The 60,948-nt window shown below is 41.6% G+C and overlaps 2 protein-coding genes and 1 pseudogene across 3 annotated transcripts in view; all 3 read right to left on the bottom strand.

The window, feature by feature from the left end:
* Positions 1-12,230: 12,230 nt before the first annotated feature.
* On the bottom strand, positions 12,231-13,290 carry LOC114888082 (annotated as a pseudogene).
* A 4,773-nt stretch (positions 13,291-18,063) lies between these two features.
* MLNR (motilin receptor) lies at positions 18,064-20,123 on the bottom strand. Its single transcript, XM_029209955.1, is given in 5 exon segments — positions 18,064-18,215; positions 18,218-18,318; positions 18,320-18,431; positions 19,218-19,943; positions 19,946-20,123. Coding segments are annotated over 5 exon segments (1,269 nt in total).
* Positions 20,124-36,868: 16,745 nt separating this feature from the next.
* The window catches only part of FNDC3A (fibronectin type III domain containing 3A), a 160,569-nt gene continuing 136,489 nt past the window's right edge, over positions 36,869-60,948 (bottom strand). The window contains exons 18-26 of one of the 2 annotated variants that reach the window (XM_029209729.1): positions 59,230-59,335; positions 58,967-59,142; positions 57,402-57,515; positions 56,539-56,688; positions 56,156-56,439; positions 55,841-56,053; positions 53,315-53,481; positions 51,799-51,926; positions 36,869-39,497 (exon numbers count right to left, since the gene is read on the bottom strand). In XM_029209729.1, the coding sequence (XP_029065562.1) occupies positions 39,183-39,497; positions 51,799-51,926; positions 53,315-53,481; positions 55,841-56,053; positions 56,156-56,439; positions 56,539-56,688; positions 57,402-57,515; positions 58,967-59,142; positions 59,230-59,335 (1,653 nt within the window). In that variant the 3' untranslated portion in view covers positions 36,869-39,182. The remainder of the gene's footprint in view (positions 39,498-51,798; positions 51,927-53,314; positions 53,482-55,840; positions 56,054-56,155; positions 56,440-56,538; positions 56,689-57,401; positions 57,516-58,966; positions 59,143-59,229; positions 59,336-60,948) is intronic. The other variant, XM_029209731.1, reaches the window with a different exon arrangement.

Here is a 60,948-nt window from a genome sequence, read left to right as displayed (position 1 = left end):
GGTGATACCTCATTATGGTTTTGATTTGCATTTCTCTAAGGATTAGTGATGTTGAGCATCTTTTCATGTGTTTGTTGGCAATCTTTATGCCTACTTTGGAGAAGTGTCTATTTAGGTCTTCTCATAGTTTTCTTGTTTCTAGTTGCAGCCTTTTCCACCTAGAGAAGTTCCTTTAGCGTTTGTTGTAAAGCTGGTTTGGTGGTGCTGAACTCTATCAGCTTTTGCTTGTCTGTAAAGGTTTTAATTTCTCCATCAAATCTGAATGATAGTCTTACTTGGGTAGAGTATTCTTAGTTATAGGTTTTCCCCTTTCATCACTTTAAATATATGATGGCATTCCCTTCTGGCCTGCAGACTTTCTGCTGAAAAATCAACGGGTAACCTTATGGGTTTCCCTTGTATGTTATTTGTTGCTTTTCCCTTGTTGCCTTTAATGTTTTCTCTTTATCTTTAATTTTTGTCAATTTGATGACTGTGTCTCAGCGTATTGCTCCTTGAGTTTATCCTGTCTGGGACTCTGTGCTTCCTGGACTTGGGTGACGGTTTCCTTTCCCATGTTAGGGAAGTTTTCAGCTGTTATCTCTTCCAACATTTTCTCAGGCTCTTTCTTTCTCTCTTCTGCTTCTGAGACCCCTATAATGTGAATGTTGGTGTGTTTGTCATTGTCCCAGAGGTCTCTTAGATTGCCCTCATTTCTTTTCATTCTTTTTTCTTTATTCTGTTCCATGGCTGATTTCCACCACTCTGTCTTCCAGATGACTTACCCATTCTTCCGCCTCATTTATTCTGCTATTGATTCCTTCTAGTGTATTTTTCATTTCAGTTATTGTATTCTTCAACTCGGTTTGGTTGCTCTCTGTATTTTCTAACTCTTTGTTCAGAACTTCTTGTAACTTCTCCCTCTGTGCATCCATTCTTTTCCCAAGTTCTTGGATCATCTTCACAGTCATTACTCTGAACTCTTTCTTGGGTAGATTTTCTAGCTCCATGTCACTTAGTTGTTCTTCTGGGGTTTTATCTTGTTCCTTCGTCTGAAACATATTCCTCTGCCATGTCATTTTGTCTCAATTTCTATTTGTATTTTTATGTATGTGGAATGTTATGTTTTTCGACCTTGGAAAAGTGGCCGTCTGTAGGGGATGTCCTATATGTCCCAGCAGTGCACTCCCCTCTTGTCATCTAAGGGCCAATGACCAGCTGGTCCCAGGGTAGGTTCTGACTTGCCTTTGCAGACTCAGTTCCACAGGCTGCTGGATTGTAGTTTTCTTGCTTCTGGTGTCTGCCCTCTGGTGGATGAGGCTGGTCTAGAGGCTTGTGCAGGCCTCCTGGTGGGAGGGGTCAGTGCCTGCCCACTGGTGGATGAGCTGGTTCTTGGCTCTCCGATGGGCATGGCCATGTCTCAGGGCATGTCTAAATGTGGGTGTGGGCTCAGGAAGTCTTTAGGGAGACTGTCTGCTGATGGATAGGTTGTGTTCCCGCCCTGTTGGTTGTTTGGCCTGAGGCACTGGAGCCTACAGGCTCTGGATGGAGCCAGATCTTGGTGCTAATTACCCAAACAAGATGTTTGCCTCCAACAAGAGTTCAAGTAGATGAACACTCTCTGATATTTCTGCCACCGGCTTTTATGACTCCAGAGAGAGCCATGGCCACCCTCCCCCCAACCCCCTCTGAGACCAGCATGTAGGTCTGGCCCAGACTCCTATGAAGTCACTGCTTTTGCCCTGGGTCACAGTGTATATGAGACCTTGTGTGCACCCTCCAAGAGTAGAGTCTCTGTTTCCCCCAGTCCTGTGGAGCTCCTGTGATCAAGCCCCACTGACCTTCAAAGCCAAATGCTCCGGGGGTTCATCCTCCCCATGCCAGGCCCTCAGGCTGGGGAGCCTGACATGGGGCTCAGAACTCTTCCTCTTGTGGGAAGACTTCTGTGATATAATTATTCTTCAGTTTGTAGGTTGCTCATCCGGGAGGTATAGCATTTGATTAGATCACACGTGCGCCCCTCCTACTGTCTCATTTGGTTTCTTTTTTATGTCTTTGGATGTAGAATATTTTTTTTAGTAGGTTCCAGTCTCTTTTATTGATGGCTGTTCAGCAGTTAGTTGTGTTCTTGATGTTGTCATGAGACCTTGAGGTGAGCTCAAGGGCCTTCTACTCCACCATCTTGTTTCCAATCCCCCGCTCCTTAGTGTTTAAAAACTTAAGATCTAGGCAGTAAGTGTGCTCATTGCTACTGGTATGTCATTACCACTAGACCCTCTGAGAGGCTAGATCTACAAAACATTTATATCTATATATGTGTGTATAAATACATGTATACACACTCAAATAACTGTATCTCTCTCAATAGCTAGCTAGCTAACTATCTAAAAGAGTTCACACCAATACCTTCAATTCCAGTCTAGCACACCAGGGTTTTTTCTAGCCTTCCCCCTTGCCATACTTGCAAATCTCTTCTCCAAACAGCAGGAAACCTGGCTCCCATTATTCTCAATATAGTTTTTTTTTTCCCCCACTCAATTCCCACTATGTGACCAATCTCCCTAGCACAGTGGCTACCTCCTTGGCTTCCCAGCCCCTGTGCTGCTGCCTCTACAGCCCCTTCTGCCTTCAAGGGAAGGGAAGGGAGGGGAAAAGGAGAGGAGGGGAGGTTGTCAAATGGCTTTGTTGTGTTTTTTTTTGGCCGCACTGTGCAGCATGTGGAACTTCCCTAACAAGGATTGAACCCACACCCCCTGCAGTGGAAGTGCAGAGTCTTAACCACTGGACCACCAGGGAAGTCCTGTCAAATGGTTTTTTTGACTGAATTATTCAGAGAGGGAGAAAAGAAGGAAGGAGGGATGGATAGAGGGGATGGAGGAAGGGAGGGAGGGATATATGTTTATCACAAATTTTCTTGAAAACTAAATGATTCCAAGTAGCACAGCTCCTGCAAAGAATAGGTACTCAGCATCATTAATTAGTATCCCTCCCCACTTTGTTTCATTTGCTTATTCTCTATAGATAACCCAGATCTTTTCCTTTTATTCTAGGTCCTATTGGTTGGGAATCTTGGTCCTAGCAGTGTGTTTATTTGGACAGAATCCTCTCACAGCAAAACAAGCTGAGGTCCCATGGAGCTCATCATCCATACATAGAATCTATACTGGATTTGTTGATACTGGTGATGTTTGGCAGAGACTGAATACCTGGCTTGTAGAAGAAAATGTACCTCACACTCGGTCTTGCTGTCGTACGTGGAAGGCACACATGACCGGTGACCATGTCTTTTGCATGCCTGGGGATGAGGCGGCCACAGGACCAATAGGGACTCTTGGTGGCCAGTGCACCCTTGTACAAAGGATTGGCCCTAATTTGGTCATTTCAGGCAAAGATGTAACTATAAACACCACCCTGAATCCAGAAATTAAGGTTTCCCAAGCAGTTCTTGGAAGGCAGTTCCTGGCAGCACTAAAACCCCAAAGAAGCAAAGAGAAGCCAAAACAAAATCCAGATACCCTTCATGGAACGTTTGCTTTGTTATGGAGGGCAGTGCTGCCAAAGAGAAATGACTTCTCAGGTTTTTCATATATTGTCCCTAATGGTGTCCCCAGAAAAGTAAACTTGGTGCCACATAGATTAATGTGCTACAAAGTAAGACTGTCCAGGAACCCTGAGAACGTCTGTGCCCCATGAGATGGGAAGGACAGGCAAGCCCACTTCCTATGTTACCCTGGGTCACTCTACCATAGGCAGCCTGGGAGTGGGCAGGCAGTGGGCCTGACACCACGGTCCAAATGGGGTCAGGGTCCCCATTAGTGTGGCATGCTCTGGACTGGGTTTGGGCATTTCTGAATCAGCAGCCTGAAGAGGTTCTCTAATTAGACATGTTAGAAATCAACAGAATTTGGAGGGAGGGGTAGGGATGAGAGGACAGGTAAGAGGAAATAGAGAGGAAACTAATGCTGATGGAATAGCTGCTTGCATCAGTCAGCTTATGTAACAATGATGATAATAATAATAATGGTATCTTACATTACTCAGCATTTACTATGTTCCAGGCTCCGTTCTAGCTACTTTACATATATTATCTCATTTACTCCTTTCCGCAACCTTATTATGAAGTGGGTATTTTTATTATTATCCCTGCTTATAAGAACCAAGACATTGAGTACCTTGATCAAGCAGACACAGCTTGAGAGGGGTGGGAGCAGGATATATATGTTCATCACTTCATTTAATACTCACAACAACCCAATGATATAGATTTTCATCATCTCCAATTTACAGGCAAGAAACTAAGGCCCTTGGACCAGCAACATCAGCATCACTCAGGAGCTTGTTAGAAATGCAAAATCTTTGGCCCCACTTCAAACCTACTGAGGCAGAATCTGGACAGAACCACCGGTCTAGACCAGAGGGCCCAGCGAGTCCCAAACTTGCACGTGCATGTGAGTTGCCCAGAGACCGTGTTAAAACCTGGATTCCTGGGCCCCACCCACCCTTGGAGATGCTGAGTCCCTGGTATTTAGCAGCAGTATTTTGGCCCTCTGTAGAGTTGCTTCCATAAGTCGTTTTTGGCATCACATCATCTACCAACATTAGCTGATATTGAAAAGCAAAATTTTCATACCAGTTTAGGAACAGGAGTCAAAGTTTCATTTTAATTCAGGGGTTGACAGACTTTTTCTGTAAAGGCCCAAACTGTAGATATTTTACTCTGTGTGGGCCACTGGGTCTCTGTCATGTCACAAAAGCAGCCATGGTCAGTATGTAAACAAATCAGTGTGTTTGTTTTCCAGTACAACTCAATCAACTCCCCCTCCTTTAACTCAGAACCGAGGGAACCTCTGGTGGTGGCAGCATGCCCTAGAGCAGAGCGGATTTGAAGAATGGGGATCTTAACATTTGGAAAGGAGAGGACTAAGTAAAATAGCTCATACTGTAGGGGAAGAAAAACAGTTTCCCCTCTACTCTTCTAGGTTCTTGGCTGAGACGCCCTTGTAGCAAAATACAGATTAACAAAAGAAAAACCATTTTAATTACTACGTAAGGGAGAGCCGCAAAGATAGGAGACTCAAAAGGCAGCCAGGGGCTTCCCTGGTGGCGCAGTGGTTGAGAGTCTGCCTGCCGATGCAGGGGACACGGGTTCGTGTCCCGGTCTGGGAAGATCCCACATGCCGCGGAGCGGCTGGGCCCATGAGCCAATGGCTGCTGAGCCGTCTGGAGCCTGTGCTCCTCAACGGAAGAGGCCACAGCAGTGAGAGGCCCGCGTACCGCAAAACAAACAAACAAAAAAAAGGCAGCCAGGCAACTGAGGCTTATATACCACCCTAAGCTGAGAAAAGGGACAAGGGTCTGGGCCTTCAAATGGAGGAGGGCCATTCATGGTAAGAGGAGAAGAGCAGATGTTTGGTGAGCAGATGTTTGCCAGAGGTGCAGATAAGTCTCACAGAAGAAAAAGTGATATTAGGTAATAGCTCACTTCCTGGTACAGGGCCCCTTTCTAATTTCTTTTAGGCAGTTAAGAGGGAGTTAAAAAGCTTTTTCTGAGTCTGCTGGGTCTTGACTGCTTTCAGTTCAAAATAATCCACATGTGAAAGTGGTACTTTCTGGGGCAGCCTGTTCTGAACCCCCTCCATACCATATGCCTAGTTAACTTTCTTCAGGCTGATTAAACTATAACACCTTTGGAGTAACTTTTCTACCAGGCTATAAAATCCTAATACTTTATCAGTTTCTGCAAACCTCTCATCTCACAGGCTATAAATTGTCACTGTTTTTTATCATTTGTGTTATTAATTAAAAAAAAAAAAGTGTGCCAACAAATTTACCTTCCCCGAGAATATCAAGTGAGAGTTCCATTTGACAAGGTCCTGCTTTTACTCAAGCAGCCGTATTATTTTCTAATAATAGAAAAGGCATTTTAAAAAAGTAATCACCTTTTATCATTTTCCAAGTGTGGGATAACTTTTCTCATTGGCCTGATGAGAAAAAGCCCTATGGTACTCAGTGCTGATTGCTGTAAGGATTACTGTTGGTTATTATTATGCTGTAAAGATTATTATGGTTTTCTAGCTTATAGTATGTCATCTTGGAGTCCCCACAGGATAAACTCTCCTGTCTCCTGTGAATCATGTGACCTTCCTAACCAGACACCAAGGCATGAGTTTCGTGTCCTCACTTTCTCTCTGGTGTTATAATCTTATGTTACCTACACTAGTTTTTACTTAGTTTCTACTTTCTCCATTTCCTTAATGTTTGTCTTATTTGGGGGCATTTTTGTAAATTGTCTTCTGTCCTTTTTGGAATACAAATTCATTTAAATCAAAAAGAATGTTCAGGACTTCCCTGGTGGCGCAGTGGTTAAGAATCCACCTGCCGATGCAGGGACACAGGTTCGATTCCTGGTCTGGGAAGATCCCACGTGCCATGGAGCAACTAAGCCCGTTTGCCACACTACTGAGACCACATGCCACAACTACTGAACCTGTGCTCTAGGGCCTGTGAGCCACAACTACTGAGCCCGTGAGCCACAACTACTGAGCCCATGTGCCACAACTAATGAAGCCCATGCACCTAGAGCCTGTGCTCCGCAACAAGAGAAGCCACCGCAATGAGAAGCCCGCACACCGCAACGAAGAGCAGCCCCCGCTCGCCACAACTAGAGAAAGCCCATGTGCAGCAATGAAGACCCAATGCAGCCAAAAATAAATAAATTAATTAATTCACTAAAGAAAAGAAAGAGAATGTTCAAATTTGAGGATTCTTTAGTTCAATGTGCCTTGAGGATGAAGGGGAAGTGAAGCTGGTATCTGTATGCTTAGAAAACAACACATGTGATATCTTAACACACCAACTTAAACATAATGTACTCACATTTAGATGGTCACTTGTATGACCAAAGGTGAATGTTCTTGGCTGACATGTGCATCCCACCTATCTCACCTCATCCCGCCTAAGAACTCTAGACAGAGTTTGTTTTTGAAACAAAATCCACATTTTATTAGATTGAAATAAACCACAAAATTGTTCATCTTCACCAACAAGAAAGCAATATTTTCTGTATTCTTCCTAGATAAACCACAAAACTCCTGTTTTTGCAAGAAGACCAGTTTTCCTGGTTATGCATATAAATCAAGATGAGGAAGCAGATATGGTCATGGAAAAACACCCAAAGGAAAACAGGCAAAACCAGACAAATCAGTCATCAACGTCTGCAAACTCAGGTTCTGTCTTGCCTGTGAAACAGTGTTCATGGTACATCTGCTAAAAAGCTGATGTCCAGTTTGGTGGACTTACATTCCCTTGAGGACAAAGGCTACACTGAAATCCTCTTCAGGTGAGCACATGGCTTCTGTCACTTTCTGGTAACTTCCACAACCAGCCATTACAGATTTTTAACAACATACTCCAAACATAATGTACTTAAGTCAGAAGCACCATTGCACTTTATAAATGTGTTCTCCTCCCTTTTCACTCCCTACCTCCTCAACATTTATTTCTTCAAAGAACTGATAACTCAAATCCTGGTCATTAGATCAATGATAATAAACATCATGTCCCAAATGACTTCAGCCCTGCCATTATGCCACCAGGGGGGAATCTCAAAGCAGCACTTTCCATACCATCTTCTGGGAGAACACAGAAGTCTTCAAAGTCTGCAAGTTCAGATTGTGGCTGTTCAACAGGTGAGTGGTCAGTGGCTGATGGATTTGGTGAGAGGCCTGTTGGCAATTTACCTTCAATGACTAAGTGGCCTGCATGTACCTTACAGCTTTGCCTCCTAATAAACCAATAAAAGGCACCTTTAAAAATTCTCTTGGATATTTTCAGTGATTTCTGAATTACTTTAGGAAGCTCTGACACATTGTGTAGAGTTTTCTGTGTGTGTCTCATGAAATCCAGATCATGTTTTGTATTAAGAGTTACGTTCACAAAGCCCTGTGACTTGACCTCTGTTGAGTCAGTGTTTGGGAGTGTGTTTTGTGATGCTTGCATTCGTGCTTCCTCTCCATCTTCATCCTGGGAAGAATCCGCAGGACCTTAAGCAATACGGAAGCATTAGGAAAAATACATAAATATCAGGCAGCTGTAGAACATCATAAATTGTGGACAGAAGCACTTTATCTTCTCCTCTTTTTCCACTTGAGCCTCTGGGAATGAACCTCCACAGAGAATGTCAGGATTGGTAAGTCACTCTATACGTGTTGGCACAGTGCTCCTCTGACATGTTGAGCTGGAGATGATCCGTGTCTTAATGTGAGGGCTTTGAGGTGCTGATCTGGGAATCTTTCTCCAACTTGCTGAATAATGTCCTCCACTGTTGGAACATTGACTGTTTATAATAACTTCAAAGGTTAGTTGAGATTCTAGGTTACCTTGGCAAGCCCTGCAGAACTTCCCACAAAGTTTCATTTGAATATCGTGTTTAGTGACCAAATCTGTGGCTTCCTCAAACCAGAAATCATAATAAAACTCCCTATTTTCCATCACTTGATTTGTGAATGTGACACAGTAGTCGAGCAGCTGGCTGCCAAGAAGATGCCAGAAGTTTGTCACTGGATTTTTTTTCCCCAACAGCTCTTGTGAAGATGGGACATTTTTAAGAAGGACAAATGAAACCAATGAACTAGAAATCTGTTAACATACTACAGAGCACAAATGCTTGACCAGCTATAAAGCTATTCCCTCCAGCCTGTGTCATTCTTTATACTGTCTTTATATAAAACAAAGGCTTACAAGAGCTCCACTTACATTTCAGAAGCACAATATCCTCTTGCCTATTGAAGAAGGCCCATTTCCTTCAGTTGGTATACCTTCTTCCATGCTCTAAAAAAGGGCAGCTCTTACACTGTCAAATCCTAAAAGCAGCTGCAGCGACTGTTGAAAAAGAGAACGGTCTTCCTCAGGTGTTCTCAATGCAATAACAGTAACAAGCCCTGACTTTCCATGAAGAGCAGAGAGTATAGAGACCCTGGGAATATTTCTGTAAAAGCTGGGTGGGCAGGACTTTCATTTTGGAAAGCAGTTCACTGGACACAGTATATACCTGACCACATCACTACTCCACGATCAGGCTCCACTGTGTGTGTGGAGGGACAGGGAGAAAGACTGATTCTTTCTAACGAGGGAAAGTTAGTAGCATATGAACTGAGGACAATAATGCTAGCTCACACTGAGGATTACCGCATGCTGAACGGTGTGCCAAGTACATTGTATTATTATAAATACATTGCAGTAATTATGTAATTAAACATTCAGTTATAACATTGCAATGCATTAACTTTTTAAGAAATCAGTCTTTCTCCCTGCTCAAAATGTGTAGTATCCTCTATACACATACAAGTACTTTTATTAAGTCCTTACTACGTGCTGGGCATGGTGCCAGATTCTATACATACAGTGAAATATTACTTCATTATCTGTGGTCTCAGTTGTCACACAGAGATACATTTTTCCAGAATGAGAATCCCCCCCCGCAACCTTGTGAATTAATTGGTCACTTAACAAAATTTTATTTTACTCCACACCTTTGCAGAAAGAAAAATAAGCCCTTTCAAAGTTGCCAGGAATGGATTATATATAAATTAAATGCGTTCAGTTCAACGCATTTTGATTACATAGTCTGTTTCAGGTGGTTCTGAATCAGACACATTTCTTCAGTTTTGTGATTTAAGAACATCAGTGCGAGTTGCAAATACTCAGCACACAAGTGCCCCGTGCTCCCAGGAGCTTGGGCACAAGCCACAGCAAGAGAGACTGGCTCTTGGCCTGGGGTACAGTTAGGGCAGGACCAGCAGCAAAGCCCTTTACTCAGCTGCTGGGATCCCTTTTCATGGAAGCCCCAAGGCAGGACCACCTCAGCCCTGTTCCACAGCCATTTCCTCTGTAACTTAGCAGCTTCTGGCTCCTGCCCTCAACACTCCATTGAAAGGCTCTCCAAGTTCCTTCCTTTTGCCAAATCCTGGGGCCTTTCCATTACCCTTCTTTTAGGGATACCAGATTTAACAAAAATACAGTGTCCAGTTAAATTTGAATTTCAGATAAATAACGAATGATATTTTTAGTACAGATCTTCCTTGACTTGTGATGGGGTTACATCCTGATAAACCCATCATAAATTTAAAACATCATAAGTCAAAAATGCATTTAACACACCTAACCTACTGAACATCACGGCCTGGTCTAGCCTACCTTAAATGTGCTCAGAACACTTATATTAGCCTATAGTTGGGCAAAATCATCTAACACAAAGCCAATCTTATAATAAGTTATTGAATATCTCATGTAATTTATTGAATACTGTACTGAAAGGGAAAAACAATAGCTGTCTGGGTACAGAATTGTTGTAAGTGTACAGGTTGTTTACTGTCGTGATCACGGTCTGACTGGGAGCTATGGCTTTCTGTCCAGCATCACGAGAGAGGATCATACTGCACATAGGTAGCCCGGGAAAAGATCACATTCAAAATTCAGAGTATGGTTTCTATACAACACGTACCACTTTCACACCATCATTAAGTCGAAAAATCATAAGTCGAGTCATGTAAATTGGGATTAAGTACATCATTTGTATACTTATTAAACTTATACTAAAAAATCATTTGTTCATCCAAATTTCAAATTGAACTAGTAATCTTGTATTTTATCTAATAACCCTACTTCATTCTCTTTGTATCCTCTGGGTACTTGATCCCTGAAACTCTCTTCCTTTGGATAGTATGAATTCATCACTTTCCCTTTTTCTGCTCCTCCTGCCTGGTTCAGTGAGTTCTCCAGCCTGTGCTGTAACATCAGCATGTAACCCTAAGCTTCTTCTTTTCTCTCTCTCAGCTTTCTCCTTGGAGAGGTCATCTATTCCTGTCACTTACATCAGTGGCTCTCCAAGTGTGGTCCTGGACTAGCAGCTGCAGTATCACCTGGAAACCAGACAGAAATGCACATTCTCAGGCCCGGGTCCAGGCATACAGAATCAGGTCTTCTGGGGTGGGGCCCAGCAATCTGTGTTTTAAGAAGCCCGTCAGTTGTTCTGATGCACGCTAAAGTTTGAGAACCACTTGTTTAAATGATCACTTCTAAGCTGTTGACTCCCCAATCTTTATCATTAGCCCTGATTTTATACCCACACTTCCCTCTGGTATTTCAAACTGGAGTGTTCTGTTTAATGTTACGAAATGGGAGGGAAAAAAAACATAGCTCTATGGTCAAAAAGAATTTCCATGGGGGAATTCCCTGCCCTCCCCCCACCTCTCCCCCCAAAAACAGTTTCCATGGTATTGCAGCATTTCTTAAGATTTGACTATTGGGACCTATTTCCCAGTGGTTGTGGGAGGATGCAACAACAGGACGGCGTCACTGGAAAAGAGATGAATTGAAATGGAATTCATACTAACAATGTTGTAAATCAACTATACTTCAATTTAAAAAAAGAAAATGGAATTCATTATTGTCCCCTGCTAAACCACCTCTACAGCCTATTTCTTTTTAATTTTTTTAAGTTGAATATTTTATTATTAAACTCTTATTTTCCTGCAAGGCTGTAGCTTCACTGTATAAAAATAGCACCAGCAAACACAGTATGTTGCAAAATTAAGATAGTTGTACAGTGTCAGATGAAGAACAATACTAACAAAAACTTTTCTCCACCGCCAGTTATTTCCAATGGGAAGATCATTAAGTTTATTTTTTGTTTGTTTTGGTTTTTTTTGCGGTACGCGGGCCTCTCACTGTTGTGGCCTCTCACGTTGCGGAGCACAGGCTCTGGACGCACAGGCTCAGTGGCCATGGCTCACGGGCCCAGCTGCTTCGAGGCATGTGGGATCTTCCCGGACCGGGGCACGACCCCGTGTGCTCTGCATCGGCAGGCGGACTCTCAACCACTGCGCCACCAGGGAAGCCCTCATCAAGTATTTTGACCCAGTCCAGGGATGGCTGTAAACTGTTACAAGGCTTAAGATAACAATGTTTTCCTTGAATTACATAATTTTTATAACTAGTTTTACCACAGATAATTTCAGGAATTCTGAGTATTGGAAACTGGAGCCTAGCCTAAAAATCATAGGGTGCTGTGGAAAAGATGCATAGTGTTTATCTGCAGTCATTAGGAAGTTAGGGGGTATTTTCTTCTGGTAACATGTTGCAAGTAGTTTCCTTTGCTACAAGTTGGTTTTTAAAAAATCTGTCCACAACTAATTGAAGACAACTATGCTAGATTAAGTTGTTTCATACTAGTTTATTTAGGGGTTCCATTTTCACTCAATAGATTTTATGTGTTTCTCATATGCTTCTTCACTCATTAGTTCATGTAGTTCTGAAGGGTTACTGAGTGTCACATTGATCAGCCAATCATCTTCATAACAAGATTTTTTGGACACGTCCTGGATTTTCTGCCAGAGCTTCATTAATTTCAGTTACTTCTGATGGAGGCAGCTTTCAAACTTTCTAAAGCACCAAACTCCTCTTGTTTGTTCAATTTTGTCCCAACTTCAGGCAGATTACAGTAAGCAACATCTCCCAAAGCTCCCTGTGCAAAATTGCTGATTCCCGCTGCTGCAACACCGTTTTCTGTTGTTATCTGTCCACGTCCGCCTGTGAATTGACGCACGGAGAGCGGAGCTGGGAGTGCGCGCGGCTCCCCGCGGGGCCAGCGCACCCAAGGCCCGGGCCGGCGCAGAGATTGCGCGCAGGCGCAGACGGCAGACCTCGGCGCGCACACCCCGCGCCGCTCGCTGCGCCAAGCACCCGGGCTTCTGGCATCCCTTTTCTTTCAAACAGACCTAAAATGTTGGAGTTCTGACTTCCTCTTCTCCTTATGCAGTCAGCCTCTGAGTTTTAGGGACTCAGTTACGATAACGTTGAAAGGTTGGAGACCTGACGTGACTTTGGAGCGTGAAGCAAGCTCTTGTTGAGACTTCGCAGAGTCAAGGCCTGCTCCCTGGGACCCGCAGCCCGGCCCGTCCGCCCGGCTGACCTCAGTAACCAGTCCCAGGCACAAGTTCCGGGGCTGCCCCCCAGGGCCACAGGTGACATGGGGTCTCGCCTCCGAGAAGGCCACAGGAAGAGCTGAGAAGGCCTTTTCTGGAGAAATGGAGAAGAGCGCAAGGAGCCAGTCAGGACTTGAGGGAAAAGAAGAATAGAAGATGTCTAGAAGAGCAGGAAACGGGGTGGAGGCCTGGTGACGGGAAGGAGCAGTCGAGGAGGCGTGGGCTCAGCCTGGCCCGTGCGTGGAAGGACCTCGGTGTGGGCGGGAGACGTTAAGGGGACCGGGGGGGGGGGCTGAGGAGTCAGGAGCCATCGCCAGACCACAGTCATTCCAGTTTCTGCTGGAATATAAATGACTTTCCCATGGATCCACCGCCCAAAGCCACCTGCAGTATCTTTGTTTACTGGCTTCGTATCTTTTCCTTTATCCTGAGGTAAATACGGGGAAAGGGAGGAAAGGGGTGGGGCGGGGGAGAGGGTGGAGCGAGAATGGAAGAGATTTCGGTGAGGGAGAGCCTACTGATGGTTCGCAGTCTTGTCTGCACATTGGAATCGCCTGAGGAGCTGTAAAAACCACGTCTGGGTTCAACCCCCAGAGATTCTGATGCCGTCGGTCTAGCCTCTCGACTGGTGCTTCTCAAACTTTAATGTGCGTCGGAGGCGCCTGGGGCTCTTGTTAAAATTCAGGTTCTGACTCAGAAGGCTCCGGGGTGGGGCTTGAAAGTCTGCATGTTAACAAGACGCCAGGTAATGCGCATGCCACTGCTCTGGCTCACATTTTCTGTAGCAACCATCTACCGTAGAGGCTCCCAGAGAGTGGTCCTCTGACCATCAGAATCAGCATCCCCCGGGAACTTGAGAGAAAGGCACGTTCTCGGGTCCCAGCCCAGACCCGCGGAATCTGGAATTCTGGGGATGAGGCCCAGCAAGCCGTGTTTTAACTCTCCCTCCAAGTGATTATCACGCGTGTCAAAGTTTGGGAACCACTGCTGTAGAGAATTACAGAGGGGAATAAAAAGCCTGAGGGAAGGGCGCTAATAATCACTGTAAGGACAAAGTAATGAATTATTGTGGAAGACAGAAAGAGAGATCACGTGGAGCCCTATGTGTGTTCCAGTTATGAACAGGTATAACCATTATAGTAAAATTAAGACACCACGACTTTGAAAACTGCAGGTTTTCAAAAAAAATTTTTTTTTAAGTTTTTTTTTATCTTTGTATCATCATAAGTCATAGGAATTATTGGAACATTTTCGAGACTTGCACACTCACTGCAAAGATGAGGGAAAGGAGATGTCATTACTGGACCCATCATGCTGTGGGCCTGCCTGAGCTGGGGTGGGGCGCAAAGGCACAGATGCAGGAAAATAAGGTGGGAATGCCTGGCACTGGGGATTGAGGATGGGGAAAGGGATGCTCCCTGTTCTGAGGCCACGAGGTTGCCGGCGTCTTGGTGATGGGAGGTGCTGAACCTGGTTGTGTTACTGATCCAGTGTCACCACTCTACCCACGAGTGCCCTGTGCCTGGATTACAGTACCTAACTGGTCCCAGCTGGCCTCCCAGGCTCAGCCTCCCCAGACCCTGCTTCCTTTGCTTTGCAGGCTCCAACTCCCGATTACACCAGTGCCCTTGCCTCCCTCCTCTCTTCCTCAGAGCCCTGTCCTCTCCTCCCTTCAGCACCCACGCCCCCTGTGTGCCATTTTCGCCCGTGTCCTGTGCTTTCCCTCGGGCTGACCGATGGCTCAGAATGGACGTCCCAGTCATCTGCTTACTCAGCCTCCATCTCTGTCCACCCACTGGGGTGAAGGTCCCTGTGCACTTGAGTTCAACACATATCTACCTGTGGGCAAGAGATGCCAAGGGGGATAAAGCACAGCCTGTCCTTAGGGAGCAAGTTACAAACTCTGGGAACCAGTCCCCAAGATGTGACGGACCAAGTGCCGTGAAAAAGATTCACATAGAGCATTGCCTGACTGTCTGCCCACACTCAGCTCTCCTGGTCCGGATGGCACTTTTTGGCCCTTTATTACACAAGCGTCTGCTAATCTTTCAAAAGTGTGTGTGTTGTTTTCCTAAGAAGGTGGCCAGTAGAGTCTGCCTCTGTCACCTCCTTGTAGCTTACACAGAGTGAGGGACATGCTGAGTGACTGCCACAAAGCATGCCACCCACAGAGCACACGCCTCTCCATGACAAAGGTTCCTGTGCTCCTAGGAGCAGGGATGCTGATTTTGGAAGGCTGCTCAGAGCTGACTAGGTTCTTTGTAATATTTAGAGTTCTGAATCTTTAGAAAGTTGGTTCACAATAGAAAATGGCCCCACAGTTTATGAAAAGCCTTTTATTAAAGGTCCACTTAAAACACTTGTACAATCACTAATACTTATATGTGAATGGTTCCACATACTAGCAAATGTTACTGTTACCTGGGTAGAAATTGTAGGAGAGGCCATGTTCAGACTTTCAAACATCATCAACACATTGCTCTCGTGTCCCCTGGACTCCTGGGTCCTCGGAGGTGCTGTGCAATTGCTTCAGAAGTGGGAAAGTCTCCTATAGAAAGGCGGAGGGAAGTCGTGTAGATGACACTAACCTGAAATTCTGCAGGTCCGTCCAATGTGAGTGCTTTTATTGGCCTGTGAGCTGAATCTGAGTCTAGATGTCTAGTCTAGATGAACAATCACACATTTCAAGGCAAAAAAGACCATTAAAAATTTGATTGATTTCAACACCATGACATGGACGAATGTTTCTAGAGTATTTTGACATACACGTCTAGCACTTAGCAGTTGCTTGGTGAATATTTGTGGAGTGAATGAATGAAACACAAACCCTTCCCCAAGGTTGGTGCCTCACCTAAAAAGAGCGACTTGGCCTACAGAAGGAGCCCTGCAGGGACCCAGCACACATCTTCGTCCGAGGGCAGCGAGAGGTCCCAGACACAGCATCCAGGATACCATCCCCAGGGTGGAGGGAGGCCCACAGCCCGGCCATCCCTCTCCAGTGATCCCTGACTTCGCCACCCCGAGTCTTCCCAGCATGCCCCTCCCCTTTATAGCCAGTTGTCAATACCAGAGGACACTTTCTTCTGTGGTAGAGAACAATTTTAGACCTTAGAACAGCTTTTCAAATATTTTTGACCATGACCCACAATGAGAATATATTTTATTTTACGAACCATGAAAGATACCAACCAATATATAATTGAAACAAAAGTTTCACAACACAACAGTTAGCCTTACTACACATGATGCACTGATTCTCTATTCTATTCGCAATCCAATAAAGAAACATGTGACACACTCCACTCATCTCACAATCCACTAATGGGTAAGATCGGCATTTTGAAAACAGGTGCACAGCAATCCACAGGAGGGATGGAATTCAGATACTCCATCTCAGGGACCCAGTGGCAAGAAAGGATGATCCTTCTCTGCCCACACCTGGGAACACACCTAGGTCACAGGAAAGGGTGATGCAAATCCCTCTTTTCTAGAATCTGAACAAGAAAACTCAAAGGAGAGGTCTTTGCTTCTATATCTAAAATATTATACTACATATAACATATCAGTAAGTTTCTTAGCCATGATTTTCTACAGGGAAGAAGCCGCTTCTGACTGTCCCAGAGAGGAACCCTGAGAGAAGAAAGACTGTGTGGTTGCATCTCCAGGACGTCCCCACTTAGTGCCACCAAGCAGAGGAGTGGCTGTGGCACAAGGCTGGCACCTGCACCGTGAGACCCTCCATCAGTGTTCCCAGCAACAACTTCTCAGAGCCTCTGATGGGATATTTTGTGTTGTGACTCTTGGAAAGGTGGGTACAGCATGCACTGTTCTTCTGCCATATTTGACCACAGAATCCTTTTTTCAAATACTCCCTGAAAATCTGCAGAACACAATTTAGGGACCACTGCCCCAAGTTGGAAGAAACACAGTGTAGACGGGGACTTCTTCACTGCCACACCGGCTGAGGGCAAGGCCAGGGTGTTAGGACACTTCAAGGGGACTTGAAGGCATCACTGTACATAGTCAATCACATGAAAAAGCAAAGGACCTTGTCAGCGTGTGGAGCGGACCCTTGTTTATGGAGTCACCATTTGTAGTTTACAGCTGACCTAGTTGTATCCTGCCTACCTCCAGGGGGCGCCATTCATAAGACCCTGGGTTGACTGAGGCCCTTTGGAGTCCAGCGAGGCAGTAGGAGCCCTCCAAAAACAGGTTTATGTTTTAAACTGTGAAAACTAAAACAGAGTTACAGAGTTGTTGGCCAGAATGTCCAGCACAGTCTCTCTCACCCTTGAGTACATCCATTGACTCTCGTTTTTTCTGTTAGTGCAGCTCCTCGGGGTGGGAGTGGGTAAGGCTCTTAAGAGTTTTCAGACTCAGACCCCAGACTTGGTTCCATCATTGCTTATCCCACCAAGCTGAGGCGAATAAGGCGTATTAAAGCTCTTATCCATGTGATCAACAGTCGCTTTGTGGAAGCTACATCCTTCTGCAGCTTCCTGCCCTCAGACTTCGGTACCCAGGTTCTGAAAGAGGGTACTGTGCCTAAACTTAACGATTTGCTCTGAGCCTGAGAGAGGCGGGACCCCTGAACACTGCACTCTACCCAGAATTCCTTTCACTTGTTTCTAAACATTTTTTGCTGTCATATATAAGCATTAAGTAATTTCTTGGATTAAAACTCTCATCATCCTGGATTCCTTGTAGATGCACCATCACATTTATATCCAAAACATAAAACAAAATACACCTCTGACCTCACAGGTGACAATTTTTATGACAGCATCTCTCTGGATCACTTGTTAACTGGAAAATGAGTGGTCATATTTCCCCAGAGTAGAAGAATGAGGACTTACAAAACCTCCCCAGAGAACATTTTGTGATGTGGGATATCAGGAGGATAAAATGAACGTCCCCAGGGGGGTACATGAAAGGAAAACCAGAGAGACTGGTACAGTTACATTTCATACCTTTGTTTAAAAAAAAAAATCATGCTAAGTTGCTGACCAACTTGCAAAATGTCAACCACTCTTTCTAATTCTCCCTAACAGCTTCGGTTCCCCCCCTCGCAGTTCTTTTCTTCCTGCAGACCTGTTTTCCCTTAAGTCCCAGAGCTGTGGGATGAGGCACTTTGTTTGGCCATGCCGGTTGCCGGTGTCTGTACATTAGCGCTGGTCTCGGTGCAGCCAGCCATGTCTCCTCCAGGGTCCCCTTCAGCCTCCCTGCTTCTGCAGAAACCTCTCTGTCTGGACCTCTGGCTAGCAGCAGTTTCCAGGCCGCTGCTCTATACTTCTTTGAAATGAGGTTGTAGAGGATGGGGTTGATGGATGCGCTCAGATAGAAAAGTTGCAGGGCACAATGTTAAAGTACTAGAGAAGTACATCATCCCGGAATCTTTGGTATTTATGTAAATGATTCTGCCAGCGTGGAAAGGCAGCCAGCAAACTATAAACGCCAGAACCACCACCACTGCAAAACAAGACATAGGCGCCAGAATTAGCTAAAGCATCTGAAAACAAATAAGCATCCTCAGGAAACCATCTGAAGTAATAAGTAACAGCAAAATAAATAAAACTCTTGCCTAGCCAAATCCCCACCCCAGAAAAACTACCAGGTTGCAGACAGCATCGATATTAGCTTTAGAGCTGAGTATTCGGCTCATACGTTTACTATCAAGGCCTGACATAAACCAGGAGTGATTTCTACTAACAAGCTGTTCTGGCAGGCTTCCTTCCACAAACCCACTTCGTTGACATGTTCTCTGTTTTCGGTTGAAAAGAACTCTGCAACAAGTCTGCACAATCTTTATTTTTTTGATATGGGCATGATTCACTTTAGTGTTCAGGATAACATAACATTAAGTAAAGAAACTTTATCTTAACGTGAGCTATCCCGTCTTCTCCAGGGTTCTGTAATTCCATAACTGCAGCATCAAACAGAGACAGGCAGTTGGCTTAAGAGCCTGCAATTATCCATCTTGGATCAGCCCAGCTCGCTGATCACAGAGGCTTTGGGAAATAATTGCTGTTTACAGGACCCGGATACCCCACTCTCAAGGGACGCCTGGGGTGACCCAGAGCCTTTGGAGGACGGGAGATGGTTTTCTCTGGAGACTAGGAGGAGCAGGTGGAGGCTGGAGTAGAACGACAGAATGAAACGTGGCCAGAAGAGGCGCCGAGGGCTGGGAGACCAGGGGAAGGGGACACAGCCTGGACCGTGGGTTGGGGTGTTTGGAACAGAGGCGGCGCCACTTACGCAGGACGCGGACCGTCTGCTGGTGTCCCTTCTCCCGAGCGGAGGTGGCCGGGCCTCGCAGCGGCCCGCGGCTCCTCCACAGCTCCCGCCCGATGAGCCCGTAGAGGACGCTGAGGCACAGGAAGGTTAGGAAGAAGTAGGCGGTGGTGACCCACAGCATGACGCACAGCGCGCCCCGCTGCGCCGGTCTCGGCCGGCACTTCCGGCTGAACAGCGCCGCGGCCGCCGCCGCCTCGGGCCCCGACGGCGGGGACAGCGGTGGCGCCCGCGAGGACCCGAGGAGTGGCGGTGGCGGCGAGGCGCGGGGCAAGGGGGTGAGCTACGCGGTGCCGTTAAGGTCCTGGACCGCGTAGCGGCCGGGGTCCTGCTCGACGCCCACCAGAAAGAAGAAGGGCCCGGCGGAGAGCAGCGCCACGGCCCAGAGCGCGGCAATGACCGCGCGGACGCGGCGGCAGGTGACGAGGACGCGGGCCCGGAGCGGGCGACAGATGGCGAGGTAGCGCTCGAGGCTGAGCGCCGTCATGTGCAGCAGCGTGGCGTAGGTGCAGCCCTCGCCCACGTAGAGCGAGAGGCGGCAGAGCAGCGTACCGAACACCCAGGGCCGGGAGCGCCAGAGGCGGTACAGGTCGAAGGGGAGCCCGAGCAGGATAAGCAGGTCAGACACGGCCATGCTGCCCAGGTACAAGCTGGTGGTGGTCCGCATGTCCCGGTAGCGCCCGATCAGCGCACCGTCATCACGTTGCCGCTCACCACGACGGCGAACAGGCCCAGGCACACGGCGGTCACTGGCACCAGCGCCCCCAGGGGGAAGGGCGAGCAACGGCGCTCGTCGCAAGGCAGCAGCTCTGCCCACGGCGGCTCCCCTGCGCCCTCCAAGCCGTCGCTGCGGTTCTCGGCGTTGCCCATGGGCGCGCTGCGCCCCCGGGCCGGGCCAGGAGCCTAGCGCCTGTTCCCACGGCAAAAGCGCTTCCTTTGGCGGCCGGTGCGCGCTGGGCGCGCCAAACCCCTGCGCTCGCACAGCCCGAGCCCGGCGGCACCGCGCGCGGGAACGCGGTTCTGAAGGGTCCGCCTTGAGGGTTGCCAACCGGACGAAGCGCAGTCCCCGCCCCCAGCCACCGCCTGGCCTGCCCCGGCCCCGCTCCCGCTCCCAGGCCCGTGGTATTCCACGTATTCCAGGCACTTCCCTCCCCACCAACTGAACGCGGGAGGCGGCCGCCGCGGACGAGCCCCGCCCAGACGCGGGAAGCGATTCCTGAACCCCAGCGAGGTTGGTTACTGGACCCAGCGGAGCGTGGGCTCTTTTGTAGGTTGGGTTCGGAGGGGACCTTCTGAGGGACCTCGGCTGTTGGCTGCGTCTTGACAGTTCTGGAAGGTGCCGCAATACCAATAATAGGAGAGGAGCCTAGACCAGAATCTAGAGCCCCTCCCGGGTTCTGGTCGCGGCTCAACAACCGAATCATCTCGGATCAGTCCCAGCCTTGCTTGCCCAGCCAGTTCTCCTCTTCTGTAAATTTTCAAGCGGTGATGGAGTTGACCGAGTAATTTCAACGATGTCTATGACTCTGAAATCTATGGATATGACCATGTCTATTCATTTTAAAGAACAAGGCTTAAGTATTTACGTTTACCTCTGCGTACTTAAACGTGTGCTATTTTGTTCCTGTGTACAAAATATGCTGTAAATGTAATAAAGCAGAGTATTGGCCAACACCAGAAAGAACTAAAATTCTGGGGAAAAGACTAAAAACTGGTTTATGAGTCAATTCATTGTGATCCTAATGACAATAGCTGACACTGAGAGCTCAGGATGTATTTGGTGCTGTGCTTTCCATTTAATCTTCAAGTCCTTAGAACAGAGTTTTTTTTATCTCTTCATGGATGGACACTCCTCTAGTGGTTTTTCCATCCATCCTACTGTGGTTTAAATCCTCAACTTCTTTTCCCACGGTTCCCGTCCTCTTTCTGGAACTGAAACCAGGCTTTGCTCTAGTGCCTCGCATCCCCGCCCCGTTCCCCGTGGTCCTCTTTCACAAGCAGAGCCATGGGCTGTGAGGAGGGATACCTGTCACCTTCCTCATCATTGCTCTTCCCAGCCATCCTAAAACCTACCTTTGAATCTAACTTCCTCACACTCTGCCCTCTGCAGCCCCCTCCCCCACCGCTCACCCTCATTCATGAGAATTTGGGTGCCTGACCTTCACTCTCTCAAGCACTCCTCCTAAAATTCACACCCCTGCACAATTCCCCTGCCTCTCCTTTCTATCAATGGGCTTGTCCTCCCCCCCATCTCAGGCAGCGGTTCCTGTGTACATCCCTTACACCTTATCAGTACCAGGACCTGGGAGCTCGCCTTCATCTCAATTTCAGCCCTCCCAGATTCTGACCTTCACCCTCTGTCTTTCTAGCTCACTTTCTCTAATACCTCAACTCCTGCAATCCTTCAACCGCACTGGGACCTCCATTCGGCTTCTCCTCCTACCTTTTCCTTGTCCCTCACCTGCCTCAAGTCCACGCTTCCCCACTTTAATGGATTTAAACTCCGAGAGCAATACTAATCGCCCCAAGGAAAACACCCTCAATTCCCGTGCTCTTTTCTCTGTTGTCATACTTGTCTCCTTATGAGAGCACAACCATAACCCTGGTTAAGTGGAACCCTCTGCTTACTCTGTGCAGGCTCCCAAGCACCTAGAGTTGTTTCACTTGAAATTCACAACCTCTAGCTGGATGCTTAGTTTTCTCCCACCATCCTCATCCTATTTAATTCGCTCTCTCGCCCTCCAAACCACTCCTTTGTACATCCCCCTCTCTCCTTAATCCCCAAGACCTCGTCCCCATCCTCGCTCTCAGGTGATGATCTTGCATTCCAATTCTTGGAAAGAATAGAAACAGCTGGAAGAGGACTACATGCTCCCATCACCACGACCCCCCTCATCCACCCCCTGGACAGATGAATGAGTGGATGGTACTTGTGCCTGAAGTGAACTCTGCCCCTCAGCACTTCATTCGCCTCCTCGAAATTCTAGAAATCACTTTAGAAAGTCTCTCTCTCTCTTGCATCATCAAGTTTTCTCCCTCTTCTGGATCATTTCCATGTTTTCAGCAAAACTCAAAAGAGTTTCTGCATTCACTCTCTCCACTTTTCCTCCCTCCCTCCTTCCCTCCTCCTCCTAAGCATCGGAAATGTAATTTCTCCATCTCTAGTTGATCTCAACTTGCCTTGGACTCTCACCTACTGGGTAGCAAGAAACAATTATCCAGCCTGAGTAAAGCACTGTCCAGTTGGATGAATTAAACAGCTCCTCTGGGTAGTGTTCAGTCCTCTTGGATAATAACATCCTCTCCTCTCCAATGGCTTCCTCCCCCTGCCCTGTCTTTCCCTAAGGGGGCCCAGGTGGATGGGGAGGGAAGGTCAGGTGGCTTAAAGGCCCTTAGGAAACTAGGAGGGAGAGGGGTACCTAGCTTTGTACCAGTTCCTGGGGGGACCGGGCTGGCATTTGCTAGACTCTAGTTCAGTGTCCCCTTCCCGCTTGGCCACCAGGTGCTTTGCTAACCCAAAGGGAGAGGTCCGTGGCCAATGAATTTGTGGTCTCTTTCTTTGACTCAAGTGATGCTCCTGGGAGCACCTGGTACCTTGCCATTGGCTCTCACAGGCTGCAGCCCCCGAGTCTCTTTCCTTTTATCCATTCTGCTCCATGGCCTGGTGGCCTGCCCACCTCTGCTGAAGGCTCCCTCACCCCTCTCCACCACCACAGCAGCTCTGAGAAAGGCTAACTGGGGCTCAGACAGTGTCTGCACCATCAGGCTCATGAATGCCAACTCTACCCTCTCTGACTGTTCTGTACTACACACCCTCCATTCAGACACTCCCCTGCTCTGCTGTATTTTCTCTGTATAGCTTATTACCAACTGACCTACTATTGAATTTGCGTAGCTCTTTGTTTGTTATCTGCCCCGCTCCATCTCCCGACATCACATGTTCCAGGAGGCAGGCTTTAATCTTTCCCTAGTGCCTGGTACAAAGTGAGAATTTAACAAATATTTGTTAACCCCAGGAATGAATAAGCTTCTGCAGAACCAGGTACCATTATTTTCTTTACAATTCCCAGCAGCTGAGAACAGTACTCTGATTATGGCGGGCGCTCTTGTTGGAAATAGAATACTGATATGGAGAATTAGATTCATGGCTGGCTTTTTGTTATGTTTTGGCTCAAGCATGACTTGGCCCCTAGGGCAGATCTGAACCCTATTATAACGGCTTGGCCTTCCATGTTTTAGGAAGAAACGGGATCAGACATCTGAAGAATGACTAAAGCGTTTTGTATTTCTAAGTCATCCACCAGCTCATGACTTCATACTTGGTCTGAGGAGAGGAAGAGGAAGTTCTCAGTAGTGTCCAAGGTGTGTGGATACCTTTCTCCTCTACCTCCACACTTGGTGATCTTGCGGGGCAAAACTGAGTCTAGGTCTGGCCTTGCTGTGCCCCTGTTAACCTGGAAGCAAAGGGTTGGTGTCCTCAATAGGCACTTGGCCCCTGGCTGGAGACCTCACAGGTTGGAATGTTCTGGAGAAAAATAAATCTAACACATGCTGTGCGCAAGGCGCTGTTTCAAGTACCTGCATATGGTAACTCGTTGAGTCTTTAACAACAACCTTTTGTGTGGGTGCCTTTAGTACGTCCATTTTATAGATGAGAAGACCAAGGCACAGAGAAGCTGCCTTAGGTCATGCAGCCAATAAATGGGAGTACTGTCTGCTTCCATGAGGCCATGGGCACAGGACCTCTTGCTATGTAGACCATAGCATAACTAACCTTAGGAGTGGTTGGTGTGATCGGCTTCTGCTAGGAAAGTGTTTTTCAGCTCGGATTCCAGAAACCAGATTTTGTGGACAAATGGAAGGAAACGGAAGTTTGGTTTCTTTTTTTTAATTTGAAGTATAGTTGATTTACCATGTTGTGTTAGTTTCAGGTGTATAGCAAAATGATTCATTTTTATATATATATATATATATATATATATATATATATATATATTCTTTTCAGATTCTTTTCCCTTATAGGTTATTACAAAATATTCAGTATAGTTCCCCGTGCTATACAGTAGGTCCTTGTTGGTTATCTATTTTATATATAGTAGTGTGTATATGTTAATCCCAAACTCCTAATTTTTCCCTCCCCCTGCTTTCCCTCTGGTAACCATAAGTTTGTTTTCTATCTCTGCGGGTCTATTTCTGTTTTGTATATAAGTTCATCTGTATCATTATTTTTTAGATTCCACATATAAGCATATCATTTGTCTTTGTCTGGCTTACTTAATTTAGTATGATAATCTCTAGGTCCATCCATGTTGCTGCAAATGGCAACATTTCATTCTTTTTTTATGGCTGAGTAGTATTCCATTGTATATATGTACCACCTCTTCTTTATCCCTTCCTCTGTCGATGGACATTTAGGTTGCTTCCATGTCTTGGCTATTGTACATAGTGCTGCCATGAACACTGGGGTGCATGTATCTTTTTGAAGTATGGTTTTCTTCAGATATATGCCCAGGAGTGGAATGTGGAGAAAAAAAGGAACCCTCCTACACTGTTAGTGGGAATGTAAATTTGTGAAGCCACTATGGAAAACAGTATGGAGGTTCCTTAAAAAACTAAAAATACAGCTATCATATGATCCTGCAATCCCACTCCTGGGTATATATCCAGAGAAAACCATAATTTGAAAAGATATGGAAGGTTTGAAGGGGCGTTAGGAATTGCATTACATCCATAAATTTCAGTGTACCTGTCGAAACTTGCAAAAACTCCATAGGTTTTATACTCTTTTCTCCATAGAAGAGCAGGATATGAGGCAGAGGTTGAAAAGTGAGTTTGTACAGCGGTTGACCCACATCTCATAACACTCTGAGCCAGCCTCCTAGAGTCGGGAAACTTCACGTGGAGTTCCAGATTTCCAGCTTGTCTTGCAAAAGGGGAAGATCTGCTCTGGTCCCACACTGCCCACAGGCCATGGAATCCAGGCTAAGTAGCAGCTGCCCCCATGGACAGGCCACCTTGTGCCTGCCCCCTGCAGCCCTCCTCGCTTGCACAGAGGTGGTGTGGGCTTCACACCCAGCCCCTGCTTCCTTGGCATGACCTGCTGACACCTCTAGACTCCAGGTGCTAGCAAGCGGCATCTTATTTAATCCAGTGCTGAGATGGCAAAGCTGGCCTTGGTGGGGGAGCCTCTGACAGAGAAGACCAGGGGCCAGCTGTGGATGCATGGAGCTGGGGCCTCAGGCTTTCCCAGGTTTCTCTTTGCACAACAGGGACACGGCAGGGCAAATTCAAGGCAAGACTTTGGGGGCCTATTGCTCTGCAGCTGTTGCTTTAGCAGTTTCCTCTTGGTCTCCATTCCTCCTAAGAGGGAGACAGGCTCACCACGGCCACGATGATCAAGGTGGGTGGGAGAGAGGGAGCAAGTCCCTGTGAGGGGTGGATGGGAAGAGGCTATAGGACGTGCAAAGACCCAGTCTGTGGTCAAGAATGACCATCCTCCTCCCACAATACAGCAGCTCACCTGGGCCCAGCTTAGGCTCCCCTCACGTGCCCTCTCTGCCGTGATGGAGTCAGTGGCATCTTCCACTGACTTCCACAGCCATCAGCCACGGGACACAGCTGTCTCACAGCTGTGGAGCCACCACTGCTAGAAGTGTGGTGCCGCCCTCCAAATTAAGGAGACGGGGAGATGTAAGCCACAAGTCTCACTGCTCTGTAGTAGCAGAGATCCCAACATGTTCAGAAAGATGAAAATAAAAATAAGGAACACTCAAACCATTGTTTATGATGCAACTGACTTGAAGTGCACATCTGGAAACACCTCCAAGTACTCCCCCGAGTCATCTGCTCCCACCTCCCTCCTTTCGAGTTTAAAAAAACACCATCTGCAACCCTCACCCCAATATTCATCTCCTAGGTGGACAGAGTTTTTATCGTTGATTATTTTTTTACCTCCTAAGGGGGCCCCATAGGTGTAACTTTCTGTCTCAGGAACTAGGAACATGAGTGTTCTCACTGCATTTCTGGGGAATGGAATGGAGATTGAAGGAAGTTTGTCCTTGGGGAATCCCTGAATCTTCCGTGCAGGGGTCAATGTGGGGATTTTCCTCAGGGAACCCTGAACGGAGAGATGAAGAGTGTGGATGCCGAAGTGCTCCCAGGGGGCACAGTCTACCGCTTAGTATGTGAACTTGGGCAAGTTACTTAATGTCTCTACTCCTCATCTGTAAATAGAGGTGCTAATACCAGGACCCACCTCATTGGATTGTACCAGCAAGAAAACATAAAGTCCTTAGCTCGGCGACCGGCACATAGTGAGCTCTCTATAACTATTAGTTCTTATTAATCATAATAATAACAAAAGAATGAGGCTGTCCTTCGGTCCAAACTAGCCCCCATCTTGCTCTTTCTCTGGCCAAATCTTGTGCTTTCTGGTCCCTATGTCTTCACTCCTGCCTTTGCTCCATCTCTCTCAAGAGCCCATCCCGATTGCCCTTTAAGGGTACCGAAAATGTCACCCTTTCCAGGTCAAGTTTCCCCACCTCCTCATCTGGATGCAAGTGTCTTCCTTGATGCTCCTGGATGCCTTGTTACCTCCTGACACCCCTGACATGTAGGGTTGAGGCAACACTGAGCAGACCCTTGCCGCTCACCTTCACCTCCCTAGGGAGCTGCCCCTAGGCTGCAGCCTCTTGCACCTGCACAGGTGCCTGGGGGCAGGCCACAGTACCACCTGGTCCTCAGGTGGAGTGCAGAATCAGCCTGGAGGAGAGGAGAGCTTCTTCGGCCCAACTGTAATAGGGAAGAACCTTTGTATTCTATTACAAGGTAATCACTAAAGAGACCTTGCCTGTAAGCTTAAATTATACATAATGGCCCATCTCTGGGAGCCCTGCCTCCCAGGTAATGAGCATTGAGCTAAAACACCTTTGTTGAGCTCCCGGGAAACATCCTAACCAGGCCCACCTGTGAATGACTGCAGGGAGGAAGAAATGAACACGACCCCGCAGGAAGCTGACTCGGGACCCGGAAGTGTTTGACTTTACTCCCTCCCCTTTTAGTAAAAACGAAGCTTGAATTCTAACTCAGGCAAGACGGTTCACCATCTTGGTCTGCTGGCTTTCTGAATAAAGTTGCTCAATCTATTGGCCTTTTGTGTGGCGAGCAGTACCAGCTTGGACTTGGTGACGAATTGTGGTGCAGCCGGCCGGGAGCCTTGCTGCTCGTGGCTCCCGGTCCGCTTTGGGGAATTTCCGGGTAAGGCCCTGGCAGCTGCCGGGACCACTTGTCTGGAGGGTCTTCCCCCCGGAGTTCCGCAAAACGGCCCTGGCTGCCCCCCATGCTTGGCAGCTGGAGCAAGGAATCGACGTTTGGGAGCTGACGGGCTACAGTAGGGTAAGTCGCTCCGGTGTGTACAGCTGGGAACTTTATTTCCGCTCCGTTTGGGGCATTTTCTCCAGAATAAGCCAATTTGTTTTGTATTTGAGTGGGGTAACTGTAAGGAACGGCACCAAAGATGGAGGAGAGCTTAAACAAGCTTTATTTGGGAACGCTCCTGGGCGAGGTTCACTGGCCCGAGAGAAAGGGGCCAGAGAAGTCGCGCCCGGGTATGGGCGCGAACAAAATTTATAGGGGTGGACGCAGGGGAGGTGCTTGCTGTGTGAAGCAGCACTTTTTTGGTAATCTCTCGGGTGTTGTGTCAATGTCAGGTGTCGGTTGCATCAGCCTCAGAGCCGTTGGTTCGGCCCCTCGGGGAGCGGGAAAACCAGGGCCGAGTGGTGTGGCTATGTCAGGTGTCGGTTGCATCAGCCTCAGAGCCGTTGGTTCCGCCCCTTGGGGATTGGGAAGACCAGGGCCGAGTGGTGTGGCAATGTCAGGTGTCGGTTGCATCAGCCACTTTGGCGGGGGTTCCGTCTGGCTCCCTGGGCCCTTCCCCGGACCTGCTGACCTTATAGTAACGTGCTGGAGAGAGGAAAGAGTTGTTGGACCTTTACCTGATTTGTGAACCGGTTCATTTGTTTCTTTGGATGCCATCATTTGTGTGTGCAGTTTGTTTTGTTTGTCTTGAATTTCTGTCTTCAAAAATGGGAAATGTTTCAACTATCGCAAAAGAAAGTCCTCTGAGGTGCATTTTGGATAAGGGATCTGATTACAGCTGTGAGCCCCTGGGTGAAAGGAAGATGATATTTTATTGAAACAATGTGTAGCCACAGTACTTGTTAGGATCTCCACAAGGGGTTTAGGCAGGGTTATCTTGGGGCCTTGTGCACCATGTACTGCGATCCTTGTTGTGTTAATTGTGTAATTTAGGGTCTCCTGTGTCACTGGTATATGTAAAACCCCAAGACCAAACTTGAGGGTTTATTTAGGATTTTCTGTTTGTCCTTTGGGTTTTTTATTTCATTTTGTTTGATACTCTTTCTCCATTTACAGTCAAATCAGTTTTGTGATTTTTAAAACTTTTTTACTAATGTCAAATAGAGGAAAGGAACAGAAACAAAACAAAACCTGTCTGTTCTTGTCCAAGAGGGGGACATTCCCAGGAAGAAGAGAAAGATTCTACTTGGTTCCTGAAGTCACCAAAAGCTACGAATAGAAATAGAAGTGTCTTTTCCATAAATGTTAGTAAACAAGGGTTTAGCCATCTAGACAGATGAGCTTGATTGGTCCCATCTGCCAGAAACCCAGTTTGAATCGAACTTCTTTTGTAACTGAGGGGTTTTACCCGATCAGATTATCGTACCTGATTCATGGCTGAAATTTTGGAATGGGAACTCTGAGGTCCCTGTGTTTGTACATGTTATAGATGTATGGCATTGTCAAAATGAATTTGTAAAAGAGCTCTATTTAATTGGCTTAAAGGAGATGAAGCATTTAAATAAATACTCAGATGTAAAAAACTGGCCAGAATGAATTTTGCATTCACATGACCTGGGAAATATTCAGTATTGAATTAATATCTGGTATTAAAGATAGCTTAAGCTTGTTGGTTTGATTAATACAGACATGTTTTTAGAGTCATCAACATTAAGTATAATACTTTTATTGTACCTAGGTTTACTAGAAATCAAATGACATTATTTCTATTACAAAGTTTGTCAGCAAGAAAAATAACCATATGACAAAGCTTTTAAGTAAATAAAATAGAGATAAATGAGGTAAGAGTTTTAGGTAAACTCTATAGGAATAATTGTATTTGGGGAATGTCTATCTAAAATAGTCTCTCCAGAGTTCTGTAACTTGAAACTAAACTAAGTTAAACGAAGAGAATTCATTGAATATCTGGGTCATTTCAAATAGGATAAAATATTAGAGCATTAATTGGTGGGCAGGTCTAAGTTTACCTACCTTTGCCTTCTTAGGAGAGGAAGACTAGAGTGTAAGTTTGTCAGTCAGGAAATGCTGTTATAACACACTGTTTACAATTACTTCTTGTTTTTTTTTTTACTAGAGGTGAAGGTTTTAAGGTTAAGAATTATAAGGTAAAATTTCAATATACAAAGATGTAGGACCGTGTGTTTTCAGCAAAGAAGGTATGAGGAATGAAAATGCATTTTATTAAAGGAAGAAGGTGGTTTTGTCCTAGAGCTGGTTGTTTATGAATGGAAAAGAAAGTGAGGGACAGATTAATATGGGTACAGAAAAATTGTGGAAGGATTGTGGAGGAGGAACAGTGAAAGTGTTTTGTGCATGGTCAGGACTGGCTAAGATACGATTGAACTTAATTAAGAAAATGAATTTTAAAGGTAAAGTGGTACTAAACCTGAATTTGGCTCTCTAAGAGGACAAAGGTTTCTTAAAATACCAGACTACTTTGGGTAATTGTGAGTTTCTTTAAGTGATCTGTACTTAACCATTGAGATCTTTTATTATCACTGGTTAAAATTTTTTGATATTTTTGACAAAATTCCCAAAGATCAAATTCTAAATGAAGTTCATTTGACCTCTAGCTAACTTTGAGGTTTTCCAAAGGGTCCCTGGAACACCTCAGATTATTTTTTCCATCTCAGAGAGAGGAATATCAAACTAATTAGGCTTATTTAGTATGTTGAACTACATGGGAAGCACGGTCAAATAAGTGGTGATAAAACTTCTTAGATTGTATCATATGGGTAAACATTATTAATATACACATTTTAGAAATTACATGAAATTCCTAAAATTCTGGTATATCCTGGTAAATGATAATCAGTCATAACTTTAGTAATTACCTTAAATCGTTGTGTATCACAGCAGTAACCAAGTTTCTTTTCAACTGCATTGTGATCCCTGTTGGTTGATGCTGAAGTAAAAAGGCATCCTTTTAATGGTTAGAAATGATCAATTGCTGTTTATTTCACCGTGGCTTTTGAACGACTTTATAGCTATTTTGTGCAGAAGCGGGGTTTCATCAGCTTCAAAGAGTTGTACATAAAAAAAGGATTGACTAGAGATTCTAAGGAATATTTGTTGCCTCTGTTCAGCAAGAAGTAGCCAGAGCCGTTTATATCCCTTTTCCCACAAGATTCTGGAATGGACATTGATAGTGGGGAATTGTAATAAGGAAGAAACTTTGTATTCAATTACAAGTTAATCACTAAAGGGATGTTGCCTGTAAGCTTAAATTATTCATAATGGCCCATCTCTGGGAGCCCTGACTCCCAGGTATTGAGCATTAAACGTAAAGGCCTTTGTTTAGCTCACAGGAAACATCCAGACCTGGCCCCCCTGTGAAGACTACAGGAAGGAAGAAATGAACACATCCTCTCCGGAGGCTGACTGGAACCAGGAAATGTTTCACTTTACTCCCCTTTTAGTATAAGATAAACCTTAATCCTAAAACAGGCAAGATGGTTCTTTGGGGCCCAAGTCCACCATCTTTGTGGCCTGCTGGCTTTCCAGCTAAAGTCGCTATTCCTTGTCCCAACAACTCTTGATTTATTGGCCTGTCGTGCAGCGAGCACTACAAGCTTGGACTCTGTAACAGAGCCAACAGCCTAACACGCCACGCATCTGTTTCTTGCTTCCCAAGAGTCTGCCTCGCATCTGGGGGACGGTCCAGAGCAGTCTTCTCTGATGGCTCACTGTTCCACTAGTTCAAAGGCTGCTTTGATCACACGGCCTCTCTGTAAAGAGCAGATGCTCCCATAATCTCTGAGGCAGGGGAAGAGATAAAATGGAAAGTAGAAGCTTTAAACTGCTGTCTCTGGGCTCCAAACTCTCCCTTCTTGGATTCTGCGAACCGCTTTTGCCCATCGTTGGGCTTGTCAGTGGGGCTGCTAGCGGGTAGGCGAGGGGAAAAGGCACTGGCTCCTTCCTGTCTGCTCATCCCACGACGGCCCCGTGCCCTCCCGACAAAATGGGCTCCAGTCTGCAGCTTCTTTGGGCACAAACAGAAGCCCTACCATCAGCAGCAGGCAGCAGCCACTTTCAGGAGTCTCAGTCCTGGTGCCCGGGGCTCCTCCTCCAACCTGTTAGGCTTGAAACCCTTACCATCTTTCCTTTGCTCCCAACCCCCAAAGTGGCAGATTTTAAATACGACTATTACCTCAGTGCCACCTGCTTGCTTTTTCAGTCTTCTAACACTTGTTAACCAAATGCCCAATGTTAAATGATCCGTGTTAAATACCTAGTGTGGCATCTGTTTTCCTGATTGAACCCTAACGAGTACAGGGGTGAATGTCTTTTCTGCTCACCTTTCACTGGCTGAAAGTCACCTGGCCAGTCCCAACATCAGTGTTATGGGGGCGGGTGTGTGGGGAGTGCCCTGAAGGAGAATCAATATTTGGTCAAGAACCATGTGTTTTAGAATTTGAATTATGTGTTCCAGTAACTCTTGCTGTATAAAACAATTTCCGACTCCTTTGTGGCTTCAAACAACCATTTTATTGTGCCAGTTCTGCACATCAGGAATTGAGGGATGGCTTGTCTCTACCCCATGATGACTGGGGCCTCAGCTGTAAAGCCCCAAAGGCTGGGAGACAGTTGGGGGCTGGTGTCATCTGAAAGCTCATTCACTCACTGGCCTGGGCCCAGGAGATGTGAGGACTACTAGGGCACCTGACCCGGGAGGCTGCAGCCTTCTGCACTTTGTCATTTAATGATATATCTTGGCTTTCTTTCCACATTGGTAACTAGAAGGCTACTGTAATCTTTTTGCTATAGCTGCATAGTATTCCGTTGTATTGGGTGTACAATTTATTTAACCAGTCTCCCATTTTTGCTCATTTAGGTCATTTCCAGTCTTTTGCTGTTACAAACACGTCTGCAATGAATAGTGGTGTCTAATGTGTCACATGTGGGCGTAGATGAATATTTGTCAGTGAATTCGCCTCCTCAGAGTATAAACAATATGTAATTTCCCTTCATAGGGACTGTACAGCTTAAGCTACACTGGCGATGTCTTGTTTTTCTATACTTACCAATATAGTGTGTAATTCAAGTTTTGCATTTTTGCCAATGAGAGTGAAAATGGTTTTTCTGTGTTTTTAGTTTGTGTTCCTTTTGTGCGTGAGATTGAGTTCTTTGTATTTCCTTTTATGTGAACTGCCTGTTTCTATATTGGGTTATTAATCCTTTCATCTCCATATTTCAGAACTTACTACATTTTCCTATGTTAGAGAGACTAGATTAGCCCTTTTCTGGGATATGTGCGCAAGTATTTTTTCCTGCTTTGCTATTTGCTTTAACTTCTTTTTTCATATGCAGAAGTCTTTATTTTTATGGCATTTAAATGATCAGCCTTTTTGTGACTTTTGTATCTTGAGGCACAAAAGGTCACCACCACTCCAGGATTATAAAGGAGTATTCCCACATCTTCTCATTTATTTGGTTTCATTGTTTACATTTAAATTCATTTGGCATTCATCCTCCTGTAAGGTGTGAGATACGGATCCAACTTTAATTTTTAGGTTGCTACCCAGTTGTACCAATATCATTTATTGACTTGATCATTTTTACTCCATTGACTTGAGGTGTCAGCTTTATCAAGTATTAAATTCTTCTATGTACTTGGGACTACGGGCTTTCTATTCTGTCCTTTAATTTTTTTGTACTGGTATTATCAGTTATGAAATCTTTATAATTTAGTGCAGCTAATCCCCTCTCATTGCTCTTTTTCAGGGTCTTTCTATTTTTATTTTCCCCAGTGAATGGCAGTATTATACTCATTTATTTACAGTGGATTTATAGTATCTTTTAAAATTTGGTGTCCTGTTAAAAAAAAAAGTTAACGATATTGTTATAAACTGCGTGTGCTCTTTCTAGAATAATGTGTACTCTCTGGACCCTTTGTAGTTTTACACTCCTCACCCCTCTGAGGTCATTTTGAGCCAGATTTACAGTGAATAGATTCCAAGTTTTGCATAGCATGACTGGATACTAGACTTCATGCTGGTTTTAATGGTCTGAATCAAAATTTAGAGAATCACAAATTAATTCTGTTAGTATTAGTACTTGAGCATTAATACATGAATTTTCCTCAAATGTTTTTTAGGTTGCTTTTCAGAATATAGGCTGTGAGGAAAAAGGTCTTATATTACTGTATATGAACATTTCTTACTACACAGCTGCTGTCGTTGGTAAACTGAAACTGTAAAACGTAATTTCCTCTCCAAGACCACCGGGTCATCCTAGAAACATTAAGAGTCAGAGAGGGGCTTCCCTGGTGGCGCAGTGGTTAGGAATCCGCCTGCCAATGCAGGGGACACGGGTTCGATCCCTGGTCCAGGAAGATCCCACATGCCGCGGAGCAACTAAGCCCGTGCGCCACAACTACTGAGCCTGTGCTCTAGAGCCCGTGAGCCACAACTGCTGAGCTCACGTGTCGCAACTAATGAAGCCCTCGTACCTAGAGCCCGTGCTCCGCAACAAGAGAAGCCACCACAATGAGAAGCCCGCGCACTGCAACGAAGAGTAGCCCCCCACTCACCACAACTAGAGAAACCCCATGCGCAGCAACAAAGACCCAACGCAGTGGAAGATAATAAATAAATAAATAAAATTAAAAAAAAAAAAAGAGAGAGAGCTGATAACTTAGGCTTGGGCAGGCCAACTCATTTAATAGCTATCAATGACATCCATAAAGATTCAGTTGTACCAGGCACAACCCACCGACTCAAAGGAGTAGGAACGCCCAAGGAGGTCTGGAAGTCTGAAAAGGAAGTGAGAAGTTGGTCTGTGTCCTTAGAAACATGGACTTAAGTGAATTTATTTTATTGACTCAATGTCCAGGAGTCTCTAGTCGTGTGCTTTCTGTATATCAGTCTTTAGAAATGTCTTATAATCCCTTCTAGAAACTGAGGTGAAAAATTCACAGAAAACCAGCCATCTTAAAGTGAGCATTTCAGTGGCTTTTAGTACATTCACAACGTTGTGCAACACCCACCTACGTCTGTCAAGTTCCAAAACATTTCCCAAATACAACTCCATACCCATTACGCAGGTTTTCCCCATTTCTCCCTCCTTACAGCTCTTGGCAACTACTAACCTATCTTTATGGATTTACTTAGTCTTGATATTGCCTATGAATGCAGTCACACAATATGTGACTGGCTGTGTCTAGTTTCGTTCACTTAGCATGTAGCTATATGTAGCTATATTCCCTTTTTGGACAAGTTAGCTTCTCTCATTTGTGGATGAATGAGTATTTAAGAGAATGGGTTATTCCTAGGGCAGGGTGGAGGCTCAAAATGGGAATCAGTGTAGCAAAGGATGAAATTCTAGAGAAAAGAAATTAGAGCTTCGTGTTTAACCTGTCTGATACGCTTGTACCAGTCTCCTAGTCTGTTTTCTTTCTGTTCAATACTTAGTGGGCTGTGGGTTGTTTTGGATGTGGGGAAGTATTCAGCACAATGCCTGGCATACAGGAAGCTCTCAGTAAATGCTATCATAAACACAATATTAAAGTCAACTATTATTTTGATTTCCTTCTTAGAACTCTGGGAGACAGTAGAGGGTAGTGGTCAAGTGTGGGAGCACTAGACCAATCACATGGGTTCAAACCTCAATCTCAGCTCTGTCACCTATTAGCCATGTGATCTTTGGCAGATGCTTGTTGCTCCGTGTTTCAGTTTATACTTAATGGAGCAATTAAGAGGATTATGAAATAACTAAGGTAAAGCCCTGAACACAACACCTAGCACACACTGAGTGGTCAGTAGATGCTATTAGGATTTGAATGGTCATGCGGCTTTAAAATCTATCCAGTTTTGAAACTTTTCTCTTGGCAAATTTCCCATAGCATCCTGTCACATAAGATGAAAAATAGTCCTTATAGCATCTAAACGTTTGAAGGCACCCCTCCATACACTGTAGGTTTGCTGACCCCAACTATTAAAATCTTAGTTGTTCTCTCAGCTTCCCTTTTAAGAGTGTAAGGGAGAAAATAACAAATGAATAAAGGGATACTCTTGAGGGCATATAGATTATCCTAAAACTGTATATTTAAAAAGCGTTTAAAAAATACAAGGCACTATCATCACCTATGTTGATGGTAGGTGATTAGATTGTAGGAAGACTGGTGTTAGATTTTGGGGACCCATTTCCTCTTGCAGTCTGTCTGCCTAATTGAGCCACCATACACAAGGGATCCTCCTGCAGAGAATCTGTTCATGATGATGATGGTAAGGTACTTGCGTTGGAAACCAACCCACAAAATGCTCAAGCACAACGTGTAATACTCCTATTTCCAATCTACAGAAAAAAAAGAGGTGATAGGTAAGTCAGTATCATATTGTTCTCAAGGCTGGATTCCAACTCAGTTGCTTCCATGGAGTGACACTCCTACATCCAAAGTTTATCTCCTCTTCCCCAGCCTAACACTGTAAACTTTACTGTGGTGCCTGCAGTTGTGGCAATTAGAGATCCACTTGGATTTTTTTTGTTTAATTAATTTTATTTTCATTTTTGGCTGCTTTGGGTCTTCGTTGCTGCGCGTGGGCTTTCTCTAGTGCGGCGAGTGGGGGCGACTCTTCGTTGTGGTGCGTGGGCTTCTCTTGTTGCGGAGCATGGGCTCTAGAGCACAGGCTCAGTAGTTGTGGCTCATGGGCTCTAGAGCGCAGGCTCAGTAGTTGTGGTGCACGGGCTCAGTCGCTCCGTGGCATGTGGGATCTTCCCGGACCAGGGCTCGAACCTGTGTCCCCTGCATTGGCAGGCAGATTCTTAACCACTGTGCCACCAGGAAAGCCCCACTTGGATTTTAAAAAGCAGTGTATCCCTGGATGAGGTCTGTGGGATGGAAGTTTTAAAGAGATTGAGGAGGAATGTTGAATGTCTTGGTGCATGTGAGAACTTTCTGGTGTGGTATTAAGTAGATGGGAACGTTGAACTTTCTGGTGGAGAGCAGACCTGGGGGCAGATTGCAGTGCCAGTAATAGGAAGGTTCTGGGCCCCTGTAGGTGGGAAAGAGAAGGTACTGAGAAGTAGGTAAAGAATGCAGGATAGGTGAGGCATGGTCCGATTTTCTTTCCAATGGGAAGTTTACCTCAGACCCATCCTTATTCATTAGATATATTGTTTCCTTTATATATATATATATATACACACACACACACACATATATATATACACACATATATAAAAGAATACATATAATGTGCAACAGAATCAGGTCACTAGGATAAAACTTGACCTTCTTGAATATGGATCCTCTCACGTTGACGATTTAAATATTTTGAGAAAACTGTTGTAAGCCAACTGCAAGAGGGGAGACCTTAACATTTCATTTTCCAAAAGAGGCAGCAAATAATGTTTATGAATACAATAAACACATCTCAAAAAAGAATGATACAACTTTTATTTTCCATGGATTTAAAGATACTTTTGCTACATAGTTTATGTATTTTTATGAGATTATATTTTTTCATTTGTATGAAGTTCAACCTTATACAATTTCAAGGTGATACGTTTGGTAGTGTATCTATAATCTTTAAAAAGTTTTTAGAGTTTTTGGAATGTACAGTATATGAGGTAAAATCAAGATTACATTAAAAATTGTTTCTCCTCTGCACTAATTTTGCAGTGAGGCTCAAATGGCAAGTACACTATTAAATGACATTTACTATCAAAAATAGGAGTTCATTTGAGTTACTATGAAAAACATAAGCCACTGCAACTGCCACAGTGGCACATTTTACAATTTTAGACATTCAACTATATAGAAATCTCTGGGCTATTACACTCAAACTCATTTGTATTGCCAAATGTGGCACTTTTAAGAAGTTTCTAGAAAACAATCTCAATCACTGTTTTGGGGGAAGTTAGCCTACACATAAGAGATTAAATTTAAATAAAATGTAAACATACAGTATTTTATAGTGACAGATCATTCTTACCACTTGGGAAGGCCAAGTTTATCCATTTCTTTTTTGAACAAAGGTTAATGTTTTTTCTACAGCACAGATCATTTGACATAAAACAATTACAATACATGCTCATTCTAATATAAGAAATTCTTCAGAGATCTTCAAAGCACAAAACATACGTCCTTTTTTTCAAAGACTGACAGAAGTGCTAAGTAATCACTAAACTGCTAACCTCAGCAACTTAAAATTAGCGACTCACTATCCTAAAATTCAAATAATAAATTAAAAAGTCTAGTTACAAGTGTTTCACAGATAACAGATGTGATAAAACAAGAATTTTAGATAGTTTCATTACAAACTATTATTACTGGCAGTCATGGACATCTATGCAAGATGTACAATGTGATACTTGACAAAATTCAGTCTGATCACCCAATAACTCACAAATGCAAGCTCACAAAACATTAACGAATTATGTAATTGCAAAGTGCTCTAATGCAACATTAACCACATGCAATCAACAACTGGAACAGTATCCAAACAGACATTACATTAAACATTAGTTTTTCAAGAAAGAAAGCAGCTTGAAGTTTACTGGTGCAAATTAATTTTGTCTTCGGATTTGGTGCCCCAAACAAAAGGTTAGGTTTGATTATGAATTCTGATGGTGATGGCAGTAGTTATGGGAGAAGCAGCAAAACTTATGGGAGTTCTTCAAAATTAGCCTGTACCAGATAGATGGAGTGAGAGTGAGTGTGTGTGTGTGTGTGTGTGTATATTTCTACACTTGGTATATATAAAGCCATATATGTACGTGCATGTCCTTATACACACACATATAGTTCAAAGGCTCACAAAACCAAATTAAATAGGTTTGAAGTTCAGAATTATGATTACTTTTAAAAAGTATGTAAAAGCCCTCTGTTCTTTTCCATGTTCTCAAGACCTGAAGATGGGTTTTTGAGTAAACATTAAAATACTTTTAGGCCAAGTAAACTGTATGTGCTTTCAAGTGACTTACCTGTGAATTCATGAATATATACTTATAATGAAGAACTCCACATTTATCAAACAAGAAGCTTCTTTTTCCCATGCATATTCTTTCATCCAGTTTTTGTCTGCTAAGCCCCTCCAGTTATTCATCATAATCCCACTTACCAAATTAAGACAAATGAGGAGGTAGAAATATAGCACTAGATTGCTTTCACAGCATCATACTTTAACATTTTTATATAGCATGTTAGTGTAAATTTTAATCATTCTGAATTTTTCACTAGGTAATAATTAAAACAAACAGATCAGGTTGTCACTGTTACACTCATGCTGACTGGTCAAAGTATCAATTATATATTGTTGCCTCTCAGAAAGTTTGTTTCACAAGAAGGCATGTCAAAAAAAGAGAAAAAGAAAAAGAAAAGAAAAAGAGCCCCAACCGAACAAAAAACCGAAACGTGCTATTTCTGTGGCTTGCATTCTTATAAGGTGCCAGCCTCTACCTAACAATATAAGCATTAAAAATGGCAAAAATGATGTACTATAGTCTCAATGCCAGTGCTAAATGTCACTGATTTTGTAAAAGCAATACAGAAATAATTTTAGTACATGACAAAATAAAATGTAATACAATATTAAAAATAAAGTTATATTTTCACTTGATTACAAAGTACTGAATGATAAAGGCAATCAAAATGGAAAAGAAAGCAAACAGCACAAGGATGACGGCTGCACACTGCTCGTCACTGAGTGCCCGCCGGGTCCTCGTGCTTTCCACAGTGTCTCTGTTGGTGCTGGCTGGTGGTTCAGTCCTCTGAGAGATGAAGAGCACTGTTGTGCTGTAGGGGCCTACGAGGTCCTGATGCCCCACAGGGTCTTGGCACTGGCGAATGGCACACACACGGAAACGATATTCACAGTTCAGCTGAAGGCTTGAATACCGGAATGAAGAGTCAGGCCCTTTGTAAATCTGATAGTAAGACATTAGAAAAAGAATTATATGGGAAGGCTGGGTAGAAAATCTATGTTAAAAATGGCTAGTTTTAGAATTATTTTTGACATGGAAGCTAGTGAGTGCCACTGCTTGTATCTTTTAAATGACATTTTAAAAATACCTATCCATTAAAGAACTCAACTGTTTGCTGTATAATGGCTGGAGAAATCTGAAAAGTAAGGATGTGATATCTACCCTCACAGAGCTTACAAACCAGCTGAAGAGTGAACATGTGTCCCCAGAACAGCTAGAGAACAAGCAAAATCAGCCCACGGGCATTTCTCTGGTTTCACCAAATGTAAGAAGTCAGACTTCTGTGAAATCATTCCATGAAAGGAGGAACAGTGTCTAACCTTGCTCTCCCATGATATCTTTGTATAACTGGTTTCTGTAAAGTTTCAAACAGATCTGCTAAATGAAACAATAACTGAAAAAGGAGAGCTCTCTATAGGTGTCTATGGCAAATCATTTTATAAACTTTAAAAGGAGAGATCACTTAGAATCAAAGAATGGGATTGTAAAACCCAACTCCTCTGGCTCATCCCTTAGAAGGGAAATAACAAGAATGGAATTCCATAGATTTTTCAAGACAGTGTGCTAGTGATTGAGAGGATATGTACTGGAACTGGGGTCCAAGCTCTGCTCTACCACTGCACACTCCTCCAGGGCATAATAGTAGTTATCTTGTACGGTAATTACGAGAATGAAATAGACTAATACTTGTTAAAGCACTTCTTAGCACAGTGCCCAGCATATAGCGAGTGCTCAATATATGGAAGCTATCACTTCCACTACTGCACCCCTTCACTCATTCTTTAAATGAAAAGACCAAGACTCAGTGATTTCCCAGTTGAGTTTCCCCAGCTAGTTGGTGGGTTATATTAAGAGATCAACCAAAACCTGTGGGCTAGCATTCCCTCAAGCAATTTTAGTAGCCTCAGTTGTATCTGTGTTGTAAATCTACATTTTTACATACTGGTTTGCTTCCAAAGGAGAAAGGTAAGCTCTTTCCCTCATTTTTGTGTCTCCAGAATATAGCATATAATAGGTACTTAATGAAAGGCCACTAAATTAGTACTGTGTATACATCAAAATGTATATCAGAAGATACTGAGAAGATATATAAATGAACCTTTACTGAAAAAGTAAGCTTTAAGACAAATCTTAAAAAAATGCGGAATATGAGTTAGTCCTGAAGATGCATATGAGCATTTCAGGAAGTGAGAATGTAGAAATGATTTATGTCTCAGTGACAGTAAAAGGATGAACTTAAGTATATCAGAAGACTGTATTAGAAAGCAGTGTGAAACAGTATACATACAATGAAGTCAATTTAGTAAAAATAAAAAATATGTATTTGTCTTATGGGTATAATGGGTGATATTTATTTTTGTCTTTAAAATGTTCTTTACTTTCCATTTATCTCCAAATGAGTGTGGTAATGTGATCAGGAAAAAAAACTCAACAAATGGCACGACGGTGATAGGTGAAGAGATTTGACATTGAAAGGAGGAATATGTTAATACACTAGTTGGAAATTTAAGTTTAATTCTACAGGGGCCACTGTAGTGTGTGATATTTAAACTGTTTAAGGAATCCTGATCATAAGGCTGAGAGGGATTGAGGGAGTTGGGCAGGACAAGGGCTCTTGCTGAGTTATGAGGCCCTGGTATAATTTTCATGGATCACTTAAAAAGTGACTTTTTATTTTAATAAAAGTTGGCAGGCAAAAAAAAAAAAAATCTTCCAAGATTTTAAAGCTTGGGGACCAAAATGATGTTAGTGTTTATGATCCTGACGAATGAGGAAGAGGTTGGAGAGGAGAGACTGGGAAGGAAGACGATGAGATCAAATTTTCAATTTTGTTTTAGATGTTGGGAAGATATCTAAACAGGGAGACATCCTATAGGTAACTGTAGACTCAGGACTGAAGAAAACAGGTACATCTGCTAGAGCTGATTTTAAAAGTTTTATAGATCTAAGTGAAGCTATTCAAAAAGAGTCTCAAGCTCAAGATAGCTGGGTTAGGCCTTAGAATGAGAAATAAGAATTAAAATGACTAAAACCATTTCCACCACCCCCTTTCATATTGACAAGATAAATTCTGTGACCCTAATAAACAAGAGGGCAAGTAAAAACTCTAATAAATTCATAATGTTTTGGTCCATAGCTATTGCTCACAGATAGTATTACATACAACTAAAACAGAAGAAAAACTAAAATATCCCCTTTATATTTGCTATCAATAACTATCCATTTACCTAGGCAGAATGTGGCAAATATAAATTAATGCAGATTTGTAGTTAAGAGGATGGCAGGTAAGACATTAATGTTTTCACTTTCTTTGCATTTTAACTGAGAAATGCAGACTAAAACTTAAGCTTGGAAAGTTTGTGCATATCTAGCTGGCCAAGAACTTTGAAACAGTACACCACCTGCAACAGAATTTACAGGAAACCTTTATAGAAAGCTTATCGAGTTTCATAAATTGGTATTTATCCTTACTTTAGCTTTGTGAATATATTTACAGCATGGAGAAAATAACAACTGTGGAATTGGGGCCAATAAGACTGAAATCACTATTTTACCTATTTATATCTACCTCTATATCTACATTCTAAAAATCTATTTGGTTGGTGAGATAAATTTACCAAGTACCCATACTAAAATTCAAGACAGTCCTTGTTGTTACCTTTTAAGGACAAGTATACATGTTTACTACCAAAGACAACCACTTTTGAAGCGTCATTATAGAGGAACAAATTCTGTTTAACTATTTCTACTTTCTGTGTACATTACATATCCACAGTCTGATCTTATAATGAGTAATAATACAGTCTGTATTATTTATAGAAATTAGTGTAAGACAATGATTTCAGCAATACATTACTATTAGACTGAATGCAGACTTACTCAAAACTTTCCTAAGATTTATTATAGATTTGACTGCATTTAAAAGTAATTACAGTTGACCCTTGGACAACATGGGTTTGAACTGTAGGGGTCCACTTATACACAGATTTTTTTTCAATAAGTACAATCTACAGTACTACACAACCAGAGGCTGGCCAAATCCATGAATGTGGAACAGTGAACACGGAGGGCCGACCGTAAAGTTCTATGTGGTTTTTCCACTGCACTGGGAAAAAACCAGTGCTGCTAACCCTTGTGGTGTTCAAGGGTCAACTGTATTCATTAAGACGAATAATAAGGCATATGTTGTCATATAATTTGGCACATATGGTCACATAATGTGATCCTTCTGTAACTTATGAATGTATTATTGCAAATAATTATTTCCTAGTGATCAATAAATGAAGGGAACAGTAAAAACCCTCAAAAACAACTGAATATGGACAAATAACCACGTAATTCGTCTCTACCATTCTTCCCCTCTATTATTGTCCAGGGAGTTGTAAGTGAACTTGGAGCTTTTAGAGCAATCTTTTTTTTGAATTTAATTTTTTTTTTATACAGCAGGTTCTTATTAGTCATCAATTTTATACACATCAGTGTATACATGTCAATCCCAATCGCCCAATTCAACACACCACAATCCCCACCCACACGTGGCTTTCTCCCCTTGGTGTCCATACGTTTGTTCTCTACATCTGTGTCTCAACTTCTGCCCTGCAAACCGGTTCACCTGTACCATTTTTCTAGGTTCCACATATATGCGTTAATATACGATATTTGTTTTTCTCTTTCTGACTTCATTCTGTATGACAGTCTCTAGATTCATCCACATCTCTACAAATGACCCAGTTTCATTCCTTTTTATGGCTGAGTAATATTCCATTGCATATATGTACCATATCTTTATCCATTCGTCTGTCGATGGGCATTTAGGTTGCTCCCATGACCTGGCTATTGTAAATAGTGCTGCAATGAACATTGGGGTGCATGTGTCTTTTTGAACTATGGTTTTCTCTGGGTATATGCCCAGTAGTGGGATTGCTGGGTCATATGGTAGTTCTGTTTTTAGTTTTTTAAGGAACCTCCATACTGTTCTCCATAGTGGCTGTATCAATTTACATTCCCACCAACAGTGCAAGAGGGTTCCCTTTTCTCCACACCCTCTCCAGCATTGGTTATTTGTAGATGTTCTGATGATGCCCATTCTAATCAGTGTGAGGTGATACCTCATTGTAATTTTGATTTGCATTTCTCTAATAATTAGTGATGTTGAGCATCTTTTCATGTGCTTCTTGGCCATCTGTATGCCTTCTTTGGAGAGACGTCCATTTATGTCTTCTGCCCATATTAGGATTGGGTTGTTTTTTTAATATTGAGCTGCATGAGCTGTTTATATACTTTGGAGATTAATCCTTGGTCCAATGATTCGTTTGCAAACATTTTCTCCCATTCTGAGGGTTGTCTTTTTGTCTTGTTTATGGTTTCCTTTGCTGTGCAAAAGCTTTGAAGTTTCATTAGGTCACATTTGTTTATTTTTTTTATTTCCATTACTCTAGGAGGTGTATCAGAAAATATCTTGCTATGAAGAGTGTTCTTCCTATGTTTTCCTCTAAGAGTTTTATAGTGTCCATTCTTACATTCAGGTCTCGAATCCATTTTGAGTTTACGTCTGTGTATGGTGTGAGGGAGTGCTCTAATTTCATTCTTTTACATGTAGCTGTCCAGTTTTCCCAGCACCACTTATTGAAGAGACTGTCTTTTCTCCATTGTATCTCCTTGCCTCCTTAGTCATAGATTAGTTGACCATAGGTGCATGGGTTTATCTCTGGGCTTGCTATCTTGTTCCATTGATCTATGTTTCTGTTTTTGTGCCAGCACCATGTTGTCTTGATTACTGTAGCTTCATAGTATAGTCTGAAGTCAGGGAGTCTGATTCCTCCAGCTCCATTTTTTTCCCTCAAGACTGCTTTGGCTATTCAGGGTCTTTTGTGTCTCCATACAAATTTCAAGATTTTTTGTTCCGGTTCTGTAAAAAGTGCCATTGGTAATTTGATAGGGATTGCATTGAATCTGTACATTGCTTTGGGTAATATAGTCATTTTCACAATATTGATTCTTCCAATCCAAGAACATGGTATATCTCTCCATCTGTTGGTAACATCTTTAATTTCTTTCAACAGTGTCTTATAGTTTTCTGAATACAGGTCTTTTGTCTCCCTAAGTAGGTTTATTCCTAGGTATTTTATTCTTTTTGTTGCAATGGTAAATGGGAGTGCTTCCTTAATTTCTCTTTCAGATTTTTCATCATTAGTGTATAGGAATGCAAGAGATTTTTCTGCATTAATTTTGTATCCTGCAACTTTACCAAATTCATTGATTAGCTCTAGTAGTTTTCTGGTGGCATCTTTAGGATTCTCTATATACAGTATCATGTCATCTGCAAACAGTGACAGTTTTACTTCTTCTTTTCCAATCTGTATTCCTGTTATTTTTCTTCTCTGATTGCCATGGCTAGGACTTCCAAAACTATGTTGAATGACAGTGGTGAGAGTGGACATCCTTGTCTTTTTCCTGATCTTAGAGGAAATGCTTTCAGTTTTTCACCATTGAGAATGATGTTTGCTGTGGATTTGTCATATATGGCCTTTATTATGTTGAGATAGGTTCCCTCTATGCCCACCTTCTGGAGAGTTTTTATCATGAACGGGTATTGAATTCTGTCAAAAGCTTTTTCTGCATCTATTGAGATGATCATATGGTTTTTATTCTTCAACTTATTAATATGGTGTATCACATTGATTGATTTGCGTATATTGAAGAATCCTGGCATCCCTGGGATAAATCCCACTTTATCATGCTGTATGATCCTTTTAATGTGTTGTTGGATTCTGTTTGCTAGCAGTTTGTTGAGGATTTTTGCATCTATATTCATGAGTGATATTGGTCTGTAATTTTCTTTTTTTGTAGTATCTTTGTCTGGTTTTGGTATCAGGGTGACAGTGGCCTCACAGAATGCATCTGGGAGTGTTCCCCCCTCTGCAATTTTTGGGAAGAGTTTGAGAAGGATGGGTGTTAGCTCTTCTCTGAATGTTTGATAGAATTCACCTGTGAAGCCATCTGGGCCTGGACTTTTGTTTGTTGGAAGATTTTTAATCAGTTTCAATTCATTACTTGTGACTGGTCTGTTCATTTTCTATTTCTTCCTGGTTCAGTCTTGGAAGGTTATACCTTTCTAAGAATTTGTCCATTTCTTCCAGGTTGTCCACTTTGTTGGCATAGAGTTGTTTGTAGTAGTCTCTCAGGATGCTTTGTATTTCTGCGGTGTTTGTTGTAACTTCTCCTTTTCCATTTCTAATTTTATTGATTTGAGTCCTCTCCCTCTTTTTCTTGATGAGTCTGGCTAATGGTTTATCAATTCTGTTTATCTTCTCAAAGAAACAGCTTTTAATTTTATTGATCTTTGCTATTGTTTTGTTTCTATTTCATTTATTTTCTGCTCTGATGATTTCCTTCCTTCTGCTAACTTGGGGTTTTGTTTGTTCTTCTTTCTCTAGTTCCTTTAGATGTAAGGTTACGCTGTTTATTTGAGATGTTTCTTGTTTCTTGAGGTAGGCTTGTATAGCTATAAATTTCCCTCTTAGAACTTCTTTTGCTGCATCCCATAGGTTTTGGATCGTCGTGTTTTGTCATTTGTCTCTAGGTATTTTTTGATTTTCTCTGTGATTTCTTCAGTGATCTCTTGGTCATTTAGTAACGTACTGTTTAGCCTCCATATGTGTGGGTGTGTTACGTTTTTTTCCCCTGTAATTGATTTCTAATCTCATAGTGTTGTGGTCAGAAAAGATGCTTGACATGATTTCAATTTTCTTAAATTTACTGAGGCTTGATCTGTGACCCAAGATGTGACCTATCCTGGAGAATGTTCCGTGCACACTTGAGAAGAAAGTGTAATCTGTTTTTGGATGGAATGTCCTATAAATATCAATTAAGTCTATCTTGTTTAATGTATCATTTAAAGCTTGTGTTTCCTTATTTATTTTCATTTTGGATGATCTGTCCATTGGTGTAAGTGAGGTGTTAAAGTCCCCAACTATTATTGTGTTACTGTCGATTTCCTCTTTTACGGCTGTTAGCAGTTGCCTTATGTATTCAGGTGATCCTATGTTGGGCGCATATATATTTATAATTGTTATATCTTCCCCTTGGATTGATCCCTTGACCATTATGTAGTGTCATTCTTTATTTTAAAATCTATTTTATCTGATATGAGTTTTGCTACTCCAGCTTTCTTTTGATTTCCATTTGCATGGAATATCTTTTTCCATCCCCTCACTTTCAGTGTGAATATGTCCCTAGGTCTGAAGTGGGTCTCTTGTAGACAGCATATATATGGGTCTTGTTTTTATATCCATTCAGCAAGCCTCTGTCCTCTGGATGGAGCATTTAATCCATTCACGTTTAAGGTAATTATCGATATGTATGTTCCTATTACCATTTTCTTAATTGTTTTGGGTTTGTTTTTGTAGGTCCTTTTCTTCTTTTGTGTTTCCCACTTAGAGAAGTTCCTTTAGCATTCGTTGTAGAGCTGGTTTGGTGGTGCTGAATTCTCTTAGCTTTTGCTTGTCTGTAAAGCTTTTGATTTCTCCCTCGAATCTGAATGAGATCCTTGCCCGGTAGAGTAATCTTGGTTGTAGGTTCTTCCCTTTCATCACTTTAAGTATATCATGCCACTCCCTTCTGGCTTGTAGAGTTTCTGCTGAGAAATCAGCTGTTAACCTTATGGGAATTCCCTTGTATGTTATTTGTCATTTTTCACTTGCTGCTTTCAGTGATTTTTGTCAATTTGATTACTATGTGTCTCGGCATGTTTCTCCTTGGGTTTATCTTGTATGGGACTTGCTGCGCTTCCTGGACTTGGGTGGCTATTTCCTTTCCCATGTTAGGGAAGTTTTCGACTATAATGTCTTCAGATATTTTCTCTGGTCCTTTCTCTCTCTCTTCTTCTTCTGGGACCCCTATAATGCGAATGTTGTTGCATTTAATGTTGTCCCAGAGGTCTCTTAGGCTGTTTTCATTTCTTTTCATTCTTTTTTCTTCTGTTCCATGGCAGTGAATCCACCATTCTGTCTTCCAGGTCACTTATCCGTTCTTCTGCCTCCGTTATTCTGCTATTGATTCCTTCTAGTGTAGTTTTCATTTCAGTTATTGTGTTGTTCACCTACCTCTTTGTTCTTTAATTCTTCTAGATCTGTGTTGAACATTTCTTGCATCTTCTCGACCTTTGCCTCCATTCTTTTTCCGAGGTCCTGGATCATCTTCACTATCATTATTCTGAATTCTTTTTCTGGAAGGTTGCCTATCTCCACTTCGTTTAGTTGTTTTACTGGGGTTTTATCATGTTCCTTCATGTGGTATGTCGCCCTCTGCCTTTTCATCTCGTCTGTCTTTCTGTGAATGTGGTTTTTGTTCCATAGGCTCTGCAGTACTGTAGTTCTTCTTGTTTCTGCTGTCTGTCCTCTGGTGGATGAGGCTATCTCTAGAGCAATTCTGAAATTTACGGTGCTTAAGCACCACTTGGAACTTAAGAACAAAGAAACAAAACCAGCGAAAGAGAAACAGAATTGTGGGTTCCACTCCTAGACATTCAGATTTATTTGGTCTGCAGGCCACTCTGAGGAACAAGTGTTTTTGAGAATCTCAAGTTCAGAAGTTTAAGAACGGAAGAAATTGTATAGAATCCAACAGGCCACTGTCCCAGCAACCATTCTCCTACATTGCCAACAATACCCTAATTTTGGATGGGGTATCCAAAGTACAGCCCCTGTACTAGGAGAAGCTGGCGAGGCTTAAGTCCAGAGGTGGGCCCTGTCTGGCTTAAGCCCTGGCACAGTCACTGCTTCAGGGATGACTTTGTAACCCAAGTGCTATCTTCTCCCTGAATGTGAATAAGGAAGTGTAAGTTCCCCATGGCAGGCACTGAACACTGAGAGAAACTATGTCCCTGATGACTTCATTAAGCTCCTCGATCAACCTACCTACCTACAGGCTTCTCCCTAAGAGGATTTATACTTTATAAGCCAATTTGAAATTTTTTTTAATTAATTAATTAATTTTTTAAGTTATTTTTGGCTGCATTGGGTCTTTGTTGCTGCGTGCAGGCTCTCTTTTTTCTAGTTGTGGCGAGTGGGGGCTACTCTTCCTTGCAGTGCGCAGGCCTCTCATTGTGGTGGCTTCTCTTGTTGCGGAGCATGGGCTCTAGGCGCGTGGGCTTCATTAGTTGTGGCACGTGGGCTCAGTAGTTGTGGCGCACAGGCTTAGTTGCTCTGCGGCATGTGGGATCTTCCCGGACCAGGGCTCGAACCTGTGTCCCATGCATTGGCAGGCGGATTCGTAACTAGTGTGCCACCAGGGAGGCCCCTATAAGCCAATTTGTATTAATTTTTCTGGCACTTGTAACATTAATGAGCTTGGACACAAGAACTCTCTTAGGTACAGACTCCCAGATGGTGCTTATCTGCTTTGACGGTGGTTCTACTGTCCCCCAATATTTTCACTTCACCCTGTTATACCACTTGAAATGCTGCTTTTGGTTTAAAAGCACTTGCTTTAAAAAATGTATACACTTCTGGGAAGATTAAAGAGCCAGCAGACACTTGACTTTTGACATGAATTTTCCCAAGGAAAGAGTCTTTTTCCTAATGGCAATAAGGTCAGTTATATTGTGTATATGAGAATTATGATGTATGTGAGAGAGGGAGGCAAGAGGAAGAGGAAGAGTGTAATTTTAGAGAATGGGGCCAAGCCTCAGGGAGGTGCTGCAGAGCAGGGCACAGAGCAGCAAGAAGGCAGCAAGAGTTTGGTGAAAGCCACTGACTGATCAAAGAGGGATGAAGCAAGGGAAGAATGTAAAGAAATCAATATGTTTCTAAGTTTGGCCCAGGGTCGTAAGTACTGGCTGCTGCTAGGCTAATTTGCTTCCAGATCCCCAAACCCAGCAACACTACAGGTTAAACAGTTTTTAATAGGCTAGCCTAGAAACTCAACCACCAACTTATAAATAATAATCCTCTTCTTAAAAACATCAACAGTTCCTACTGCTGTAGAATGAAGACCCACTAAGACTTGGCCTCCTCCACTACACACTCCAATCTTTTTTTTTAGCTTTATTTTTTATTAGTAATCTATTTTATATATATTAGTGTATATGTCAGTCCCAATCTCCCAGTTCATCCCACAAGCATACCCCCTGCTCTTCCCCACTGTACACACTCCATTCTTGAGCCTTACTCAAGTCATACTTGAGAGTTCATGGTTCCTCCTAAGCTCATCAGCTCCCCAAAAAGACTCCCTTTAATGATAATCCTTTTGGAAAACATTCCAAAGTCCAGCTGGAAAAAAAATCATTCCTTTTAATAAAGTATGTTTTATCTTTATCATGATCTTGCTTACATAGAATGTCATGATTATGAAATTTCTGCTTGCTTGCTAACGTCTAATAAACAACTTTCTTGAAATCAGAACAGTAACTTATTAATAATGTAGCCCCCTCAAATTCTTCATATGTAGTATTTAATACATGTGTGTTGAATAGCAAGTCAATTTTAAGTAAAATATTAAAATCCCATGAATGAGATTGAACTCTTAAAAAAATGACCTTTAAACTTCTGGAATACAACTTGACAATAAATCATAAAATTTTATAAACATTTAAGAGATTTAGATGAGCATATATATGATGAAGTTCTAAGGAAATCAGTATTTTAAGTTTTACAGTATGCTTACAATCTAAAGGTAAAATTGGTGATAAGGTTAATTTAGCTTTTAAGTTAAATTAGAATTAGCACTGCTGTTTCATGTAGTGATATGTTTATTAAAATTCATATACTACTCAAATGTGGGGTCCCTATTTCCTTTAAACATGTAATGAAATTACATTTTCTTTAATATTAATTTTGTTTCCTCCTTGGAAGGAAACCTACTTATCTGTAAATCATATTCAAGTCTAATTATCATGTCAATTTGCAGATGGCTTAATAAAGAAAAACAATCACATGCCAAATTTAATCCAGCTCTTTGGGGCCTTTTGTAATTTTGGTTAAGAAATTATGCTTCCATATTTAGCAAAATTGAAAGGAAAAAATTATACCTTATTGAAAGGTAGTCTATTATTAATAGTTATAATAGCAGAAGAGTGAAATAAAACAGATGAATGATTTTTTAATAGTGAGAAAATACAAAATAAGAAACTAAAATGAAAACAACCCAGCTTAAAAGCTCTCAAAATCAAGAAGAGTAACAGCAAAAAGGAAGAAGCAGATGAAATGCTTACAGAAATAAGGCTTTTGAGTTGCATAAAAACTTCTTTATAAAAGTCATAATGACACTGACAGCTGCCCAGTTCATCGGCTATTCACTGTTTACCAGGAACCTATCTTTGAAATTTTACCAGGAAGGTGATACTTCCTCTAGGCTTCCATAATAACTGTGTCAATTGTCATATTTACAACACTGCATTATAATCATGACTATTACTAACATTGTAAAAGCCTCTTCAATGTTGTCTCTGTATCTGTCCTCATCCTACTCTGGTCACAATAATCTTGTGTCTGATCATGTGCCTACTCTGGTCCAAATCCTCCACTGGCTTCTCATTTTACATGGAGTAAAAGTCAGAGTATGACCTATAATGCCCTACACGATCTCCATGCCCGCTCATAGACCCCCTACCATTAAAGCCCTGACTTCATTTATTATTCCTCCCTTTGCTCATGCTGCCCCAGCCATAGTGGCCTTCGTCTTGTACAGTAAATTTAACAAGCATGCTCCTGCCTCAGGGCCTTTGCACCTACTGTTTCTGCTTCTTGAAACACTCTTCTCCCCATATTCACTTCCTTTGGGTCTCTGTTCAAATGTCACCTGACGGCCCTATATAAAATAGCACTAGCTGTCCCTCGCCCTAGTACTCCCTAATCCTTTTATCCAGTTTTATTTTTTCTCCATTGTGCTTATCACTATCTAACATATGATATACTGATGTGTTTATCTGCTTTTAGAATCTCTTTTTCTACTAGAATGTAAGCTGCACAGAGGCAGGGACTTTTTGTTCACTTGTATCCTGAGTGCCTGGCACAGAGTTCAATAAATACCTGTTAAATGAATGAATACTCTGTTTAAATGCAGTTCACACCCAAAAGATTTTGAATCCTGATATACTGTGTAGTTACTATTTTTTGGAACATAGTAAGCACTGAACAAATGTTTTTGAATTAGGAAGATAAAGGTAGTCAAATCCTGCAGTGAAAATACATAAAAATGAAAAAGGTGAAAGTGTGTATCTATAGAATTATATTTTGGCACATACCTGTTTGAATTCTGAATCTTTTCCCACCATAACTTGAAGACTGTAAATAACTGGATCACCTTTCATTGGCTGTAAACACTCCCATGTAATTTCACAAACGTGATCATTTACTTTCTCTATTTTGGGGGCTGTAGAGAACAAATATAAATAAAATCTGCTCTACTTGATTTTTAACATGGCACATCACACAGACACTTGTTTCAATCAAAATCAACAGACTTTAAAACATAGTTACAAACTTGAAATAAATATTAGTGAATTTTTGAAATTTTCAGAGAAACGGTCAATGGCTAACTCTTATCATCTCCAGGCCATACAATCTACAAGCACTCCAATGGCCAGACTGATTAAAAGATCTGTAAAGATAAGTACTATTTTCCCTGAGCTAAAAAAAGCCAATGGCAGTTCTACAACATCTTTTATGGTACTTCAAAGAGCATAACTAGAACATGAAATTTTATAATTTAAGAAATCTTCTAAGAGAATGAGTTGAAAAATACACCTAGCTGCCTGACCACATATATGACTGCCTCACTCAATAGTGGGGTACAAAGGTGTTAAAATCAGCAATCTTCTTAAGGTAAAGAGACACTAAACCAGATGAGGGAACAGAAAAATAACTCAGTGAAATCCATCAGCATTATTAGAAAGACTATTCAAAGAACAGTCTTGCTAACTATGGATCTGCTTAACAAATGATACATTCAAGTATATGATCCAGGACACTGTACTAGAAATCTTTGTAATTTGTCCTCAGAGGGTGGGGAATTTTAGTATTTTTTACTTTCCAGGGTCATTTTAAAGTAAGAACCCTGCTGAAATTAATATATACACACAAATGTGTGTGTGTATGTAAATTTGATTTAAAAATTCAAGTTAACTAAGTATTTATTTATGTTTTGCTAAACAGATGACCTGGCTCTCTCCCTGAAATCCGAATGAAAACAGCAATGACTCAAAACAACCACAATTGTGATTTTTTTTCTTTAAGTAACAATAGTGGAAACAACAAACAACCCTATTAGAAAACGAGCCTACCTATTCAGTTTAGTACTTTTATGTTTATTAAAAAGATCAGTGACAAAAACCAGCACTTGTCTGATTATCAATATGCCAGATAAAATAGCTTTTATTATTAAGTGAAAGTCCCAGTAGGTAGGCTTGTCTAATTTCCTTCTTATAATTTAAATGTTGGACACATCCTGGATGATAATTTTTTTTTTTTTTTTTTGCGGTACACGGGCCTCTCACTGTTGTGGCCTCTCCTGTTGCGGAGCACAGGCTCCAGACATGCAGGCTCAGCGGCCATGGCTCACGGGCCCAGCCGCTCCGCGGCATGTGGGACCTTCCCGGACCGGGGCATGAACCCGTGTCCCCTGCATCAGCAGGTGGACTCTCAACCACTGCGCCACCATGGAAGCCCCCTGGATGATAAATTTTAATAGTACAAAAGTACTTTATGAAAAATGCATTTAATTTATTATTAAAGAAAATAACTTGAGGATGTATAACTTACCTTTCAGGGCAGCTGGGACAGATTTTGGAGTAGTGAAAATATATTCTTGGGAAAGAGGACCTTCCCCCGCTTCATTACAAGCTTGAATACAGAATTTATAAGATGTCGACTCATTAAGTCGTTGTACTTTGTATGTATGGCATGGACCTCTGTACAGGGATATAAACCTAAAATGGAAATGACTCCTATGAAAAATAAACCTTGACTACCTTATGAAAAACGTTTAAAAACCACTAAAAAGAAAATACAGTTTGGACATTATCTAGGAGTAACAAGTTACTCCTAGAATTTAATGCCAGGAATGGTCTGTCACACAATAAATCTGTGTTTTTTTGGCAGATGATGAAAATCACAGAATTAGTAAATTTCCCAATTTGACATGGTTTCCTGAAAATTTATTGCTAAATTTTTCTCTTCAGGCTTCTGGTATAAGCTTTGTTTCTGACTGCTGTTTTTTAATGTTTACATTTTAAAGGATACTCAGTACATCACAATTTTCAATATAAATTATTTCTAACTAGAGTCATAGGCATACAATTTGTCACATAAAAAAGAGAATTCCCTTTCCCAGGCATAATTTTAATTGATTTGGTGAGGTTTTCTTAAGATTTACATAACAGTATGAGATAATATATAATTTCCCATAAATTATCCACTTGAACTGTTCAATGGAAAGTTTAACATCATATATGTTATCCGTATGCTGAATGTTCCCCAAAGTTTTGATTGGCTACTTAAAAAATTTTTGGAAACTGAGGAATGAATAATGAATACTCATATAGTTCTAACAGTCTGAAAACTGTAGTTAGATTAAAAATGAAAAAATATTTAATAATCTTTAGTAAGAGTATTTCCAAGAAGCAGTAATTAGATAAGCCTTGCCTTTTGAATCTCCAATTTTTTTTTTTTTTTTTTTTTAATGATAGGAAAACAACCAGTGGCAAAACCACTGTCGAAAAAAGCTGAACGATGATAAAACCTGTGGTCAGGGAACAGCTGAGGTAGCATTCTGACACGATCCCACAGCAAGTGTAAAGAGTTATGAAAAGTCAAAAGAAAGTAACTAAAGATATTAAATTGATTTAGTGCATTAAGTTTATATGGTAAATTTACAGTATCATAAAACGTTTTAATTTATTTATTTTCCACAGCCAAAGACCATACCCCATACCCTACAACAATTCTCTAGATGCTAGCTAAATATTAATTACGGCTAAAATTCTAAAATAAGAATATAAACTAATATAATCTATACTTAATAGAATCTTTGTTCTATTATCTTTCAACCAAACACCAATTAAACCTGTTTCCAGTAAACCTTCTTGCACTACCCCAAATGTAAATGCTAGAAAGGGGATAAAAATAAAGAATTAATTAACCTAACAGTAACAACATATATTAAAGATAAATGGCTATACCAAAAACCTGTGGCAAGGCAAAGAATTTCCTTCCAGAGATAAGGCTACAAACAGTACATAAAATTCTGCCAAGAACAAAGGCGAACATTCATAGATGCACAGATTTCAGGAAATGATCAATACTATTTGCTCTGTGTAATGCTCTTACTGTTGATACAGTATGTTTAATTCTGTATGCTATTTAAATGTGTAAGTACTTCCGATAGAGAGTACTTATATACAAGTACCTTGAATATTCCATTATTGAATACTTGGCTAAGATACAAACCCAACACAAAAAACAAAGTAATCTTGGGAAATACTGTCCCTGGTACTCTGAATCTATCAGACATACAAATTATTTCTAATAAATTGAGTGAAAAAGCAAACAAATAGAAAAGAAAAACCAACAAAAAAACCCACCAAATTCTTAAGAGATTAGAGTAACGGCTGTGAAAGATATATGGCATTGTTTATTTTGGATATAATATCAATAAATTACCCCAGACTGGAATTTGAATAATTTACACCACAATTATTTTGAGTAACACTATAATTCAAATGCATGATTTAGTGGGGTAAAATATGGCATGGATGTAACGAGACTGTAAAGGATGGTAGCACAGAGAAGAACCTGAGTAGCCAGGGGACTGGACTATTTATTCAGAGAGTCTAAGATCTGATGGTGAGGAAGTAAACTACTGCATTCACTTAGTGTGCAGGCCCTGTGACGGTGTGGAGGAGGGTGAGATATAATCCCTGCCTTCAAGGATCTCAAAGGCCTTAAGCCAATCAATGATTTACTGTAAAAACTGTCTCTTGCTGGAAATAAGCACAGAAGAGATTATTTTCCAGCACAGATTACGTTTCTTTTACTAGCCTGAAGAGAAGAAATGGGTTAGAGATGAGAGCCAAATAATAGTTCCCCTAATTTTTTCTCTCTTGCATCACCCTCCCAATTATAAACAGAAAATCTTCATTATGTCTTCTGATGTTTCAAAAATGGCATACTTAAAAATTATTTATGAGACTTCTAACTCTGTTTTTTAAAACTTTATTTCTATTGTTAAAAAAATTTATGTACTTAAGACCTGAGAAACTATATAAAGAAGCAATTAGAAACACCTACCTTCCATTCTTATCCTCCATCTGAAGGTGGTACTGAACAGAATCTGTCGACAATGTCTTTGGGGTTCCTTCTCCCCACTTCAGTTTAAGGTTCTGGTGGCTGAAGGCAACACATTCCAGACGAGGTGGATCAGGAGGGAGGGGTTTAGTTTTTAATTTTATCATGTGGCTGAAAGGACCAGCTCCAAGGCTATTCAAGGCTTGAATTCGTATTCTAAGTGCCATATTAAAAAAAAAAAAAAGTTTAGTTTATGATTATTCTATTTAAAGTGTCCCTCTGGTCTAGGCAAAAATTAACATAGTTTTTACTGTGTACCTGTATGTTGTATCTGGTTGCAAATTGTCTAGAATGTAGCTTGTAACCTTTCCCACAGTCAAGGGCTGTTTATCTCCAAAGTCTATGCTGTAGGCAAGGATTTCTGAACCATGATCACAAGGCTTTTCCCAGCTTACTGCAAGGCATGTAGACGGTGAATAATTGGGATTTTCTATATCATCATCACTTACTTCTTGAAGACAAGTCACAATACCAGGAACTGATGGTGGAGTCACACAGGCTACTACTTCACTGAAAGGGCCTGCACCCACAATACTCAGAGCCTACAAATTAACAGAGCCCAAAAGGTAAAGACGCGATCATGAAAATGCTCACAAGACGCAAAACTCTGGATAGAGTGACAAGGCCCTGACCGCCTTTACCTGGACTCTGCAATAATAGGTAGTTGCTGGTGAAAGTCCTTTTAATTCATAACTGAGACCAGGCCCACAGTAACATATCTGCATACTTCCTTCAACTCCTCCCCACTCCAATCGATATTCAGTGACATCAGTTCCATTACTCAAAGGGACCTTTAAATTAAGAAGAGGATAAAGGTCTTAAGTCCTGACATGATTAAATAGCTTTTGGGCAAAAATGTTCTTTACCTGAGCATATAAAAAACTGAATTGTTTTTGGATTTTTAAAAAATGTTTAACAGAATTTAAACTGTTCAATATTACATTTTTATTCATTAAGGCCACCTGAATTTAAGATTTGTCAAAAAGTATAACTTTGTTTTCAATTAGAAGTAGAAATATCACTGAATCACTTTAGAAAGAGCACTTTAATGTAAATATACTTCAAAACAATTCTATTAAGTAATATAAATGTTAAATCGTACAAGGACATTTTCTTTGTTAAATTTCAAAGGAAAATGAAAATGTAATTATCATTATTGATTATTACTATATGCAATAAATATACTAGAGATAATAAACATAAGAGAAATAGTATTATAGTAATTCCTATGAATGTTTGCTCTGAACATTAAGCTCACCGTGGCTAAATATCTCAGTATCGAGACAAAACCTTTGATAAAATACAAAGCACATCACGAACAAGAATCTAAATACTAGTAATGTAAATATACCTTATTTAAATGCTTCAAAGAGAAAAAAGAATTGACTTTTTACCAAGTGAATTTAACTAGGACTTACTCTTTGTATAATTTATGGAGATGAATGCACAGTGTCTTTATTCTTTTATATAATCACTTAAATATAAGTCAAGGAAATTACAATACCTCCCAATTCACTTGTGCACAAGTTGCAGATCTCCATGTAACTTGAGGGGGCTTGCACTGATCTGGTGGTCCAGGGGCTGTAGTAATATCACATTTTTCTGAAAATGGTCCAAACTAGAAAAACAAATATTAACTAGTGTTTTCATTTTTCACCTACCAACTGCACAGCTCTCCATAAATATTCACAAAAAATCAAATTCATCATCCCTTTCCTTTAAGACTAACTGGACATAAAATTCTAAAAGAAATCACAGAAAGTAAAGATTTAATTAATGATCATGGAAGTAATATGTGGGGTGTTTTAAAGTTTCATTTACTGTAGTTTCTTCACTTGCCCCTATTCATGAATTGGTTTTTGTAAAAAGGGCGAGGCATTCAGCAATTGGGTTGGTCAAATAAGAAAAAATTCTGTGAAGGGTGAAGAAATGGATACCAATTAAAGGCATGAGAGGTGATGGGCATAAATTATATCTTAAAATTTAGAATAGCTTTAGTAGGGTGTAAAAATTAAATTCTCTGGAAATACAGAGAATATTTACTTAAGATGATTTTGACAGGTTATCACAAACCTGAAAATATAGGTTAAAGACACTAGCACTAAAGATGTTAATCCCAGTGTACTGCAGCCTTGAGGGGCTGACAAGATCATGACTTCAGAAAGGAAGGAATGACGTACGCAAGGAATACCAACCAAGTATATAAAACTGACATGTAAGAAATTTAAAAGTAAGTTTACAGATATAATGAACTCAGTTGGAGAATGAGACATAAAACAGCACAGTTTACTAAAATCTGAAATAATGGGGAGAGACTTGTCAGTTTATGAAATTTTATATATACTGTAGTTTAAAGAAACACAGTGCTAACTCAGTTAAAGTAAGAAATCACTGCTTTGTCCTTAGAGAAGTTTTAATTCAGAGGGACGGTAGGTGTCACAGTTGGGTGGAAAGGGCGCTGGCTCTGGGGTCTGAGGAAGTGGCTGGCCTCCACCACTTCTTCGTCTGTGTGACTGCTGGGGCAGCTATTAGCTTTTCTGAGCCCCAGCTTCCTCAGCAGTAAAATGGAGACATCACCTGTTTTGTCCATTGTATGGAGTTGTACATACATAATATTTTTTTAAATAAACCCACACAAAACCAGAATGCTTAGAATGTAAGTTTTCTCCTTTAGGCAAAAAATGAATCACAACTAGTTGCAAACTGAAAGTAAATGCTGCATTTAACCAGCCTCAAAACACTTAATAACTCTAAAGTATTTCATCTTATGATCATGTTTCTACTCTTTTCACAAAGTAAACCCTATTAGCACTGCCTGAAAGGCAAGCTTTAGCCTAGCTGAAGTCCAAAGTGTCACATAGTGTAAGTGGGGTTTGAAAATACTGAGATTCTATAACAATTAAGTTATGGTATACACTGACTTCTCTCTTATTTATCAACAGAGGCTTATTAAAAATTGTAAAATTTGGAGTTGCATGTTGAAAGCAAAATGGTCAAATAATGGGTACAATGACGTATGTTATATGAAATACCACTGTGATTATAATTCAGTCAGCTCCGTCTTCGTACCCCCATTTTGTTAGCTGCACGCAGTCTGAAGCTGTAAGTCTTTCCAGGAAGAAGGCTGCTCACTGTACATTCCACTTCAGAACCTTGGTAAACTTCTCTGGGTTCATCTCTTTCTACAGGAGACATTTCCACACCATAGCAAGAAATGGGTGATCCACCATTGACCAAAGGGGGTCCTAAAGGTGGAAAGATTCATGCAATTTAGCAAGAGGAATATATTTAATACTAACTTAATTATAATTTATTACCAAAGTGAAAATTACCCCATCGTAACTGTATTTCTTTTGCTTTGGGTCTACCCTGTAATCTGGGAGGGAGGCATGGGCCAGGAGGCACAGCTGGAGTCTGCACAAGTAAAGATTCAGATACCTGCCAAAACAAAAGCAAAAACAAAACGAAAATGCCCCAAGCCAAATAATCAGACTGCTTTTGTTAGAGGAAAATAAGACAAACACAAAGATTGCACCAATAATTTGAAACTGTACTTGACTGTCAACAGAAAAGGAATAAAGTTCTGAATAAAATCAAACCCAATTAAATCATTAAAACTCAAATTTTATACAGGCAAATAAAATAGACATGTATTATGTGACTACTAGATACAAAGAAAGTTACCAGAACCCCCCCGCCCCAAAAAAACCCTCTCTTTTCTTCTTTCCATAATTAAAAAAACAACAAAAAACCCCCTCCATATAACCTAATGGACATTATTTTTGATCATGTCCAAATGGCTCTACAAACCTCTTCTAAAAAAGGATGTTTTAACATTCTGTAAATGCTATCTGCTGTGTTTTCAGGAGGTTTAGACTATTTTGTCCACCTGACTGTATTTTTAACCTAAATTTTATTACTAAAAAAAAATCTTTCCTTCTTTCTTTCACCCTAAAAATAAAAAATCTTTCCTTCTTTCTTTCACCCTAAAAATAATTTAAAAATCAGGTAAGTTTTCCCAGGTATTTGGCATCTTTCCAGGTATTTGGTATTACTTTTAATTTCTATGCTATTAAAAAAAATCTTTTAGTTTTATTTTAAAAAACTTTCTCTTAAAAACACTGACACAACTCAGTGCCATATTCATTATCTGCACTGTATTAAGGTTTACACTTAAACTTATTCCAAACATAAATAAAATATTTGGTCATCACCTTATTCAGAAAGGCATTCATATAAGAATACTATAGATGCTATATTAGAAAGATAGGTGTTTTTTTTTGGTGGGGGGAGGGGAGTGGGGGTTTGCATTTATTTTAAATCTAGGAAGATTTTCTTATTAAAGAAAATGAAAGCAATTGGATCCAAAGCCTGTTGGGCAGGACTTGCAACTCAGTTTCACAGTACTCTCTCATTTTCAACAAAATGCTTATAATTCATTAAAAAACCCTACTTTCATTGCATTAAATTCCATTTGAAAAATAATAACAATTATGAATGCTCCAAGAAACATTCTTGGTTGAATTCATTAAAAAACAAAAAAATCACTTCTATTAAAAAACATACTTCTCCAGAACATTACAAATGTCTCATATATAATCAATGGCACACATAAGTCCATTTTGGTTTTGGGGTCTCTAATAAGTGAAATAATTGCAAAACTTTCCTGAAATAAGTGGATATTTAGAATTTGTATTTAAACAGTAAATGGTATTTTATGGTTTGTCCTGATACACATAATTTACGGTGCACTAAATAAGCCTACGATTATTTTGTTTCTATTTTTGTTAGGTAGGGTTATTATTGAGCATCATCCTAAAATTTATCTTTATAAAACTGTCTGCAATGTTTTCATATATTTATTCTCCCAAAGCTAAACAGCAACCAGACAATAGATATTCACTGAATTTTGACCATAAGCTAAGTACTATATGTATTAGAATAGTCTGGTCACTATAAATTTAACCACCTGCGTTATACATTTATGATTTATTTCAATAATTGAGGTGGCATCTGATGATCTCATCTCATTTGACCAAACTTGGAAAAAA

This window comes from Monodon monoceros, unplaced genomic scaffold (assembly GCF_005190385.1).
Source record: "Monodon monoceros isolate NGI ecotype Baffin Bay Population unplaced genomic scaffold, NGI_Narwhal_1 Super_Scaffold_8, whole genome shotgun sequence".
Classification (NCBI taxonomy): domain Eukaryota; kingdom Metazoa; phylum Chordata; class Mammalia; order Artiodactyla; family Monodontidae; genus Monodon; species Monodon monoceros.
Note: the sequence above shows the minus strand (reverse complement) of the source record. Positions and strands in the feature narration are given on the sequence as shown.